General features: G+C 44.9%; 1 protein-coding gene across 2 annotated transcripts; it reads right to left on the bottom strand.

Annotated features, from left to right (window-relative positions):
- Positions 1–21,176: 21,176 nt before the first annotated feature.
- Positions 21,177–55,434, bottom strand: HEATR6 (HEAT repeat containing 6). Of its 2 annotated transcripts, XM_080825711.1 has the most exons (21): positions 55,212–55,434; positions 51,369–51,476; positions 49,949–50,024; positions 49,110–49,250; positions 48,505–48,620; positions 47,563–47,677; positions 45,397–45,498; positions 44,361–44,498; positions 42,155–42,453; positions 41,231–41,408; positions 36,594–36,800; positions 36,067–36,166; positions 33,699–34,054; positions 32,726–32,848; positions 32,276–32,362; positions 29,558–29,692; positions 28,688–28,810; positions 27,864–27,988; positions 26,557–26,653; positions 25,377–25,581; positions 21,177–23,377 (listed from the first exon to the last, which is right to left on the bottom strand). In XM_080825711.1, the coding sequence occupies exons 5-21, from the start codon at positions 48,582–48,584 to the stop codon at positions 22,806–22,808; spliced, it is 3,042 nt and encodes a 1,013-aa protein (XP_080681837.1). In that variant the 5' UTR covers positions 48,585–48,620; positions 49,110–49,250; positions 49,949–50,024; positions 51,369–51,476; positions 55,212–55,434; the 3' UTR covers positions 21,177–22,805. The 2 variants fall into 2 exon arrangements, with proteins under 2 accessions (XP_080681837.1, XP_080681836.1); XM_080825710.1 differs by lacking the exon at positions 49,949–50,024.
- Positions 55,435–71,824: the final 16,390 nt, after the last annotated feature.

The following is a 71,824-nucleotide window of genomic DNA, read 5'->3' as shown; positions in this document are numbered from 1 at the left end:
TGCAGCTCGGTGTGGAGGCTGAGGGCTTCAGCTGTGCACGGCTTCCCAGAGACCAGCTGGACAAAACAGAGAGGGACACTGTGCCAGAGACTCTCCTCTCTGAGCAGACTCACTGGTCAGAGACCTGTCCAGGGGCACCTAGGTGGCTCAGTCGGTTAAGCGTCTGCCTTCGGCTTGGGTCATGATCCCAGGGTCCTGGGATTGAGTCCTGCATCAGGCTCCCTACCCAGCAAGCCTGCTTCTTCCTCTCCCTCTCCCTGCTGTTCTCCCTGTTGTGCTCTCAATCTCTCTGTCAAATAAATAAATAAAATCTCAAAAAAAAACAACAAAAAAAAGGAGACCTGTCAAAACAACAGCTGAGCTTATGGGAAACGTCCAGTGTGAAAAGTCCAATTAGGAGGGAGTATCAGCCTGCCAGCACAGTCCAGGCCCATCGGCTAAGCTGTATGGGACAGGAGGAGAGGAAGGGACAAGTAAGGAGATGGAAGGTGATGGACAGAGGCGGAAGGCTAGCTGGGAGTCCTGAGCAGGGTGTGGGGTGAGTGGTGGTTCCGCAGCCTCCAGCACCTCGCTGGGGACCGCTCCCCCTCCAGCGAAGGGGGGTGTCTGAGGACCAACCCTCCCATCCCGCCTGCATCCCCTCTGTCGTTCCCAACATGACCAACCCCATTCTGGGCCCAAAGAAGATTGAAAAGAATCACGATGTGCAGACTCCTCTGGGGCCTGGACTTCATACTCTAGACATTGCTTTTGCTGGTAAAAAGACCCTTTCCTGCTGCATGGGGCGCACGTGGCCTCTGTGGGTGCTGCCGTTCCGCCAGGGGCAGCAAGCTCGTGTTTCTAGCCAGGACACTTTGGCGTTCTGAAGTCAAGCCCATTTGTCAAGGAAGCCCCTCGCAATACAGCCTGGTGGCACAGGGTTCCGGAGGCTAGTCCACGAGACCGCGGTCTCACTAGAGAAAGAAGGTAAGAGAAAGCGAGAAGGCAAATGGAACCAAAAATAGGAAAGAAGCCAGATCAAAAATGGGGGTTGCTGAAATACAGGCTTCCCACCCAGGAGGGTTCTGGGAGCACGGCTGAAACTTGGGTGACTTATGCTTGATCGCCTACCAGGAGCCCAGTCATGTCATTTTGATTCAGTCCCTGCAGTCTCCTGTTTCTCTGTTCGAGTGTTCCTTCCACCCAGAACACCCTCCTCTCCAGAACCTAGTTCCTATTTGCCAAGACCCAACTGAGGCATCGTTTCCGCCCGAAAGCCTACCAAGAACCTTCAGGCTGGACCTCGGGGTCCTTCTCTTTGGTGTCTAAAGTTCCTTGCAGCTATTGCAGCAACACCTGTAGGTTCCCAACCCTGACAGGCAACTTAGCATCACTTGGAGGACCTTGTTAAAAATATAAATCCTGAATACATATATAAATCCTAGATGCCTGACTCTCTTAGGACAAGGCTTGGGAAGTTGTGTTTTATTAATCCTCACGAGTGTGTTAGATGCCAGGCCAGGGTTGGGTAGCTCTTGTCTAGTCTGTGTCCCCTGGGTCTGCGCACAGGGCTTAGGTCATGGAGACCACATGCCACTGGGCCCAGTCACCCCCTAGGTCTGGCAGGAAAGGATGCAGAAATGTAAGACCCAGGCCCTTCGGCTCAGATTGTTTCCGTCCATTCATTGCTTCTGCCTTGTGCCCCAAACGCTGTCCTAAGGATAGAAGAACAAAACCCAAAACAGCCTACCCTCACGTAGCTTATAGGCTAGTCGGCAGACAGAGGCAAATCCCATCACCTACACATGTGTTATTGCAAAGCACAATGTGAGTGTTCTAAAGGAAAAGAGAAGTGGCTCAGAAACCCTATAACAGGCACTCTGGCAAAGGCCTTTGTTGGATTATAAAAAGATACACGCACCTCCCTTTGAACTGACATAATCTCGCACTGAGCACCAGGCTTGATTTAAGTCACCCTCTCCCCTCCATCTCCCCCAACCCTCCAGCAGTGGAGCACTCTTGCACAGTGAACAACCTGGACACCCTTCTGTTGTGGCCCTGCTGCAGTCTCTAGCAGAACATTCTGGCTTCTTGGCTCTCCCTTATAGCTGGAAGAGTCCTTTATCCTAGAAGGAGATAATTACATCTTCTACGGGCATAAATCTGTTTGGACATTTGGAGAGGAATTTATATGTATTTTCTGGAGGACTGGGTGTTTTTCTTATCTAAATTGAAAAGAGGATTCTTTTAAATATGATCCAAGAGTGTTCTTTCATATGGTAATCACATGCACTCTGGCTGATAAGCCCGAGACTTGGCATAAGGTTCAAAGCAGAAATTATGTTCAGATGAGGCACAGGGATGTTTTTTGATCTGATTTGTTTTTAGCTGCTGACACGGGGATAATTTTGGCTTCTGAGTGGCAGGAGGCCTCAGAAATCGGGGAAAATGAGACCTTTGTGAAGAAAGTCCGAACTACCTAGAAGGCGTGGAAGGGCGCTTGTTACATTTGGGAGCTAAGACAAAGCAGCATTCACTGGTGGAAGAAAACTCTGGCCACACGCTAGCCGCAGAGGATCCGAGCTGGAGTGGCCCTTGAGAGGCACCGTGTCCAGATCCTTCTTTCTGCCAATGAGGCTCAGAGAGAGAAATTGGGTTGGCAGTGGGCGGCAGAGCCAGGTTGACCCCTGCTGCTTCTGCTGATGGCCCGCGGCGTCCAGCAGGAGGGTGGTGTGAGCTGACTGGATGGCTGTGTGTATGGAGACAGCGAGAAGGGGGCAGGTAGGGCTGAAGACACGGAATCTTGCCACAGCCAGCGTGGCCCCTCCTCTTTCAGATGCGGGACGCTGCTCTCCCTGCTTCCGAGGGTTAGGGGTGAGTGTCATCTACAGGAGAGGACACTGGGAATGGAAGTAAGGGAAGATGGAAGTCACCGGACAGACACCAGAGAGGGCATGGTGAGCCACATGCCACGTGGCTGTTTCACAAGGGGTGGTAGTAATCGGTCTGGGGTAGGGGAAGGTTGGGTGCCCGAGTGACGTCCTACCTTGGACACTGTATCTTTCACGCTTTCAGTTGTGAAGACAAGATGGGCTAATGGGTGCTCGGCGAAGGGTGGCATCTCTCAATGGAGAGCCTGCTAAGGAAAGGGGTGGGGGAGGGGAACTCTCTCCTCCAGGCCCCTCAGTGGTGCTTTCAGGAGGTACGACTCTCCCCATCTCACAGGTGAGGAAACAGGAGAATTTCCTGCCTGGAGTCATACAGCTTGAGAGCAGTGAGCCAGGCTCTTCCGATGACATGCCTTAAGCTCCAAGCCAGGCTACCTTCTCTCAGACTCAGCATAATTTCTGCCTGCGCCAGCTGCCGTCTCCTTTTCCTTGCCTCCCGGCCCTGCCTCCCCTCCCCAGAGGACCTGTAGCAGACATGATCCCCAAATTCAAGTGCATTTGAGTACAGATGTGGTGCTTTGTGCTTTGTGTGTCTGACTTCGGCAGACAGATGTGTTGGCCGCTCAAGCATTGGAGAATGCTGGAAATGGGAATCCCTTTTCCAAAGATGAAAGATCAGGGGATGCTGTGGAACATACCCAGCATTGGTTTTACTCCAACTTGTTTTCCAAAGGCCCAAGCTCCACCAGCACGCTAGGGCCCAGCTCTGATTGAAACTTAGGAAGTCGGCACAGACATCTCTAGCCGAGGGCTGCTCCTGCGTGGCCCCTGCGTGGTCCGGGCCACCTTTCCTTCTCTTGTCTCCTAGTTACTGTGCTTCTGGGGACAAGGAAGGGACGGGGCCGAACAAAAGCCTTCATCAGTTCTTTTGTGAAACTCCTACAGATTGGGTAACTGAAAGTTTTTCATCAATACCCACTTCTCTAGTGAATTTCAATAAGCTCAAACTCTTAAAAAACAAAACATTTTCATGCCCTGTGAAGGGTGTAGGGAAATGTGGAACGATCAATTGAAAAGATGAGCATTTCTAACTCCTGAGGGCATGTGCGGGAGTCCCGACCAGGATGGGAGTGAGGAGACTGAAGTTTCGGTGCTCATTCCTTCTTGCTGCCTGTGTGATCCCGGCCAAGTTGATTAACTTTTCTGGGCCTCCATGCTTGCCAAGGGCTGTTTCAGGCACATATTTCACCATTATAAACATGGAAAGAAACCTCTTGGGAACATAGTTCCTTATCAGGGCTGAGTTTTGCACATTCAACCCCGGCCAATGATACTTGATGAGTTTAGAATTTTCTCTTGGTGGGAACAGGGACAGGTGTTTAAAGCAAAGACTTGAGTTCTTTCCAACTGTGGCCCTAAGTCTGTGGGTCTGCGAGGCCAATGAGGCTGTAGAATCACATGCAGTATACATTGTAGAAATAGATCCAATTTGCTTAGAATAAAATCCTGGAGGTAAAGTGGTGTTTCCAAACTCCACTGAGTTGCAGCCTTAGAACTAAGAGCCAGACCGCGTGGTCCGAACACTTCAGCGGACAGGTATGGAGGCCCACAGTCCACGAAGGAAGCACTCCAGGACTCCTGGAGAATTTGAGACAGAACCGGAGTCAGAACCTCGCTAGACATGTCCTGCCTAACGCTTGCGTCCTCTCTGTATGAATAAAAGCTGATTTAAAGAGTAAGGGATTATAAAAATCACCCTATTATCTTAAGAACAGCTTTAATATATGTAAATACAGGCCCAATGATTTTTATTTATAGTTGCAGTTTAACACGAATCAAAACCCTGCACGTCCTCAGACACCACTATGGACACTCGATTTGCATTTCCCGAAGCCACCCTGAGAGCAACTCTGAAATAAACTAAAAAGAATGGTCAAGCCTGAATGCACACTGAGGTTTCCATGTGCTCAACTCAGCAGATTCAGGTATGACCCCTACAGAGCTTGGACTCTGAACGGCCACTAACATTCTCTACGCTCAATGACCATTTCACACAATGAATTCATCTGTGTAATTGTGCTTAGCTGTCCCGAGATTAACTCCATGTTTGCATGAAGATCAAAATGCTTACTTTAAAAAGTTTGGTTTTCTTCCATTTCTGCCTTATCTGGGGAGGTAGTCATGCTTGGAATTTCCTGGGCTTTTCTTTTTTAAATCTCTTGGAGGGATTGAGAATGTGAGAGCAGTAGTAGGGGGTGGGGTGTCTTACTGACCTTTTATTGTCTTTTTTTTTTTTTTTTTTTGGAACAACAATGGGCACTCTTCTTCCCTGTGTTGATGTCCTCTTGTCAAATGCAACCCAGAAAATCGGGATCTTAAAGTGGGTAATGGCATCCGTGCTTGCCTCCTTAAATCCTATACTAGTTAGAATGTGATCTAGAATTCTGCTTTATCAGAAAGTTTTCTGCTGCGTTAGAGCTGTTGTGCAGTAAAGAGCACACATCTGAAGTGTGCATCCTGATGGACTTTGGTTAATGCATACACTTCTGCATTTGTCGTCCTTGGTAGGGGAATATCTGTTCTGGGCTCTTCCAAGGCTGGGCCACTTCCAGGTGGGGCAGAGGCCGACATCAGGAGTGCTGAGAGGGTGGTGGCATGATTGGAGTCAGAAGGCCTTATTTTCTCTGGGTTCACCTCACTTGCACTCTGGCTGAAGCTCTGGGAGAAACGCTGGCTAGCACACTGCACTTTCGCTCACAATGGGGATCGGCCGGGAACGGGAGACGTTTGAATGGGGTGGGGTGTTTCCACTTAATCATTACCAACTGCTGACATCAATGAAAACCTGCATGGACACCCACAATGAGTGGAAAGGAGGCCAGACTCTTGGGAAGTATTGTGATGAGGTCGGGGACACAGAGAATACAAAACCGAGCTGGGCTTGGATTGCGGCTTCAGTGCACGGTTGTTTTTTGTGGTTGAAGTGTGCAAACCGCCCTAGCTATTTCCAAACAACTTCAGGAGAGGAATGGTTGGGCTTTCCAGCTCCCCAGTGGGTGCCCCGGACACAGGCAGCCTTGAGAACAAATATGTCCTGTCCAGAAATAGGAAGTCGACTATTTACTTATGCAAGCAATGCTATAAAAGGGCTTTATAGGGTGAGTTGCAGCTCCTGAGCTTTGGACTGACCCCTGGATCGGTCGCAGAAGGCTCCTTCCGGAGGAAGGAAGGTCCTGAAGCTCTCAGGCCAAGTACTGGCTCAAACAACAACTGAAGTCAAGTAGAACCTCCCCCGTCTAACAAGCTGGTGAGCCCAGGCAAAACACCCTCAAGACAGCTTCGGAACAAAGATGACAATATCTCCGTGTCAACCTGAACTAGCATCACAGCCTTTCAAAATTCATTTTGTGAAGTTAAAAAAAAAATTTTTTTTTAAATAAAATTCACTTTCAAATCCTATGATTATTGCCTTAACCCCTTCCTTGCGTGCCCCCAACTCTCTCTCTGAGCCCTTCACCTCGTCAACCTCCTTTGGCAAAGCCACAGCCTTGGTTCGATCTGACGCAGCTCCCTTCATGCCTGACCCCACGTAGAAGAACACGCCATCATGCTGGTGGCTCACACTTCAAACTCACACCTTTGAATTTCAGGAAGCTCCTTAGGGCTGCCGGGCAGTTACGCTATGGATCCCTGGTCAATGTATATTGGCATAGCCCATTCGATCAGTATTTGTCGAATGAATAGATTGAATAAATGAACGTTATTTAGGGTCCTATCTGCACTAAAGCTCCTCTTGCCCAAGTTTACAAGTGGATTTTATTTTTTAAACTTTTTTTTTTTTTTTTTTTAATGAACACTGGCCTTAGACCTAGAAGGCTCACATGCCACTCTCAGCACTGTTGCCTATTAGCTGGGTGATCTCAAGAGAGTTATGTTTCCTCCCTGGGACTCAGCCTTTTCTATAAAATGAGGTGGTTGGACCGGAAACGCTAGCAAATGGAGAGTCTCTTTAGATGGAGGTCAGATGAGTGATCTAAGGTTCCTACCTTTTAGTGAAGCTCACAGATCCATGATTCTTCCTTGAGCCAAGCAAACCCACAGCTGGGTGTCAGTCAGAGAGGAATGGGGTCACAAGCATTTAAAGGACCCGAAGAGAAACGCTTGCCGGAAGACCTCTTCTCTTCTTTATTGGTCTCTGATTTTAGCTTCTGATCCTGCAGCTGGAAAGAGATTGCAGAGTAGGCAAACCTCTCCTGGTTCTGAGCAAACTTAAGGGGGAGTATAGTGGAAAGGTGGCATTGGACTAGGATTCGGGTGCCTGGATGGTATCCCAATCCTGTAACTGCTCATCAGCCCCTTCCTCCTGTCGGGCCTCTGATTCCTGGTCTGTAGAATGAGTGCATTTAAGTTCACTAAGCTTTATTCTGTCCTCCACCACTCCCTGGCCCTGGTGGTGTCTTTTTGCCCTTTTTAACCGGCCTGGCCTGTTTCAGATCAAAACCGGCATAGCATTAGCAGGGTTTAGGATGGAAACACCAAAGAGCAGGACTTTGGAATGGTAGGAGGAAAGGAAAGGCGTTGATGGTAGAAACACCTGCCCTTGAGTCGAAAACCAGCTGGGTGAGTGACCACAGACACAGGAGACCTCCCCACCCACCCACCATTCTAGAATACTATACAGCACGTGCCCCCAGCGTGGACTAGAGTAGACAGCTTGGGTGGTACGTGAGCAAATCATTAAACATGAATCAAAATTTCTAGTGTGAAAATCATGTTGAATTACTTACCTCTTAATCTTTCTGATTCCTTTAAGGGGTCTGTTGTTGGGCTAGGGCATTTTAACAACATTCAAACCTTTGCTAATCTGTCCTTTCCTCTCTGGCAACATTCTCCCCCAGCCCCCACTTTTTATTAAAAGGAGAAGAAACAAGGCTGAAGCTCAGAAAGCTTTGCCAGTCTAGAATTTGGTGATGCTGTTTTGCTTTATTGCATTTATTTTTGTGGATAATTAATGGAAAGGGATACTATGTTCCCATGTAAAGTCGTGACAAATTTCTTAAAATAGATGCATTTAAGTTAAAAAAATTGAGTTGATTTCTGTTTAAATATTAAGTGATAACGTATAAAGTAATGCCCTTTATGACAACATAGAGCAGATGCTTCCTAGGGTCTGAGAAACACTGGTGGGTGGCATTCCCCAACATAAGATTGGGGGGGTGGTTCTCTGGACATTATAATAGTGCTTCATTTAGATCTAGTAACTCAGCTTTAGGTCTCTCTCTCTCTCTAAGTAGGCTCCATGCCCAGCATGGAGCCCAGTGTGGGGCCCGAACTCAAGACAGAACCTGAGAGACAAGATCAAGACAGAACCTGAGATCAAGAGTCAGATGTTTAACCAACTGAGCCACCCAGGCGCCCTTCTTTTTTTCTTTTTTTTTTTAAATTTTTTAAAAAGACTTTATTTATTTATTTGACAGAGAGAGAGATCACAAGCAGGCAGAGAAAAAGGGGGAAGCAGGCTCCCTGCCGAGCAGAGAGCCCAATGTGGAGCTCGATCCCAGGACCCTGAGATCATAACCTGAACCGAAATCAGAGGTCACTGAGCCACCCAGTTGCCCCAATTTTTTTCTTTTTAAATAAATGTTTGCCTTTTCCTGATCACTACAGTATAAAACTTGGAAATATAGGAAAACATGTAGAACAAAAGGAGAAAATATAAAAAAAACCTGTAGACTAGAATGAGAATTCATTCATTCATTCATTCATTATCTGCTCAGAAATAACCACGCCTAACACACGGGTAAATTTTTCTTTCTCAGTGCACTCATTTTTCTTTCTCAGCTATTATTATCATGTATGTATTTTATTTCTGTAGCCAATTTTATTTCCCTAGTATTATAGTATAAGCATATCTTAATATCACTCAAAACTCTTTATACACATTGTTTTAAATAGTTGTCAGGTATTTAACATGGAAAAGCCCCACACTGGATTTAACCATTCCCCAGCTATTGGGCAGCTGGGTTGTTTCCAGTTTTGGCCATGAAAGTGTTGCAAGGAGTGTCTTTACGAATATCAGTGTGTCTGCATTTTGGATGGTTTCCTTAGAATAACTCCAGAAATGGCATTCCTATGTGGGAAGATTTTGAAGGCTTTTAGAATATAGCCAGACTTTTTAGTGGGGCCCGGAAGTACTTAGAATGAACCCATGTTCAGTGGGACGCACTCTGGTTTGCGTGTGCAAGGTGGGGCTGTTCCTGGAAAGAGCTCAGCCTCTGCCTCTTTGGGCAAGTTACTCAACTTCGCCACCTCCTGCTGGTACAGGTATGACCAGTCACTCCCCAGGAATCCAGGAGCGAGCGTTCTTCATATCTAGGCTTCTGAGTGCCTGTATTTCAGCTTCAAAAGTACACACATCATTAATTTATGTGTTTCTCCCTTTGTGTAAAGGAATTAACAGCAGTTTTCTGGAAAATGACTTGTGGCAACAGCCTAAAATGCTCTTTTGTAGCTGAGCTGGGCAAGGTTTGAAAAAACATTGCTGACTTTCGGGGGAAGAGAGTAGACGGCGGGGCTCATACTTTCTTGGTGTCCCCTGTGCGTGTGCCCCAGCTGTGCTGGGGGCTTCCAAAACAGCTCTCCCCAAAGGGCATTACAGAGATCACTGGCTCCACAGGAGGCTAGTACGTGTGCCTTGCAAAAAAGGATTCTGTTGCTTGGAAAAGCCTGTGTGGTTCAAAGTTAAACGGATTCTTTCAGAGCTTGGTTGATCTAATGTTATTCACGAATCCCCCAGATGGGGATGTGATAGTCAGCATTTGCCAGGCTCACCTGACGGCAAAACCCTTTCTCACACATCTCATCAGACGGATGTTCTGAAGAACACAGTTTGAGAATCACTGCTGACAACGACCGTGCAAGATAATGTTTGTCCTTGTAATGTACAAATGAGGAAACTGAGGCTCAGATAAGTTGATCACGGTGGCCCAGCTGGTGATTCCTGGCCTTGGAATTTGAACCCAAGGCCACCTGACCTTAAGCCTGGGTTCAGTTCCACTGTCCCCTGGGGGACAGAGGGTAGGAATCAGGGTGCCGTTAAGCTAAGCGTTGAGTGCATGAAACTAGAGGGTGAACTCGAAATCAAGCTCAGAGCTTGGGAAGAGGATCCCATGCTGCATGCATTGGTCCTGGAGCCCGAGTTGATGGAAACTGATGCAGTCTTAAGAAACCAAGGAAGTGGGGAATCCAGAAAGCTGAGATCAGTGGAAGACAGAAGGGGTGATTTCCAGGGGCCCTGCTATTAACACTTCATGGATCGCTTTCTTACGGACTCAGCTGGTTTACGAGGGCGGCGGATTCATCTCTTGTGCCAGTGTAAGGTGGAGAGCAAGAAAGGAGCATTACTCTGTTGTGCTACGGTGTGGAAGAGCCCAGAAGGCTCCTGCCTTATTACCAGCACCTCTTGATTGTGTTAACTGCTCCCTGCCTCCCATGATAGGCTCTTCCCTTGATTCCTGTCTCCCCCGTGGCCTCAGCTCAGACTGTTTCCTGCTGGGGCTCTGCTCTCGAGCAGCTGCAGGCCTACGGTGTGCGCACTTCACCGGCCTCAGAGGTGTGGAAGAGATGAAACCTGGTAATGCAACAGTGTAATAGCCAGAGCTCCTCCATGCCATGCATTCAACAAAAATTCACACGCCGGCATTGTTCTAAGGCTTCCGGTGTGTGTTAGGAAACCGTCCAGACAGAAACCCCCTACCTGGAAGCATAGTCATGCTAGTGCGGGAGGGAGACGATAAACTAGACAAGAAAAATGTTAGATAGTGATCAACAATAAGGAAGAAAAAGGGACATGAGCAAGGTGGGGGATGGAACAGTAGGGCTCACATTTTGGATCCGGACGGCCAGGGGAGCCTTACCGAGAAGGGGCTTTCTAATCCCCACACCACCCTTCGAGCAGGGAAGGGACCCCACGTGTGTTGTACCTCTGGTAGATGCCAGACATCACACGTTTATATATGCCATATGTATTTTTTCCTTCTCAATGTACAGATGAGTAAAGTAAAGCTCAGAGAAGCCAGGTAATTTTTCCTAGGTCACACAGCCTAGGAATGGAAGAGCCCCCAATACACTGGAAAGTCCATGCTTCCTCTGCAAACCCACACTTTCTTCCTGAAAGAGTTAACCAGGCCAGACCCCACTGACTCACTTTAGAGGGAAGGAAACAGATGCCCAGAGAGTCCTAGGTAGAGGTCAGGGATGCTGCTAAATGTCCCACATGCAGAGAATAGTCTCCATAACAAGGAATTACCCTGCCCCAGCCGTTGGTCGGAAGGGTGGAGGCAGAGAAACTAGAAGCAGAGGGAGTCTTATACAAGGGAGGTAGGCTCATGGCCACGCTCTGCTCACCACCCTCCCAAGGCTGCCCGTCTTCCTCAGAGTGGGTGCAGAAGGACAAGGCCCTCCCGGTTCTGCTCCTGCTCCCTGTTTCACCTCCTGGTCCTTGGAGCCTTGCCCCTACTTTCCATCAAATGTCAACTTGCAGAGTCTCATCTGAAGCTGCAGCCTGGCCCAGGGCTCTCCATCCTCCTCCCGTGTTAGAGGCATCCCCACCGCACTGACGGGCCGACACGAAGTCAGTTGCTGTATTACTTCCTCTTCCCCTGGGGTAAGATCCACAGCGAAGGCATATTGGTTTTGTTCACTGTTGTACCCCACTGCCTGGTGCTCAGAACACATTTGCTGAATGAGCGAATATATCCACATCATACTGGTCCCGACTTGCTCCTCTCCCTGTGCCTGTGGCCTGAGTCATGAGGCCACCATCTCATCGGGAAACCGAGGATCATGCTTGGGCCTTCCCTTTCTCCCTCTGACAGCTTTACTGAGGTATAATCCACATACCATACAATTCATCCACTTTTCAGTAGCTTTTCCTAATCAGGTGGGTAACTCCATGGGACACCATCAATTTTAGAACATTTTCCTTACCTCTCCCCCCCCCAAACCCCATAGCGCTTAGCCATCAGCTCCTAGTCTCCCCTGCACGCCAGCCCTAGGCAGCCAATAATCTACTTTCTGTCTGATATATGTGCCTATTCTGGATGTGTCGTACCAATGAAATCAGACAATATGTGGTCTCTTGTGATCTTCTCAGTTAGCATAATATATTCGAGGTTCCTTCATGTTGTAGTACGTATTAGTATTTCATTCCTCTTTTTACAGAATAATGCTCCATTGCATGAATTTCATCTTATTTATCCATTCATCAGTCGATGGACATTCGGATCAAGTTTTTGTGAGCCATGGGCTGTGGTTCTCCCTCCTGCATCTCCAGAAACTGCCTGGCCACTTCGCACCACAGTGCCTGCTACCTGGGATCTCTCTCCAGTGGGTCACCCTCGCTGTACACCAGACTCACAGGGAGAAGGAAGTTCAACATCCCAATGCCCAGACTACACCTCAGACCCATTACAGCAGCCTCTCTGGGTGGTGGACCCAGGCATCAGTCTCTCTTCAGCTCCCAGGTGGTCACAAGCACAGCCAACTGTGAGAGCCACAGCGTCTCTGTCTAACCCCTGCTTCAAGCTGCCACCTTAGTGCAAATCTGGTGGTGTCACCACACTCTTCCTGAAAGCCCCTTATAGCTCCCTGTGGCCCCCAACAAAATCCCAAGTACCTGGGAGACACACAGGTTTCTGGGACCTCCATCCGACTGCCATTCTGTCCTGCCTCCTACCCTCCCTGACTCATGTGGCCCCACAACTCCATGCCTTTGGACACACCAGTCCCTCTCCACTGGCTGCTCTCTGCTCTCCCTGGGGGTGGCTGGGCCCCCTCCTCCACACAGACTGTACCACTGTGTGTATGGGCCTGTCTGGGAGCCTCTCCAGCCGAGGGCGAGTATGTGATCCATGTCTGCATCCTCCAGCTGCAGGTGCCTGCCACACAGCAGGTGGGTTTGTCGGGTGGGTGGGGAAGGGTGATGAGAGAGAGAGAGAAGGCCTACTGGTCTCCGGGGGAACGTGAGCCAGGTAGGTGACCCTCTCCATTGCCTGACCATTCTCTTCCGAGTCCCAGCAGGAATCCTGGGGCGGCCAGGGGGCCATGCCTACCACGCCTCCCTGATCAGTGATGGTCACACGCGTGCGTCCCCGCTGTGGCCACGCCCACCGCCTTTCCCCTCCTGGACCTACCGCGCTTCATTCCCTCGCTGTGGGCCCAGTGCCAGCAGGTGTTGGCAGAAAAGGGGGGACTGGGAGTGACCGTCCTTCTGCAGCTAAAGGCAACGGGCCCAACCTAGATATAAATCATGTAAATCCACTTTCAAAGGGCTGGAGTGGAGTGGAATGTCCCTCATCCCTCCATTAGCCATAAATCTTCTGGCTGGGGGAGGTAATTGGCCTGCTCTTGAAGAAGCTATAAAGGGGGGGGCCCTTAGCAGTTGGCAGGGCAGAGACTATAAGTGGCTCTCTGGGTGGGGCCCTGGCCGTGTTCCCTCTACCCTGCTGAGCTCTCCTCTCCTTCCGCCTGGCATGGGCTGTGCATCTTAGGAGGTCCTGTTGGAGGGCTCCACTGCTTGTGCTGGAGGCTTCCATGGAAGCTCTCTCTTGCCCTGTAAATAACCCAGCTCCTTCCCGCTGCTCAGCCATGCCGACGCCACTTCACTTCCGGCCGATGAGGAGCACTGTAGAGGGAGTCCAGCTCTGCTGTGTGACTGTGGGTGATTGACTTCCCTCTCAGGGTCTTGGTTTGCCTTGAGGTGAGAAGATGAGGAGGGTGGACTGGCTGATCCTGAAGGGCCGCTGTCAGCTCTAACGTCCCAGCCTGCCCTCCCGACAGCAAGGCTGTCTGAATGTCTTTCCATAAGGGCCTGAATTATCAGGAAAACCACAGTTGGGAAGACTAGAATCAAACACAGCAAAAAATAACAAGCCAGAAATCACTCCTCTCTGTATTTTCCTTTCTTCTCTATCTGGCCTCAAGGGAACAGCAGTGGAGAGGGACACAGCACTGGACCAAGGCATCTATAAGACCTGAATTCAATTCCCATTCTGCATCTTATGGGCAGTGTCATTTGGGGTAAGTCATTTTTCCCTCTATGGGACTCAGTTTGCTCATCTGTGAAATAGGGTTATTTCACACTTCATTCACACAGGCACTTGCTTAGTGTCTGCCCTTGTGCCTGGCCCAGGGCTTGGTGGGGGAGATAGAAAGGTGGATAAGACATGATGCTAACCCTCGGGTTGCTCACAGTCTAGTAGGAAGACTCCCAAGCAGAAGGGCAATTGCAGCGATAGGATAAGGTCATAAGAAACACTGTAACCACAGCTAGCGTTCATTTACGTCCTGTTAGTGCTCAGCGCTCTGCTAAGGGCGTGATCATTTCATTCCCTCCTGTAACAACCCTGTGAGCTGAGCACGGCAAGCGTCCATGTCACCGGTGCTCAGGGAAGGCGGACCAGAGGAAATGGTGTGTCTGCTGGGACCCAAAGGGCTGGGAGGGAGCATGGGGACTGACCAAAGGCCTGCACTTGCCTAAGCCCACATGGCTGAGCCCACTCAGGGGCTGTGCTGGGGAGGGGCCGGGCAAGCCATGGGAAGAGCTCCGTGAGCAGCTGTGTGGAGGGTGAGCCGAGCAGCCAGTGAGAAAGGTGAGAAGCCCTCCAGACCTGCTAGTGGTGGGAGTGCCCTCTTTGGAGGCTGTCGTCATAGTCCCTAAGGGCCTGGGCTTAGGAACCTGTGGTCAGAGGGGACTGATGGCCATGTGGGTAGAGTGATGGGGCTGATGAGTGATGAAACTAATGAGATCCTCCTGGAAAGGCGAAGCCCTGCAGCTTGTCCCTGTTCTAGCCCAGTCTCATTCCAAAAGTGACCCCCACCCCACTCGCCATCTTGGCTGTCAATACACTGACTGGCACCAGGAGAGAGGGGCAGAGCAGGGAGAAGCCCGGGAAGCCTACCACAGACCTGAAGGATTAGAAGCAGGGAGGATCTGAGCAAGGAGGCATGTCAAACCCAGCGGTACAGAGGTGATCGGGGAAGCATCAAGGTACATCTCTGCCTCACAGCACACATCCATATAAGATTTAACCTCCATTCAAGAGTCGCATGTAAATCAACAAACCATGTGCAGAAAGAGAGAACTGGTTAAAATGTGACGTATTGCTATCCTGTGGCCAGCTCTCGAGTCATTAAAATCATGTTTTAGGGGCACCTGGGTGGCTCAATGGGTTAAGCCTCTGCCTTCAGCTCAGGTCATGATCTCCGGATCCTGGGATCGAGCCCCACATCGGGCTCTCTGCTCGGCGGGGAGCCTGCTTCCCCCCACCTCTCTCTGCTTGCCTCTCTGCCTACTTATGATCTCTGTCTGTCAAATAAATAAAATCTTTAAAAAAATAAAATCATGTTTTAGGAGCACATTTAAGCTTACGAGAGGTTATTAAGTAAAACAGCAGACTACCAAAAAGGACATAGGTTATGAGCCCAGTTTTGGAGACTGATTTCCCACAACATACCTGGAGGAGTGTCACGTGAGTCCACATGGATGGCACACACTCACACGCCTGCAGGTACCGCCAACAGTCTGACAGGAAACATGCCAAAATGGTAATAGCCGTCACCGCAAGTCATTTTTACTTACACATACCTACTGGGGTTTTTCGTGAAAATTCTACTGTGAAGACTCATTGCTTTTATAATATGGAAAAGAGATAAACGTTACTTAGAAAGTTAATCTATGCTGACTCTAAAATTAAAATAGTGTAAACACTCGGGTGAAAGAAAAGTGGAAACAAATCTGGGAGCATACCTCAGGAAGGCTGGAAATCCAGTCGCCTAAGATGCTCAGCATTTTCCTAAGGCCCCGCCACGAAATGACCAGATAGGACTATTAATGCAGCTGGAACCTGACTGAAACTTGCGCTTCTCTGGACAAAAGAGACCTCTTCCCGTGTCCCACAAGACGGTCCCAGCTGATGGGGGGGGGGGGCGGGTGGCAAAAATGAAGTCCACGGTTAGCGTTTTTTTTTCAATTTAGATTTATCTCCTATACGATTTTCTTAAACATTTGATACCTTGAAGTTACTGATATATTAGAAGCTAGTATGAGACGATATTAGAGCCGGTCCTGATTCTGTATTTCACTCTATTAAGTTTCCCAGGTCACCATTTCCGTATGCACTGGTTCTCAAAGGAGTGAAAGCTACAACAGCCCGAGTCTCTGGTTTTCACTTGTTCTCCAGGTGACTCTGAAACTCGCCCGCTGGTGTTGCTCGTGCTTACGTGCTTACGTTGTGGGTCTCAAATTTCGCCGTAATTATAATCACTCACGCAGATTTTAAACCTGCTCAGGGCACGACGGCACCTCAGACCAATAAATTCAGATTCTGTTGTTTTTAAAGTTCCGCAGGTGATTCCAATTCAGCCAGGTTTGCGCTGAGAGCTCTCTGAAATCCAGGGGCTACCGCAGAGAAACAAAACTTGAGTGGGCCTTTGTGTGTTCTCTGTCTCCATCTGCTGGCCGTTCTGCCGCATTGCCATAATTTACCTGTAAAAGGGCGAGGCTGCTTGTACTTTTAAGAACTTTGGCCACGTGAATTAAAGAACCAAAAAGAATGGAAATTTTTAAGTTGAAGTTTCCAACTATAATTGTATGCTGATTCGCCATATCTCTTTGCAGTTCTACCAGTTTTGGCTTCCATAGTTTGAGTATTTGTTGTTAGGTATGTGCCATTTAGGATTCCTATGTCTTCTTTTTGTGTTGACCCTATCATTCTACTGTCCTTTTTTTTTTTTTTTTAAGATTTTATTTGTTTATTTGACAGAGAAAGAGATCACAAGCAGGCAGAGAGGCAGGCAGAGAGAAAGGGGGAAGCAAGCTCCCTGCCAAGCAGAGAGCCTGATGTGGGGCTCGATCCCAGGGCCCTGAGATTATGACCTGAGCTGAAGGCAGAGGCTTAGCCCACTGAGCCACCCAGGTGCCCCTCTAGTGTCCTTCTTTATTGCTAGTAAATATCCTTGCTCTGAGGTCCATTTTATCTGATTAATATAGCTACTCCAGCTTTCCTTTGATTAATATCTGCATGGTATATTTTTCTTTTTGTCCTTTTATTTTTAAACTACACTATTTACTTAAGATGGTTTTTTTATACATAGCGAATAGTTAAGTCTTAAGGGGCTTTTCTTCATGTTTCTTTTTTTTTTTTTTAACATCCTGACAATCTCTTTTAACTAGCATAATTTAGGTCTTATGAATTTAATTGTTGACATGTTTAGATATAGGGCTACTGTTTTATTGTTTGTTTTCCATTTGTTCCCTATGTTTTTTATTCCTGTTTTTCTTTGTCTTCTGAATTAGCTGAATATTTCTTTGTATTCCATTTTAAGTAACTGATTACCTAGTGAGTTTTTTTTAACTGTATCTTTGTGTGATTTTTAAATGTGGATGCTTTAGGCATTGCAAAACACTTCACTTTTCATAGTCTGTTTAGGATTAATATTTTATCGCTTCCAGTGAAGTATAGAAATCTTACTACCATACAGATCCCTATACCCTACCTCTTATAATTTTCATATGTACTACATCTATATTCGCTACAACCCAATCAATGTTATGTCAGTGAAACTTGCATTATACATGTTATAATGGACTCAAGACGGGGAAAATAATCGATTATATTTATCCAAATAGTTCCCATTTCTGTTGCTCTTTCATTCCCAAAGTTTCAAATTTCCCTTTGGTGTCAGTGTCCTATTAATAAAATATTATCATATTAAGAGGTCAAATAAGAAAACCCAGAGAAAGAAAGAAAGCAATGGTCATCACTTGCTGTGGGACGATACTTCCTCTGGACCGAGAGAGAAGAGCTCCCTCCCTGTAGTTTTAGGCGCCCGCCTAGCTGCCAGAGCCCCTGCCCCAATGGGCTTGCCAAAGGGCTGGTGTGAGGGAGGAGAGAAGCTACAAACAGGATTTCCCTACTCTCTGACCTATGCGGCCCTCTTTGCCTTTCCTAAAGCAGGAGATAGAGAGCTTCTGCCTTTCCGTCTGCATCTGGTCTGCAGGTCCAGGTCTCTGTCTGCTAGGAGTCCAGGCCAGGAGAGACCAGAGGGGGGAAATGGCAAACTTAGGGCCAGTTTGGGGGTGCTCTGAGTTCTCCTGTCCCTCTGTCATGTTCCTGTTTACTCCTTCCTTCATGACAACTGCATGTGGGGGAGGAGACAGAACCAGGATGGGTAGGACTGGAAGGAGAGATAGATTTGCCTTTAACAGACAGGGGTGTGGATTTACAAAGGTTGGAAAAGTGCACACTAATTTAGGGAGAAATTCTCTTTTCTCCCACAGTGTGGTGGCTAAAAGCCTGATTCCTTGGTTTGAATTTTTGCATTTACTTTTCTAGATGAAATTTAGAATCATTTTGTCATTTAAAGAAATCTTATTTTGATGGAAATTAAAATTCGTAGATCTGAAGAGAGGTGATCTTTTTATAATATCGAGTCCTTCCATCTAGAACATGGTACACCTTCTCTTTCTAATTTCCTGTTTTGTGACCATCGAAGATTTTTAATTTTTTTTTTTTTTACAAAATACTCGCTTTGTTTAAATTTATTTATTAATAAATTTATTTTCTTAATTGGCTTTGTTTAAATTTATCCCTAAGTATTTTATTTTGTTACTATTGTGAATGGAATCTTTTTGACATAAAAAAAATTGCATCTTTCATTGCTGACATACACAAGAGCCGTTGAGTTGGGCATATTTGTAAACAGCTACCTTAAGAATTTAAGAAATTTTATTAGTTCTATTATTTTCTGAGTTCATTTTCTTGACTTTTGGCAAATAGTGATTTGTGAATTCAGTCTCTCAGACTGGTTTCTACAAATAAAAATTCAGAAACTCTCTTCGAAAAAATTTCTTGGAAATTTCTATTGCTGGTTTAACCACCTCCTTGGCCATTAAATCTTGTATAGCTTTAGGTCACAATTCATGATGACCGGCTTGCTTGTCTTGATTCTGACTTTTTAAGGAAAGCCACTGATAAGATAGGCATATTTCATGATGTTAACGAAGTATCTTTTTTATTTTTTAAAAATAACTTTGGGGGGCGCCTGGGTGGCTCAGTGGTTGAAGCCTCTGCCTTCTGCTTGGGTCATCGTCCCAGGGTCCTGGGATCGAGCCCTGCATCAGGCTCCCTGCTCCACGGGGAGCGTGCTTCCTCCTTTCTCTCTCTCTGCCTGCCTCTCTGCCTACTTGTGATCTCTGTCAAATAAATAAACAAAATCTTTTTAAAAAATTGATAAAGATAAAAAGAACCCTGATCACAAAAAATACTGAACTTTATCAAATGCTCTTTCAGCCTCCATAAAAATGACTATCGGGTTTTCCTATTTGACATGTTAACGTGGTAACATTTTGTTAATAGAACTCATCCCCAAAACGCCTGCATTTTCACAGTAAATCCTAGTTGGTCACAGAATCGACTGCAGAGCAGTAATTCACAAGGAAAGGCTTCTGCAAATGATCCAAGCTGCTGCTGCTTTGAATTCTGCCTGCATTGGGGTTGTACCAGTCGCCTCCTCCCCGCACCCACGGGCCACATCTGTGCCATGAGCAGCTGTTGCTGGTGGCTGTGTCCTTGGGTGTGCTGGACAGGAAAGGCAAGTGAGTGCTCAGTGTCTGAGACTTTGGCCCCAACCCTAATATAATGCCCTTGTCCACTGGAGCTGAGGATCCCTTTTGTCTCAACCTGAGACTCAAGCTTTGTGCTAAAAGCAGACAGATGCTTCTTCCCCGAGATCCCACTCCAGTGATCTCTCTCATTAATGAGACAGACATTCAAGCCCAGGAAAGACATCAAAGAAAAGTATAACCGGACACCATTTCTTACTGAGCACCTGCTCTGGGCCAGCTCCAAGCCAGAGGCTTTACTCATGTCACGTGACCTACCCCTGAAACTCTTAGGTACCCTTATCCCCAGTTTACAGAGGAGAGGTCAAGTAACTTGCCCCTGGATGTGGTTATTAAGTTTCAGTGTTGTCCTTTAAAGCTCAGGTGTAGTTCCAAAGCTTGTGGAAACTGATCTGCAATTTCTCACTGGCCCTCAGGGATGGGTCATGAGGCAGAACTAGGGAAGGGGTTACTGCTGTCCTATTGAGTCTCTGACCTGCCACAGGTCTGGTCCCTTCCCTGGCCCGTGGGGACCTCTGGGGGCAGGATGCAGGGCTGCGTGTGGCCGGCTACCAAGGTCAGGGCAGCGCCTCTCCCGCAGGGCTGGCTTCCGGAAGCGGCCCAGGTAACACCTCACCTGAAGGAGCAGTCGGGAGAACCCAGCTATTTGTCATCACAAAAATTTATGGTGTGTTGACAGTATTTCTATCTAGTGCTCTGAAAATTCAAGGAAAATACATATTTGACATTTACTGAGTACCAGAAGCTATTCTAAGAATTTTCTACGCATTAACTCACTTAATCATTAGAATATCCTTATGAGGCAGGCACTATTATCCCCATTTTACATTTTCTCCCCTTAGGAAACTAAGGCACAAGAGGTTCATAGAAAGAAAGCCAGGATCTAAGCCTAGGCTCTTGACCACTGCACTGGATCAACGAAGTGAAGGCCAAACGAACCAGAGGAGCTAGAACTCAGCGCTCTTACGTTGGAAAGACAGTGAGGTTCCGCTCAGGGTCTGCATTCATGCACAAATGTCAAAATCAAGGAAGCCCTTGCCCTGGTATTCCATGGAAGTTTTCTGCCACCCTGTAATCACCATTAAGGTGATTACACTCCTTTCCCATTAAGTAGTACCACAGAAGAGGTAACAACGTGCGCCTTCCTCAAGTTCTAAAAGTGGGTAGAAACTCGTGAGTTTCTTTTAGTGGTCACAGAAAAGGTTCAAAAGTTAAGTGAGGTGTCCTAATGCGGTCAGTTTGTTATACAAAGACTCTAGCCATCTGTACATGGATGACCCTTTCTCCAATTTTTTTCTTTTAAATATCAAAAGACAGTTCAGAACTTGGCAGTCTGAATGAGAATTTGGAATTGGAGCTGGACTTTCTATTATTTCTGCCTCAGACTCAGTTCTAACTCCTCATCTTCTGCGTGGCTTCCCTTCAGGACGGTAGTTTTCCTGAGGCTGTGAGCATGTGAGGGCACTCCGGCCCCTTGGGTACCCCCACAGTGCCACAGTGAGAAGGGAGTCAGCAGCCCAACCAGACAGGAGCTGTACCCTGGATGTCCTGAGTTTCTAGCAGCGGACCCCTGGTCTTTCCCTGCCTATGGACACACTAACATCTGGAGACTGGGATACCTTTATGGAAGTGAAAGGTTTTTGTTTTTTTTTTAATGAGATTTTATTCAAGATAAACAAAGAACATATCATCAAATAAAACCATTCAAAGTCTTTTTACAGATATTTTATCAAGAAACTCACCAGCGAGAGCCCTCCAAACAGTGGCTATCCATGCCACATTTTTGCTTTTATGAAAGTGACAGGTAAATGAACTGCTACTAAGAATGTATCCCTTCAAGAGAAAGAGGGAGATTCTGAAAGTCATCATCAGATCAGCACCAGAGCAGCAGAGGTTCAACTTGGGCCCCAGGCCTCCGGAACAATTCATGTCCAGAATCATCCCCAAAGAAAAGCAAATTTAAAGAACGTTCTATGGGATGTTTTTACTGTACCTGTGGTCTATTTCTTTGGAAATCAGTTGGTATTCTACCAATGGAAAAGCAGGCCTTCAGTTACCGGACTCCTCTGTTCCCCACACTGCTTGGGTAGTACTTCCTGAGCAACCAGCAACACAGTAGAGGGAAAAGAGCAACTTAGGGGCAAAGGAGAAACACAGAGGACACATGCATGCCATGTGTTAAGCTAAGTAACAATAGTTAAATAATGTATTGCCAAACCCCATTCTATGTATCTTGATTCTTATTTATCCCAGATCAAATGTAAGTATGGAGACATTTTAATTGGTTCTTTTATGTATCTAAATTCCTACCTGAAATCAATTCTTACAAACTGTTGGAGGCAAAGAGATGAATGCAAAATTTAAATGTAAATAATTCTTCGGTGAGAAGTGACTTTTGTAACTGCTTAGACATGATCAAAATATTATTTTAAAACCTTTCTTTCTAACCACCTAAATTAAATTAAATAGTTCTTTTTTAAGGCACAAATTCAAAGGTGGCGAAAGCACCATCAGGTGAGGATGGGGGACCCCCCCCCAAGGACACCAGGGAATGGAGACAGAAGTAGGTGTTACGGCCAGGGTGAGACAGACACAGGTCTAGCCGGCAGCCTCTGTGTGCCAGGGGTCAACACGTCCATGAGTGGGTTATGGGGAGGTGTGGAGAGGCTTCCAGGCTTGGTACTGGGGATCTCAGTGCAGTAGCTATTTACCAACCTGGAAGGAACTTTCCAGTATTTTAGCAACTGAAGCAGCTACACCAGTGCAAACTGGCTGAACACGAGCTCTGCAGGAAGCTTTCTAGAAGTGCAACTTGATCTGAAAACAGAGGAGATTGTGGGCACGCTATTTTTCATTAGTTTATTATAAAAGCAAAACAATTCCCGGAGACACAAGACACAACATCCTAATCTCTAAATTCCTTTGTTTTTTGTCTCTACCTTGTGAGGCTAGACACCCTTCATGACTGCCTGATCTGTTCGGTCCGCACTCAACCCTGTCTCCTGGCTCCGAGGCCGCACAGGTCAGAGGCTCCAGCAGCCTGCACCATGGCCAATGCCATGGAACCACTCTCTGAGGTGGCTGAGCCCTTCAAGGAAAAATTTCTATAGATGCTAACCTATTCTAAATAAAGGTGAACAGGCTGTTTCTGCCCCTAAAATTAAATCCTGCATATCTAGTACTGCTTACATCTTTCTATTACATCTATTACATCTTTCTATTACCACCTAACACTTAGAAGTGTGGCAGACTATTCACCGACTTGTTAATTCTGGGATCGCTACTTGGGATCCAGACGAGTCAAAATAAATGGTGAGGATATCTTCTAAAAAGCCCATGATGGCCCTCTTGGCTATGTCGCCGGTCAGTGCCTGGATACTGCTTACGTGCTCCAGGGCCCTTCTGACCAGCTGGCCTCTATCATGCGAGCTGTGGGGTGCTCCGGGGTCCTCTCCCTCTGCTCCTGACTTTAGAAACTGTAGGATAAAGGACTGCACCATGTCCCCATTCAATTCAAGAGTTTCTCGGATGCAGGGCAGGTCTGAGGCGCTGGCCAAGCTCAGGAGGTGAATCAGTGCCTGGCAGATCTGGGTCCGTAGGCTGGCACAGTACTTGAATTCCAGAAAGTCTGTGGTGTCTTCACTCTTCTGTAAGGCAGTGACCAATGCATTCCAGATCTGAGCGTACTGGTCAACAGAGCCATAGTGCTCTCTCTTGCTCGGGATGGAAAGGGCAGTGGCGGATCTGATGCGCACTTTGAAATTCTTGCATGATGTTACAACCGACGTCAGGGCATTGTAGGCCTGGGAGGTCCATGGGGCTGTTCCTAGAAAGAATCCACTGGCACTGAAACCAACGAAGGCTTAGACATAAATGGGGGAGAGGGAGAGGGGCAGAGGAAGCACACACACGAGTGCTCAAGCTAATCACTATGTTTTCACTTAATTCTCACACTAACCCTATAGGATTAGGGTAACCAGTGCTGGCTGTGGGATTCTGGGGAAGGTGCCGAGTACTGATTCCCAAACTTCCCATATCCCTCAACAACTCTGCTGCACACTCGGAGCCTCTGCTACACGCTCGGGGCCTCTGCTACTTGCTACTTCAAATGGGGACTTTGGCAACCACGACAGAGGCTTCTTCTCTGGGAAGAGACTGTCCTGAGGGCTTGGTGGGTGGAGTACAGACTGAATTATAGCCCCATTTGTTCTCTCAGTCAGGTGCTTCTGAGGAGTGCACACACTGCACAACTGAATGCACATCCTTGTTCATGCTGACAAAAGAGTATTTTATCACCCAGATTAGCATCCAGGCACGGCTCTGGACATAGCCAAGTCATGCATTTTATTGCATAGAGAAAGAAAATACTATCTAGGCAGTGACTGGGGAACAGAATACTCAGATTAACCAAAGGTACAACTGTCTTAATTTTGAGAAGATATTGCCCCGATTTCTGTCTTCTCTCCCTTCCTGATTGTCTCAGGAAGTTAGCCTGCTTTCTTCCTCCTCAGAGCTACCACTCTCCACTTCCCCACTCCATTGTGAGGGTGTTCTTTTTCCTCGAGATGGGCATCAGAATAGATTTCATCTTCCCTAACTCTCCTAGCTCCTCCCAACTTCTTCGTTGCCTTTGAAGACAGGCAAGCAGACACTACCTTAACGAGCTCCAACTCCACAGGTCACTTGAGCCTATTTCCTCCATGGAAAATCCGAGAAGCTACTTCTCCATTAGCTCCCTTTTATTTTCTTAAGTAAGTTTATTTATTTAAGTAATCTCTACACCCAACGTGGAGCTCAAACTCACAATCCTGAGATCAAGAGTCACATGTTCTTCTGACTGTGCCAGCCAGGCACTCTCTGGGTGGAAGTTCTTGGTAATAAAGGGGAGCAGAGCCAGATTTCCCTAACCTGATGCATGCTCTGCTGGTCCAGAATGGATTTACCTCCTCAGGAGCACACCTTGTTTCAAACCTCATCACAAAGACAAGTGTATAAGGCAAATGCTGGTAAGGAAAGTGAATGGGATTTGGAAGCTACAACCCACACGCCTAAGCAGCTGTTAGCCACCAATTCTCTAGCTCGGTACATGGCAGGTCACTACTCAGATGCCCTCCTTCTATGCCGCAGCCAAGGGCTCACTTGGGATTTCTGATTTCTACCCTTTCTTCCATGACACTTTTTCTCCTTCTTTTTTACCCCTGTTGTTAAAACAACATAAGCTCTTGTAGAAAATTTAGAAAGTGAAAGCAGAAAAAAAAAATTCTACTCATCATCCCCTTCAGAGGCAACCACTGTCACTAATTAGACTAATTTCCACCCAGTCCTTTTTCTACCCATTTATTGAGATCATGCTATTGATACAATTTCATAACCTGTTTTAATTTGCTTAATATCATACTTTCCCAGATTATCAAAAACATTTTGTAAACATAATTCTAAAAGATCCCTTTGAGGGGCGCCTGGGTGGCTCAGTCGGTTAAGTGTCTGCCTTTAGCTCAGTCATGATCTCGGGGTCCTGGGATTGAGCCCTGAGTTGGACTCCCTGCTCAGCGGGTCAGTGGGGAGTCTGCATCTCTCTCCCCCTCTCCCCTTCCTCCTTGCTTGTGCTCTATCTCAAATAAATAAAATCCTTTTTAAAAAATCCCCTTGAATATTTATACTATGATTTATCTCAACCATTCCCCTAAACTTGGGTGTTCAGAACATTTCCATTTTTTCCTAATACTGTGATAAGTACCAATCTGAGGAACATCTTTAATAACAACATAGGCTGGTGTGTGTTGTCCTAGGGCCCTCCACCAGAGATAAGAGGGAGACTTTCTTACCTAACGGAAGAGCAGGATTTTTAAATACATTCCCCATTGCATAACAGGCATTCCATCGGACTTTCATGGCAGCCTCAATTAGAACAGTAGAAATTAGGGCCTGGATGGACTCCTCAATGATTTCAGCAAACCTGGGCTTTTCTATATGAGACGGCTGCAAAAAATGAAGCAAATTTCCAAGGGCCCGGACTGCATTGCTTTTTACCTAGAAAAAATGTAAAAAAAAGAAAAAAGAAGAAAAAGCATTAGAAATCTGCTTTGCCAAAGAGATGTTACAGAAAGTTTATTTTCAGCTTTGAAAAACCCAGGAAGTCTTAGTGCCAATGAGACAAGCAGACCATAAAGGTGTAGCTCCTTGGAACGCTATAAAGACCTAGTATGATGAACAGCCTGTGCCCCCGGAAAGGTTTTGCATAGATGGCGTGGAAGACCCAGGGGCAACAGGGCAGAGCTGGCTTGGAGCAAGGGGAGAACGGGCGAGGTTGTAGAATTCCAATCCTGTACTTTTGTATTTAAGAGTCTCAACCTTTGCAGCCTACTAGAATCATCTGGGGAGATTTCTTTTTCAGAAACCAATTCCTAGGCCCGAAGTCCAGAAATTCTGAACAAATTAGTCCAAGGCAGGGCTCCCTAGGGTTTCAGAATCACTGTGCTCAATTAAGCACTTGGTATGGGTCAGGTGCTATGCTAGGTGCTTCAACACAAGCATCTCTGAGGCCACTGAGGTAGAGGTCATGACTTCCATGTTCAAGATGAGGAAACTGACCTTCAGAGAAGTTCAGCAATACACCAAACGTCACCCAGTTACCAAAGGGCAAGCCAGGATTTGAACCATGTCTACCTGACCCTAAAACCCATTTCTATGCTTTCAACTTACTAGTCTAACAGGAGCTATTCAAAGCCAAGAGCTGCTCATCCTTCTGACTTATTACTTCTACTTAAAGATTTTTTTGGAAAAAAAAAAAAAAAAACAAAGGCAAATTAATATTAAAGCAAATGTGAACAGATCACAAGTGGTATTACAAAAAGCACTGATGTTTTTCAGGACACAGGAAGACAGGAGAGAAACATATCATACCCCGAGTACTCTCTCGATTTCCTCTGAACAGGGATAAATTCGGTGGAACAAAACCATAATTCACTAGTATCTACTTGAGAAATACTACTGCTGTGACTCTACCTTGTCTTTATCTCTGGATGCCTCTATCGCTGATCGCAACATCTTCAGGAGCAGGAGACCAGAGAACTCTTCCTGGAAACTGGGGTCTGGTGTCTCCCTATTCCATCCCAAGCAGGCAAAACATGTTGAAAGGCAAAGCCCAGTTGAATATACACATATACACATACACTCAGTTAGTACAACTATAAAAAAATTTGGGAAAACAGCTCAACAAATCTGTTCAGATTATATAAAGAACTTATAGTTTATACCCTTTGCCTCAGTAGGTCTACATCTAAGAATCGACCAAAAGGTGTATCTCAGAATAAAGATTTCATGCACAAAAATGTTCACTGCATATCAAAGCCTAAAACAATGCAGATGGTCAGTAGCGGGAGAGTGGTTAAATAACCACTGCCCAGTGATGACTGTGTAATAGTAATTCACATTTATAAAGCTGGAAGAATGCTCACACACGTTCTACGGGAGAGCTCAGCAATGAAAAGCAGGACACTAGCATATGAGAAGCAACCGCTGCCTCCAGGGAGGGGAGCAGGGTAGGAGCAAGGCTTTATACTGAATACCTCTGTAGTATCATTTGAATTCTTTTAAACCTGTGAATATATTACTTTAAAAAATTACAAATTTGGGGGCACCTGGGTGGCTCAGTTGGTTAAGCAACTGCCTTCGGCTCGGATCATGATCCTGGAGTCCCAGGATCAAGTCCCACATCAGGCCCTCTGCTCATTAGGGAGCCAGCTTCTCCCTTTGCCCCTCACCCCTTTCATGCTCTCTCTCTCTCTCTCTCAAATAAATAAAATCTTTTAAAAAAAAATTACAAATTTGACATTTAAAAAGTAGTGCAGCAACTACTATGGTTCTGTACTTCTACTTCTATATTTTCCATAATGTGGATATATAACTTGCATCAGAGACAGTATTAAATACACACACACACACAGAGAACAACTTGCTAATCTTTTTTGGGGTGAGGAGAAAGGGAGAGGGAGAGAGAGAATCCTAAGCAGAGAAAGAATTCTAAGCAGGCTCCACACCCAGCAAGGAGTCAGATGTGGAGCTCCATCCCACGATGCTGAGCTCAAGACCTGAGCTGAAATCAAGAGTCAGACGCTTAACTGACTGAGCCACCCAGGTGCTCCACAACTTTCTAGTCTTAATACTTGAGGGAATATAAAAACAAAACAGGAAGACTGACTACACAATATGGGAGAATTACTGTTAGTTTTTTTTTATAGTAGTGATCAAAGATATCCTCCCGGGTCCTCAGCTTCAGAAGTCACGCACAGGAAATGAGCTGAGTCACCTACATGTTGACAATCAGAGTGTCCGTCAGGTTGCCCAGGGACCAGGCTGCTTTGGCCCGGACATTCAGAGATTTGTCTTGAAGTGACATCAATATTGCATTTGCTGTGTCTGCAACAAAGATGACATCCTAGAAGATAAAATGGAACACTGCAGTTACTTTGCGAGCTCACACGGCTGCCTTGCAATTCTGAAATTTATTTTCAGAGAAAGATTTATTTATTTACCACAAATTTCCACTTGAAAATCAACATGTATTTACTCAATTTGCTGCTCTACTGTATTACAATTTGGACCCTCACTCAAACCCCAGGGGAGGGTCTTCCATGATTTTGGTATGTGCCATGCACACCCAAGGAGCCTGCGGATTTTGCCTTGTTGAACATTTTATAACCTGGTCCATGACAGTTATCAATGAATTCTGTGCTTAGACTGACTTCCACCTTGGGAAATGATGTTGACAATGAAATGCATTTCTGGAAACATGCCCTATTCATTACACACTTCTCAGGGAGATAGATGTCATAGGTAAGACTGAAGGAGAAATTTATTTCCTTCTTAGTAATAATTTTATCAGCTTTCTAAGTCATTACTATCACACGGTAATGTCCCATTTCTTTTTTTTTTTTTCCCAATTATTCATTAATTTAAACATTACCTGGGCACTGAGGGTCCTGGGTAGTACAGGCATTACCATATTTTAGCAGCAATTAAGGAAACCAGATTAAAAGCAATGTTATGTCTTTTACTGTTCAGCTCTCTATCCACCCAAACCACAAGTGTGCTGGCCCATCACAGGCACTGAAGGGCGGTGCGGACTCACACTGACCTGTCTGAGACAGGGGAAAAGCACATAAACTCCAAGGGCCCGTGTGGTCGCCGCTTTCACTAATCGGTTCTTGCTGTCGTTCAGCCCGAGCAGCATGGTGAGGCACAGGATCTGCCTGTCACTCTGCAGTGAGAAAGGTTGGCAAAGGGAAAGTGAGCCTGAAAGAACTAGAAGCCACTGTCCTCGTCAGGTGACTGTGACGCGTCTGTGTCTGAGTTCATATTTGGGAGCAGAACACAACTGAGACCTGGAAGCTACCTTGGCAGAGAGCAGAGGTTCACTTCGGACCCATGAGGGGAGTGTCTGCACACACAGCATCTGTGACCTTTAACCTTTACCACTGTGTGAACTCGGTCACTGTATTCTGCTCCTTCATGAAAGCTAAGAGCAGACACAAATGTCACTGGGGACTAAAGAAGGGGAGCCTCCTAGATACCCCGTGTGGTGGGCACCAGCCAAGTACAGTCACATACTTCATGTTATTCCTCATGTTGTGCCCATTTTATAGATGATAAAACTCAGTTTTACAGAAGTTAAGATCATCAGAGAGGTGGAGAGTGGAAGAAGTGGGACTTATACTCAGGTCTTCCTAACTTCCGGCTTCGAACGCTTTCTGAAATGTCTCTGACTTCCAAGCCGCTCCCCCCACTTCCACCACCCACCCTCTAAAGTGCAGGGAGGAAAGGCTCTCCCGAGACGTTAAGATTTTAAGTTTTGCCCCCGCCCTCGCCCCACACTCAAGTAGACTGAGCCCCCTTTTCTCCTAGAGCATGATGAATACTGGCTTAAAATGAACAAGAATCTGAATCAAACTAAAGCTCTGATGCTCGAGGGGGCTGCTTGGGGCTGAGGAAACACTCCTCGGGTTACCGGCAGGCTGCTGAAGGCTTCGGGCAGGATGGAAGACAGGGCATCGCAGGCGCTTGCCTGCAGAGTCGGGTGCTCGGAATTCTGCAGGGCTCTGGGCAGAGGGCCGTTCAGCATCATAGTCCAGAACATCACCACCTGGAACAGGGGCATAGTCAAAACCGTGGCCCAAGAGCCAACTGTGGAACCAGCTCAACTCGAACACTACCACAGGGGGCCACAGTAACAAAACATCCTTCTATAAAGCAGTGGCTTTCTCTAAGGCTTCCGCTAGTCCTTCCACAGCAATGGAAGGGGCTTCAGAAAATGATAACTGCATCCTTCCACTTTACTGAACAGGGATCGGTCTGCTACAGTGAGGCGGCCAGAGAAGGCAACTGGGAGGAGGAGGGGGAAGACAACGGTGGTAACAGCAGTCGCCGCCGGCGCCTCGAGTTTTCCAGAGTGCGTCTCACATGCCAGATGCTGCTCTCAGTGCCTCACACAGATCTACACACTGCAGTCCTCAGCACAACTAAATGAAGTATGTGTCATTATCTCCACTTTCACACAAGGAAGCTGAGGCATGAAGACATGGTGTAACTTGCTAGTGGGCATCAGAGCCCAGAGCCAGTGCAGGAGTCCAAACAGCGTGGGATCCGGAGGCAGACCTGGATCCTTCAGCGGCTGCTTCCCATCTCTGCAACCTCGGGCAAGTCACCAAACCTGTCTAAGTGTCGGCTCCTCTCCAGAAGAACAGGGCAAAGCTGTCTACTTGGCAGAGTCGGGGTGAGAGTAAAACGTAATGCTGGGTGTGAAGTCCCTCATGCCCAGTGCATAAGGGAGACTTAAACTGAGCAGGGGGCTGCTGTGAGCACAAGGAAGAACGAGCTCATTCTGAAGCTCTCGAGGTAGGCACCCGCAGAGTACCCTGAACAGCTTCTTTCCCCTGCTTTCTAAAAACCCAGGGATTTCATGTCATTTACAAATCTGTCTGTGGTCTGGTACCTCTTTCTGCCCCATGGATTTAGTCCCAAGATCCACCATGTATCCCAGAGCCCAGTTCTGTCCTCCCCTAAAATCCCAGTTCCTAGAAACCCAATCTGGGCCTCTCCCACCCCAAATGAAAGACTGTGGACAGGTATGCTCGCCAGCCTCCAAGATGGCCCACAGTGATTCTCGCCTCCTACGTTAAGGAGGTGGTCCTCCGTTCCCACACTGGCTGGGTCTGACCTGTGTATCCAGTAAGGGGCTGTGGAAATGACAGTGTGAGATTTCTAAAGTGAGGTCATAAAAACGCCACAGCTTCTCTCTTGTTCTCTCTTGATTCTCTTGCTATGGGGGAAGCCAGCCACTTCATCTAGGGGACACTCATGCAGCCCTCTGGAGAGGTCCTCGTGGGGAGGAGGGAAGTGAGGCCCACTGCCAAAAGCCAGTGCTAACTTGCTAGGTATGTGAGTGAGCCATGATGGAAGAAGATCCTTGAACCCCTGTCAAGTTCAGTTAACAGCAGCCCCTGCTGGCTTCCTAACTGCAACCTCAGAGAGACCTGAGCTAAGCCACTCCCAATTCTTGTGCCAAAGAAACTATGTGAGAGAATATATGTTGTTTTAAGCTGCTAAGTGTTTTTAGATAATTTACTATAAGCAACTGACTAGTAATATAGCAAGTGTATCCCTTTCTTTTTTTTTTTTATTTTAAGAATTTTTTTTTTAATTTATTCATTTGTCAGAGAGAGTGAGCACAGGCAGACAGAGAGACAGGCAGAGGCAGAGGGAGAAGCAGGCTCCCCGCTGAGCAAGGAGCCCGATGTGGGACTCAATCCCAAGACCCTGGGATCATGGCCCAAGCCGAAGGCAGCCGCCCAACCAACTGAGCAACCCAGGCATCCCAGTGTATCCTTTTCATACAGATGAAACAATACCCAAGTGTGAACAGATGAGTCTTGCCTAAAAGTCATTGGCAAGCACAGGGAGAAGACTGGGTGCAACTCAGGTCTGTCTGAGCAAATCAACTCATCTCCCCGTGAATGGTGACATTTCAGCTTTAGTGGCAGTCTTGAGAAAGAACTAGGGCTAGGTATTAATTTCTTGCAAGGATGATGGAAATTGCAAAGGGAAAAGAAGAGGCAGGGTGAGGAGAGCAGGAGAAAAACCCATCACTTTTGGTAGGGTCATATGTTCCTCATTGGCACAGTGTGGGGACAGCAGAAACAACTAAGATCTCAGATCTTTAATGGGAACCACAGGGGTATGGTAGTGAGGGAGTTAAGGGAACAGACATCTGTTGAGCACCTGCTATGTGCCAGCACCTTTACATTTCAATCTTCCAATAGCCCCAGGAGTTAAAGATTATTATTCCTCCTTATGAGGAAACTATGCTTGTACATCTATTAATGGTGCTCCCTCAATTTGATCTCCTGTCTTCTGATTCCAAATGCTTGGCTCTCCCCATCATTCCAGTCTGCCTCTTGGGCAGGATGAATAACCAAACTAGGTTTTATGTGGAAGAAATGCTATTTCAGTTGCTGGCTGTATGTTACACATACTGTGACAACACAATGAACTGCAAAGAAACCAAAGCGCAAATAAATCCTATTTGTGGTAGTATCATGTCATCACAGATTATAAACTAGTTTTTGACACTGCAAGAAGCCATATCATTTACTTTACTTTATTACTGAGCCTCAAAACTGACTGAAGCATTAAGAAAAGAGAAAGCTGTGAACTGAGACGTACTCACCAAGGTGACTGGCACTCTCTGATCAGACGGTACGGTAGAGTCTGGTTTATACTGTTGAATTAAGCCTGTACCCAGTTCTTCCAAAAGCTGCCGAGGTAAAAGAAATAGATTATCAAAGCACAGTATGAGAATTACGGCGGTAGAAAACCTCACTGGTTTGGAGATGACCTCAAATCAAGGGGAAAAATAATTTCCAACTGAATTTTCTCTCCTTTCTCAGCAACTCCTATGCGAGAGGTATGCTTTCAGGAACAAAATCACCAGAAATATATGGTTAATTTATTATCAAATGATTTCTTTGGGTTTTTATATTAGAGCTGCAAATAAAAGAATGTATGATTTTCCCTACCTGAAACCTCCATAAGAAACCTCAGAATGGACAGACATGCAGTAGAGGGAAGAACATAAAGAAAGAGAAGAAAAAAGCAGGTGGCTTTTCATGAAAGTTACCTTTGCTCCATGAAGCTGAATGGACGGATCTGCTTCCCCCATGCACTTGCAAATCACCTCTCCAAGCTCCATCAAGTACACTTGAGCCATTGAAAAGTAACCCCTGGCCAGATGAGCCAACACCTGCAAAGAGAAGAGACAAATAACCCCCAAGACCTGAATGCAGTGCAGGGCTGCAATATCCAGAGGCGTGCTCTAACATTACATAAGTCACTCACACTTAACACGGGGCAGGAGTCTAGTGCTGAAGGAAATGAGCAACCGTAATCTTTATTTTATGACTGAAATCAATTAACTGTATCATATAATTTCAGGGTGATTTATAATTTATGAAATGTGTTTCACTAAGATCGGCGATATCACTTATGCCTGGGAACAATTTGCTGAGGCTGGGACTCGTGGACTACTTCAGCTGAAGGAGGGAGCTAAGGCTGAAAAAGTTGGAAGTTTCCAGGGCATGTTTAATATCAAACCAGACAACTAGCAGCAGAGCGCAGAACCAAACCCATGTCTAAGATCACAGCTGAGTACAGAAGAAGGAAGTATGTTAAACCTAGGCTTGCTTTCTTCCTTTGAAGGAGCAATTATTTTGTTGTCTCTAAGCAGACAGAAGATGAAAGAGAAGTTACGGAGAACTGCACATTTACTTAAAGTTGCCGAAATCAGAGATGAACTGTACAGTTTCTTTCAGAATTGCTATATAATCTAGCGTTCCCACCTGTCACATAACGGAGGTGACTAAAATGGCTTGCAACAAAAAGGCAGGCGTCTGACATTTAAACCAAGTCTTCTCCCAGCCTCGGCCAAAAACAAAACAACAGAGTTCTCACACCTAAAATGCAACTCCCACTAATACCACAGGCCCGTCGCTCGGTTTTCCATTACTTTCATGGACTCGCTCCCCACAATCCATCACCCTTTGAAGGCAGAATGATTTCTTCCATTTCAGAAACAAGGAGCCAGAACCTCCTACCTGTAAGGCCTCTAGCCGCATGGGGGATGGTTCGTAAGTGCTTCCTCCCGCAGAGCCAGCGTCGCTACCCGAACAGGAATCCTCCTTGGGCAGCACAACAGTGGAAATGCAGAGTCGGATGAGCCAGCAGGGCTCTGACGACCCCCTTGGGGAGCTAACTGATGCTTCCTCCAGAAAGGGTCCCGAGGGGGCTTTCTTGCACCGATCAGGAGTGCCAAGGTGGGGAGTCACTGAATTGCTACTGCTGAGTCCAGAAGAACAGGGCTGTTGTAAGAGCAACTGGACTTCAGGTAAAGGTGCGTGAGTGGACACGATGGCTCCCAAGAGAGTGAGGCTTGACACTCGAACATTCACATCTGTCAAAGTTAGTGGGAATCACTATCACTGTGGGATCATAATTACCCTCACAGGCAATGGGAATTAGGGCATCCTTGGTTAACCTGCATCTAATTAAACCTCTAGCCCTAACTTCCAGTTTAGAGAACTACACGGGACAGAAACAGAAGTTCAACAACACTGTAAAGAAACTATCTGGCAATAGGGTGTTTGGGTGATGGACTTTGGGGAAGGTATGTGCTATGGTGAGTGCTGTTAACTGTGTAAGCCTGATGATTCACAGACTTGTACCCCTGGGGCAAATAATACATTATATGTTAATTTTATATATATATATATATATATGTATGTGTATATATATATGTATATGTATATATATACATAAAAGAATTCAGGGAAAAAAAAAAGGAACTATTTGGCAAACTGAGAGTGTGAAACGTGCTGGCAGACAACTGTCTGGGACTCATCCATAAACCAACTTGGCGAAAGAAAGAAAAGGCTGATGGACTGCTCTAGATTAGAAGCCACTAGAGTGACAGGATAATGACATGCAGTGCACGAACCCAGAATGAACCCAAGTTCTCACAAAGAATGAGGACAGATTCTTTGAGACATGGGGAAATTTGAATGTGGAGTAGATATAAGATGATACTATGGAATCAATGTAATTTTCTTAGGTGTGAGAATAGTGGTGTGTTTTTTAGGAGACTGTCTTTATTCTTAAAAGATGCATGCTGAGGTATTGAGGATGAAATACCATGTCTGTAATTGACTTTTTAGAAACTGTTTTTTAAAAATTTTTATTTATTTGAGAGACAGTGAGAACATGAGCAGGGGGAGGGGCAGAGAGAGAGGGAGAAGCAGGATCCCTGCTGAGTGGGGAGCCCAAAGTGGGGTTCGATCCCAGGACCCTAAGATCATGACCTGAGCCAAAAGCAGACACTTAACCGACTGAATCACTCAGGCACCCCTGTAACTGACCTTCAAATGGTTCAGAAATATACATATTTATACGCACACATGTATATACACATACACAGATACATATGCGTGGAAACAAAGCCAACATGACAAATGTTACCAACTATTAAGTCTAGGGAGACGAATGCAGATGTCCATTGCACTATTCTTTCAAATTTCTGTGGGTTTGACCATTTTAATAGTAAGAATGCTGGAGGACAAAGCCAGACGCTTGTCCCCTCAGTCTGCAGATGAAGAAGACCTGGAGCAGGGGAGCGGGCAGGGCACTGAGCCCAAACACCCGGGTTGTTTTCAGTCTTATTTCTGCCACTAACGTGATGAGAGACTCCAAGGCAGGATTTATCTTTCTGGGTCCCGTTTTACACACTGGCGAAAGAAGTGAATTGGACTTAGTTTACACATCATGATCTCATTTAAGCCTTATAAAAATCTCATGAGGTGAGTCTACTTCTTCCTGTTGGGGGAAAGGAGGCTCTGACAGGGCTGCAATTCTGAGATGGCAGCAGTGGGAAGGGGCTTCAGACCTCAGCCTGACTTCAGGTCCACCAGCCCTCCCGTGACATCACAGAAACATCTGCCACCTCCTTCAAGTACTAGAATTCAACACTGAACAACTTTACGTACCGGAATGCGGTCTGATCCTAAAGCTTGCAAGCAAAAGAAAAACAACTATTCTCCAGGCAAGTGTTCTAGCACATGTGTATTATGTGTGGGAATAAGTCAGGAAACAGCAAGAAATAAGACTGTAGCCAGTGGGGATTTGAGGCTCTGGAATTTTATCCAAACCTCAGAGGAGATAATGTTAAGGAAGTCAGGTTTCATATTTCAGTTTTCTTTCCAAAAAGAGGATGATATCTATGTGACTCTCCATCCATCCTTACTACTGGGGCTGTAGGGTCCAAAGTGGGGTTCTAGAAATGGCTGGTTTCCCCGGAAACTTGAGAGTAAGTAGAGATATCTTAGAGCTATAAATCTGCTCTAAATACTTTTAAAAATAATAATCTATATTTGGTTGATATAAAAAAGCAATTGACTTTAAACTACCACCAACCTTTGTGGCGAATATAAGGCTTTATCTGGTTCCAGACTTTGGTCAACAGGCTGAGTTTCAGACGGTTATATGGTGAATTTGATACTAAATTTGCAAGGCACTGCAAAATACAAGAATAGCCCATCAATCAGTCTGAGTAAGCCACAGCACAGACACAAACTTTACAGCATTTAATTAAAAAAGAAAAGTCTTCATAGTCATTCGAAAATCAGTCTTTTTCTTTTTTGTTCTTTTTTTAGGGGAATAGCATTTGTATTCTCATTGGTACAACTTAATACTAAAAATAGGAGTATTTTTAGTAAATTATTTACTTGGACATACAGAAATTATAGGTCAGATCAAATAAGTAGGCACAACAGGATAGCTTTAAATAAAATCACCAGTTAGACTTCCAAATAGGATATCATTAAATAAAATTAGTACTTAGTTATATTCTTAACTCAAATTACTTTTGGACAATGTAAAACATACAGAATTGAAACAAGACAAAACCCCTCCAGAACCTATGGATAACTTGGCATGCTTACCTTAATTATTTGAGTAAGGGTCTGTGAGGAAGACTCGGCCACCAGCGCTAACAAAAGACATCTGTGCAATTCTCTAATGCTGGATGCAATCATAACGGAGAAGGGAGTGAAAGCCCTTCGGTGGTCACTGGTATCTTCAGCAACAGACAGAAACTGCTTTGAGCCTTCCAAGATGGCAGATAAAACTTGCAGAGCACAGGCACGTGTCTGAAATTTCAGGATGATTCCCATCAGTTAGTTAATAATCAGGAGTCAAATCCCCTTCTTGGGGTGCCTGGGTGGCTCAGTGGGTTAAAGCCTCTGCCTTCAGCTCACGTCATGATCCCAGGGTCCTGGGATGGAGCCTTGCATTGGGCTCTCTGCTAAGCGGGGAGTCTGCTTCCTCCTCTCTCTCTGCCTGCCTCTCTGCCTACTTGTGATCTCTCTGTCAAATAAATAAATAAAATCTTTAAAAAGAAATCTCCTTCTTCCTATTTTTGTTTTTAATTTTGGAAGTATTGTGGATCCTTTTAATTAGGAAAATAAAGGCATTGGGATTATCTATCAGGTCCTAAAAGTAGCCATGAACTAGGCCCCTTGCACCTCCACTTTAAAAAGAGCCTTATATCACACTGCTCTTAGGTTTTCTTACAGTAAGGAACGAGTCTAAGCTACACAACTGTACAAAAACCTGAAATCATGAACATGAGAATAACTTAAAGAAAAATTAGAGGCCTGGTTTATTCGAGTATAAGACCAAGGGAAAAGAGAGAGTGAAATAGCTCAGGGGGCAGAAATAAAATACATGAGTCTAGAGTCTGTTTTACATCAAACATGCTGCTTTATATGCTCTCCTGAAGCATCCGTGAGTGCTCTAATTAAACAGGATATAGAGACTCTGCACATTCAACGTTGCAGGCATCATTCGTGATCCAATTTTTCAGAAACACTCTTAAGGTACAGAAACGAACACTGCCTGTAGTGAGCCTTTGATAATCAAAGAAAGGAAAACCATTAACTGTAGCCTGACGGATGGAAATGGAAGTATGTGCCCTTTTGCTAATGGCTGGAAGATTCACTGTCGGAAGACAGTGAATTCACTTCACTTGTCGGAAGATTCACTGCAGCAAGCTTGTGTTTCTAATGCTAAATATGACTTTCACTTGGTACTCAGTATTTTGTGGTACTGAAACTAAGGAAAGGAAAAAAAAAGAAAAGAAAAAGAAAGCCAATTTAACCGAAATGAAATATAGGTGATAAATGTAGGACTAATAATGTAATACTGTATCCTCTTTGGCCAGTCCCCCAAAATACCAAACACTGTCAGATAATTTTAAAATGGAGACTCAACATTGTAATTTGAATCTAGGGGCACCTGGGTGGCTCAGCTGGTTAAGCGTCTGCCTTTGGCTCAGGTCATGATCCCAGGGTCCTGGGATTGAGCCCCACATTGGGCTCGCTGCTCAGCAGGGATCCTGCTTCTCCTGCTGCCCCCACACCCACTCGTGCTTGCTCTCTCACTCTCTCTCCCTCTCAAATAAATAAAATCTTTTAAAAAATAATAATTCTAATCTAAGTATTTGCTCATCACGAAGTGTATCTGAGTTTGGTGTGAAAAAGGTTTTCCAGAAAATCTGCAACTGTATCATCTCTGGGTAACAATGAATAAATCATTTTTGCATGCCTCTTGTAGAGTGGACTCACAAACAAAAAACTGAAAATTTATTGCTTTGAAAATAAATTTGTAGTAGAGCAATATGAGTCTTCGGAATTAAGCACAATCACTGAATTTAGGAAGATGACAATATATTAGGAAACTGTGTGTGTGAGAGATTGCTCATGAGAAAGAACTCATGCACAAGTCACACGTCTGCTCATCCAAGAAAGAATTAGATCAGGTGCTGGAAAACTTTTTCTGTGAAGGATCAGTAGCACACACTTTATAGTTTAGACTTTGTAGGCCCAAGAGTCTCTGTTGCAACCACCCAGCCACAGCAGCACAGACACTAAAGATTAAATAGGAATGTGTTCCAATAAAGTTTTACTTATAGACAATGAAGTCTGAATTTCATTTAATATTTACAATCATGAAATATCATTTAAAATAAAAAAAATTTAAAAGCATAAAACTATTCTTAGTTCATGCATCATATAAAAACATACTTTGCCAACCCCTGAGTAGATGGCTGGTCTGAACTGAAAAATGTAGATGTTATGCTAAACCTCCATTTCTTCAGATGGTAATTAAAAACCACAATTCCAACAGCTCACAAACCAACTATAATAAAAAACCAAGTCGTGGAGAGCAATGAACTGATGTTCAAAAGTTAAAAAATTTTAGCTCAATTAACTTTGGTACCCTATAAGGGAAAAAGTATCCATGACCATCAACAGATGAAAACAAAAGTCATGTCACTGAAACGTATCACTGAGATATAAACTCTGTATAAAAAATTGATACTATATCAAATTATACTTCTCATAGTTCTGATTTAATTTCCTTTAAACCCCGTTTAACATACCTTTGTTGCTAAAAAATGCTATTTATGACACTGGGTTGTTCAAGTTCTGCTTCACTGACTCTTACATCAATATTTAATAAACTGTTGACCAGTTCTGATCAGCACTTCCATCAGAAATTACTGATGTGCAAGCAAACTGTAAGAGGTGCAGCTCTCCAGAGAATTCCTTTTGTTAAGTTTTTATTATCTGAGTGTTTACAATGATGAATGAAGACTTTTCAGTCAGATAAGCATCAGTGTGCTCCGTTTCACCAGTGGGCAGTTTCACTTCCTTGGACATGCAGTCTTGTTCAAAGGTAATGAAACTGCCCTTTCCCTATCTTGCTACCTACAGATGCAGTAGAAATGTTTGCTATGGTCGCTCAATCAATCTTTATGTTTTCTTTTTTAAAAAAAATTATATTTATTTATTTAAATTCAATTAATTAACATATAGTAGATTGTTTCAGGGGTACGGGTCTGTGGTTCATCAGTCTTATATAATACCCAGTGCTCATTACAACACATACCGTCTCCAATGTCCATTACCCCGTTACCGCATCCCCCCAGGCCTCTTGCCTCTAGCAACCCTCAGTTTGTTTCCTGATTCTCTTACGTTCTCTTAAGTTTGTTTAAGTTTAAGTGAAAGTTCTCTTAAGTTTGTTTCTCTTATGGTTTGTCTCCTTCTCTGGTTTCATCTTGTTTCATTTTTTCCTCTTCCCCTATGATCCTCTGCCTTGTTTCTTAAACCCCACATATCCTTTTTTTTATGTTTGTTTGGTCAAAATCTTTCTGGGAAGGTGATAAAGAAGTCACTGCTGGGAGTGGGTAGCAGGGAGGTTTCGATGCACGTGGCTGTTCCCTTCTTTGGCTTTGTCCTAGGACTGATTATTCTGCACAATTTCTGTTCAAGGTTACTTTTATTTGATTGCATTCCCAAAGTTGGCTGCCTTTAGGGTGGAGGCATTTGAACACTGTGTCAGGGTCTCTAGATCTGGAGATACCCAAGCCAAGGTCATCTGTATCTTGGTTGGCCTTATAAGGAAAACCTACCAGTCTGTAATAGTTAAAAACTGGCTTTATTCTCTTTCCTAGTTATGCTATTACTTTAGAGTTTGATTTGTTTCTACATTTCACAGTTCTCCAAAAGAGAAATAAACATCATGGAATTTCAAAATCAGAATAATTCTCAATGTACCAAGAAGAAAGTATACCCCATAGTTTGTTCCTTGGATCAAGTCTGGATAATAATCTACCTTTTTAACACCCAAGCAATTTATATAGAAGACATCTGTAAATTAGTCATGGTATTTGCACTGATGATTTGCTCTGTGCTGCCTGGAGACACACAGGCTGTGCTTTTTGAAGCACATCTGGCCGGCTACTTGCTCCATAGCCCCACCTCCTCCTCAGCTACTGCCGGCAGCTCTCCTCAGCCGGAGGCTCTTCCAATATCCGTATTTTCATCCTTTGTGGTAGTTTTCCTTTCAAATACTAGAATGGCTTCCTTACTCACTTATTTGCCACCATTCATTCCCATTTTCCTCCCAGCTTCTCCTTTGCTACTGATTCAGTCAATCTGAAAATTACTGCTGCTTTTAACTGCTCAAGATATCGGGTATTGCAATTTTTTGTGTGTATAACTGAGGCCCATTTATTTTTCTCCACCCTGTAAGACCTTTTGAAGGGTTACCTAGAAGTCTTCTCATCATAAACATTTTTCTAAGCTTTGCACATCCTTCATAACCCCACTATGGACCAAAATATTCCACTGAGTTTTAAGTCTTTTCATTTTTCTTATTTTCTCACTTTTTATTTTTCTTCTTACAAATACCATGGCAATCAACATTTTCACCAAAGGGAAGGAAGCACAGCTGCTTCGGTGCAGCTTAGAAGGGACACTGAAGTTCTAACACTCACTGTGCTCAGGCTTGAAGTGAGCCCTGGGCAGCAGGCGACCTCACTGTCATCTTTCTCAACCTGTTAGTCACATAAGCCCACATCCTATCCTCCTGCCAGTCCAGTGGTTCACAAGTCAGAACTTGGGTTGGTATTAGTGAGAGCTGTATTCAGATGAGATCAGGTAAGGCAGAGAAAACAATAAAGATGTGTAAAGTTCTTCTTCCTGGTAGCACGTGAGAATTTAAATGCTCTTACCTTCGGAGAAGGATCTTTTAACGTAAGAGTCATCAAGGACAAGGACTGAGGGCTGCCAAGCTCAGGTGTATCAGGAACAAAGGCTGACCAGTAGCCATAAAGAACTTTTTTTTCTATAGATTTTATAGTAGAAAGAAAACAAGCTAATGCTCCTTGGCGAACTTTGGCTTGGTAAGACCTACCCAAGAGAAGGAAGACAAAAGTCTTTCAGTAGTTTTTAAAAAAATATAGACATGAAAGGCTGTTTATTTTAGCCAACTCAAATGATACATTCAACATTCTGAATAAACCCTAAGGTAAAGATGCCAACATGATATTAAAACAAATATTTTTCCATCAAAACATGTTAAAGCAATTTATTTATATAACAAGTTAATAAAGCTGACAATATAAAACAACTAGACAGAAAATAAAAGGGCAACAATTTGACATCAGGAAACTAGTGTTAGATATGCAATACTGCAGAGTGTCCATTCATCCAGCAAACTCGCCCAGAGTACATAAGTACGCGCCAGGCATTGGGCTGAGGCCGACAGACATGAAGCCCGTCTGTGCCCCCAATAAGCTCACGAGGGACAGAGACAGACAGTTAAGGAGATAACTGCAACACAGCATGATCAACCCTAAGGCAGGAATAAGCCCCACAAAGTAGGGACCTAAGCCAGAATTTGGGGAAAGGGGCGTCAGAAAAGGCTTCTCAGAGAACACGACTGCTGAGCTCGTACTGAAGAGGAGCAGTGGTTAACACGGCAAGCAGGTGGGCAGAAGGAGAGGAAATTCCGGGCAGAGGAACCACATATACAAAGGCCCACACAAATGAATCTTCAAGTTAAATTCCGTGTGTCAGTCAGCTTTTTAAGCAAAGTTATAAATTTACAAGCAACGGAGATTATAAGGCATAACAGCATAACAAAATACTACTACCTCATTTTACTCTGCATGCCTCCCTCCGCGTCGGAATAGTCAGACTCACTACTGCTGACCCTTTTCCAGCTGGCAGAATGGATGGGCGGGGAGAATAGGTCTTTTCCTGCAGCACCATCTCCCTCTACAGGCAAACAATGGCCTCCCAGGGGCAAGGAAGAGGGAGTGTTCCCCTCACGCAGGTGCTCTCTGCCTGAGCCAGCGACGGGGGCTACCTCTCTTTCACCACTGGATTCTTCCTCTTCCTCTTCTCCTTGCTGGATTTTCTTGGATTTGACTTTTGATTTTTTCTTTTTATTCTGATTGTAGGAGCAAATGAACACATATATATGATAGCTATTGGTACTTTTCTCATTTAATAATTACTAAATATGTCCCCAAAATGTAGTATGAGGAAAGAAGAAAAGAAAAGAGAAAAAAGTGGCACTTCCTACTCTGTGTGTCTGGGGCTATGCTCCTTAGCATGGGCTTACACACACTCCACCAGACCACGGGAAACAAGGCGGGAAGTGTGTGCAACAGAGCCACGCTTGGAGCCCAGCTTTATATTCTACCCCCGTGACTCTGAGCAAATCACTTTGCCTTCCATTAGTTTGACCTTCCTCATCTGTAACGCCACCTTCCCTGCATAATTGTGAAAGCATTCAACCGCAAGAGAATGCGAGTACAGAAAAGGACTTGGGTGACGATTTTCTCCATTCTCCCAGATAAGACATGTAGCTAGCGCCACTCCAGATGTAGATAAGAAATGCTAGCCCACCACATACAATGCATGTTTTAAGGCACTGGGGCTTTGTAGGTATGAAGTAAAAGCCAGTTTTCTCCCTTTCTCCTACTTTTTTTCAAATGTCTTTGGAATATGTGCCACCTTTTGCATTCTCAAGGTCCCTGACTTTGAGGAAGGAAGGTCCTCGTCCCTTCTATTTTGGATTATTAATGTGGCTCCAGACTCACACCCTTTTACTTGCTACCATAGTGATTTTTCTAAGAAGTACATCCTATAACCTCACTCCCCTACATGAGTCTTCATCTCTACCACCTATAAGATAAAAGTTAACTCCTTAGCATACTGTATAAGACCCTTAGGATGTGGTCTCTGCTACCTGCATGTCCCAGCCTTCCTCTGCACGCACCTGACACTCTAGCCTCCCGGTTAACAAATGGGCTACGCACATGCTCATTCTCTATGCTTACACACCTTCTGTTTCCTCTGAGTAAAACCCTTTCCTTCCTTTTTGTACTTTACTCATTCGTAAGTCTCAGTTTGGCCACCACATTTTTTAAAAAGCCCCCTCTAGGGGCGCCTGGGTGGCTCAGTCGTTAGGCATCCGCCTTAGGCTTAGGGCATGATCCCAAGGTCCTAGGATCAAGCCCCGCATCGGACTCCCTGCTCTGCGGGAAGCCTGCCTCTCCCTCTCTCACTCCCCCTGCTTGTGTTCCCTCTCTTGCTGTGTCTCTCTCAGTCAAATAAATAAAATCTTAAAAAAAATAAAAAGCCCCCTCTTACCCCTCTATTTGGATTGGGTACTCTGATGTGATCCCAGAGTACCCTGTGAATATTCTGATGAAAGAAATCACAATACTGCATTGTAGTTGCCTGTTTATCCACCTTCCCCTTCTCCTCCAAACTGTAAAAATCAGAAGTCTACATCCTTAATGCTTAACATAATGTCTGGGATTTAGCAGATGTTCAGTTAATGTTGTGTAAGTCAATGAGTGAAAGAATTTCTCATTATAAGCATTTGGTAATTAACACCTGATACATTTCTAGTTGTAGTACTCTGGCTCACGTACCTCTATGTCTCAGTTCTCCAACATAAGGGAGTATAAGGGAGATGGCAGCTATATGAACAGGCTGGGAAACTTGGCAGTCACAAGAGAGACCTACGATATTTACCAATTAGCCTTTTATAGAGAAAGTTGGTTGGCTTGTGGTCTTTGGGGAATGAGGATGTGCGGCTTCAGGTATAAAGTGAATGTCCACTGTTATATCTATTACACTGTCTAGAACTCTTAGAAATATAAGAGACTTGAACTGATGTTTTCAGCAGTCTGATGAATTTAAATTTACTATGCTAAAAACCCTAAACTGAAATCAAATTCAGGGTGAGCCTTTGGCACAAGTAGTGATGCAAATCATATAAAACACATATAACAAGCAATTAAAGGCAATCCACAACCTAAGCCTAAGCAGACAAAGGCATACCAGAGTTGGTCGGGAAGCGCTGGATTCAGGTTGCTGTGGTTTGACAGGTGGTCGCCCGTCATACTGAGGAAGTAGAGTCGGGTATAACACCGTGGGCAGCTCTATGTTTAGTCCCGGGAGTCCATGAAACATAGATTTCTAATAATGATGATTAAGGAGACACACACACACAGAAAACTAATCATAAAACAATGACTCACCATGTTCTGGATCACATCAATGAACAGATTAATGTCTAGAAGCTTACTAAAGAAATTAAAATGGACAGAAAATTTATACGTTGGTGGTTTAGGGGTTACAGAAGCATTTAATTTCATCTGGATAGATCTATCCTGGCCAGATTAGGTTAGGCTTGATTTTAGTTTATTTATTCATGTTTTTTATTAATTTTTAAAATTTATTCAATCTGTTTTATCCAATCCTTTGATCCATAATTTTTTAAACAAGCTATTGTTCTTTTTTCACTTACACATGTCTACACACAGCTGTTTGTCTATCTGGGTGACGGGACAGGGAAAGATTTGACGTTTTGATGATGATCAAGCTAAGTTACCACACATGGCTTTGACCCGAGGCCACTTCCTGGCTGAACTGAAAGGTGGGTCCCCAGAGAAGCTGATCTGACCTTCCCACTGACCGGCAGGCTCAGAAGCCAAAGGATGCATCCTCCTGACGTGATCCTGACCGGCCTCCCGACTGCATGGGCCAGAGCCAAAGGGAAGCCCTGGTTCTTCTTTCAAGTATAAACAGGTTTGAGATGATCTAAAACTAAATTATCTACATATCATAACCTATTCCTTTCCTAACTTAAGATTCATAAGTAAAGTTGCAGAATTTTGATATATTTACTTAAGGCAAGTTTTATTGTTTTCAATTCTTAAGTATGCTTGTATATGAACATTTGAATGATCTTTCCTAAAATATAATACCCTAAAGCTAGCCTTAGAGTGATGATGTGAAGTGGTCCTTATGCCTGGGGTTTAAGGAGGAAAGACACTCGCCATGAGGACTTGGGTTTAAACAGGCAACGCCTCACCTTTAGCACAGCCAGAAGAGCTCCAAGTTCCTCAGTCTGTGTCAGTTTCATCTTGCCCCCATTTAGAAGAGACTGTATACCTTTTAATGCATTTTGTAACAACTAGGGGAAAGAAGAGGACAAGTTTAAAGGTAAAGGAAATGTAGTTATCCAGGGATCAACTTTCTAGCACCACTGAGGCTGGAGGAGAAAAAGTCTCTAGATGATGAAAAAAAAAATTCAGAAAGAGAAAAAAAAAATGAAGATCCAGAGGAGAGAGATCTGATGAACTACGACTAATTATTTTCTAGAAGAATAGAGTGCTCTCACGGAGGAGTGGTCTTATCCTATATGTTTATAAGCTAGCATGTACAAATGGTGAGCAAGAGAAAAAGAAAAAGAAGAGGTGTGTAGTGGGAAGAAGGTGATAGGGATGGAAAAGTAGCAGCGGAGATGGGAATCGGGGAAGCTCTCTGATGCACCAACCTCACTAGTTCTTAAAAGCAAAGCATGTGTGGGGAGCAGGTTTCCAGAGAGCAAGTCTGATCCAGATTAATCTTCTGACCAGCATTCTCATTAAGAAATACCGTCCTGAAGAAATACTACCCCCAAGGAGAGGATGTGGACAACAGCCTTTTTCTGAAATAGTGGAAACACTTAAGAAGCTTCCATTTCCCCCTGTTCTGAGATGACTGTGTGAGAAGCTGACCCTCTGTGGCATGGGAAAGTCATCCAAAGTAAAGCAGGCATCTGCCAAGCATTGTCCATGCTGTGTTTCATAGACTGCTTGCAGGGCTCTACAGGGTAATTGCACCATCTGCCCCATTTCGGACAGAAGGAACAGGGCAGCTCAAGAAGTTCAGTAACTGGGCCAAGGTCTCCCAGCGACAGCAGTCAGAACGCATGAGGTACATCAATAGGTACTGAAGAGCTGCCTTAGAAATACTCACTTTAAAAAGGAGATAAAAGGGGATGCCTGGGTGGCTCAGTCGGTTAAGCTGCTGCCTTCACCTCAGGTCATGATTCCAGGGTCCTGGGATCAAGTCCTGCAACCGGCTCTTTGCTCAGCAGGGAGCTTGCTTCTCTCTCTACCTCTGCCTGCTTGTGCGCACTCTCTCTCTCTCTCTCTGATAAATAAAATCTTTAAAAAATAATAGAACAATAAAAAAAATAAAAAGGAGATAAAAGGGCATGTGGGTGGCTCAATGAGTTAAGTCTCTGCCTTTGACTCAGGTCATGATCTCAGGGTCCTGGGATCGAGTCCCACATCGGGCTCTCTGCACAGCAGGGAGCCTGCTTCCCCACCCCCCTGCCTGCCTCTGCCTGCTTGTGATCTGTCTGTCAAATAAATAAAGAAAAATCTAAAAAACAAAAAAAAACAGAGATAAAGCTGAAAAACAGCATATTTAATATGATCCCACTTGAAAATTATAAAGTTATGCTCATTTACACACAGAAATAATATCTGGGGGCTCACAGAACAAACTGTTCCAAGTGGTTATATTTGAGCAGGGAACTATGAGGAACTTTCATCATCACAGATCTGTAATTTCTGATACGTGTCACTCAGAATTTAAAACATGTTAACAAATTGTCATATTTCTATCAGCTTTTTTAAAAAAGAAATAATATTGCAGATACTGTTGATATCCACTCTCTTCCATCTAAAAGATATTTACAAGGGGTGCCTCGGTGGCTCAGTTGGTTGGGCATCCAACTCTTGATTTCTACTCGGGTCATGATCTTGGAGTCGTGAGATCGAGCCCCAAGTCATGCTCCATGATGGGTATGTGAAGCCTGCTTGGGATTCTCTCTCCCTCTATCTCCTGCCCTTGCTTGTACTCTCTCTCTCACTCTCTCTCTCTCTCTCTCTCACTAAAAATAAATAAATAAAATGACAGTTACTAGTCTGAAATTGTATTGCTTTTATAGTCAGGAGAGAAAAAAAATACTTCTTTTTAAAAAGCTTTAAAATTGCAAAACAAAATAAACAGAAACTGTCTTGTAATTTAAACTGGAAAGATACGATGTCCATCTTTGTAAGTTACAAACATTCCACGCATGCCTATTATCTCTCCACAAAACTAATTTGACAACCAAATTATAGTCTTTAGTAACAGCTTCTGTTCTACTGCTGCTTCTAGACACATCTGTAACATTCACAAGATCAGCAGTAGCCCCACCTACCATGCAAAACGTGATATCATCCGTATCAGATGATTTTGGAGACTGTAAAGTGGTCAAGAAAGCCTGGAAGCAGATATTTGGGTAGGGCTCCTCCAAGTATGGCTGTCCCGGCACACTAAAACACATATAAAAAAAAAAATGCAAACTCAGTCTCCTTTGAAACGGGACTCGCAAAAGAGTAAGAATTAAAAATAGCCATAATACAGACCAATGGAGTTGGACTATGCCCTTGGATGAAACTGTATTGAGGAAGACTGTGCACTTTGTGTAAATAACTGTGGCTATGAGACAGCACAAGGACGGAATGAATAGGAAGGAGGAAGAGTGGTTTCCATAGGGAAAAGTTACAGAAGTCTGTAGTGGAAGACCAGAGGAAGAATTCCTTATTCTGTTTTTCAGTGTTTAAAGGGAAGTAATGCAGACAGGTCCTGTCAAGCCAGAGGCACACAGCTGAACTGGCCCGGTACCCACCCTAGACAACACTGCAGTATAGAGACCAAACAGCAGTTTAAGTCTGTGCTCCTCATTTTTCATTGCAGACATCTACAACTGGGTGGCTGGGATGGGTGCCAATTTCTTAGAAGAAATTGGCTTTGACAGAGGCCTCAACAAAGCTTAAATTCTTATGACTATATTCTAAAAGATTTAATATGGTTAAAGTTTATATGAACGGAAAACAAAGCCTTGGCATATTGCACATGGACTCCTTTCACCCTATTTTAGGGATAAGGTCCTAGTCTAGTTTTTCCCTTATCTTTTCTATAAGCAATATTAAAATTAAAAGTAAACAATATAAGATGATCTTATTAGCAAGGAACATGAGAATCACACAGTAGGTTATTTTTCTAAGTTGGCTCTGGCTTCAGACTGATTGAACCACCCACAAAGGGCCCATGAGAAGCCCTGTCTTACCGCAGCTGGGAGCCGTGAGCATCCACATACCTTAGACATAAGTTTGCCATACAGTGCACGGCGGCTCTCCTGACTTCAGGGTCAGGCTGAGCCGAGTCACTCAACGTCATCAAAATCCCGCTCTTGCCCAGCAAGTCTGGGAGGTACTAAAACAAAATAACAGCTAATGTTGGTCAAAGAAAGCTTCTAGGAAAATATTACTCTTTAGACAGATGTCAGTTTTTAAACTAAAAGGCAGTTAAGTTCCACAAGACTAGCTGCTAGGTAAATCTTCCAGATGGGCATGCAAAGGTGTGCCCCAAAACACCAGTGGGGATCACCATTCCCAGCCTAGGTAGTTGCTGAAGCTCTTCCGTCATGGTTACGTAGCTGAAGGGTAATGATAATAGTAACAGAGATTGATAATAACGGTAATGACATTCATTGAGTGCCAAGCACTTCACGAGGACTGTCTCACTTCATCCTCAGAGGAATTACTGTACACATGAAGACACGAGGCTCACAGTGGTTGAGTGAGAGTTGCTCAAGGTCACACGTACCATGAATGATTGGACCAAAACCTCAGAACGGGCCTGTTGCTTCAGAGCCTGTGTTCCTAACCTTTTGAAGGAAAGACAGAACACAGTTGAAACTACCTTTTGACATTTTGAGCCATTGCAGTAAACCAGAGCTGCCAGGGCTTGAAGGATTTCCACATGTGTCCAGGAACTACACTGCTGAAGAGCAGAAATAGCATACCCCAGCAGGAAAGCCAGGTTCTGTTCATCCACAATCACCTATCAAGACAGGAAAAAATATGCATGATTTAACTGGTAAAAAAATATCTTTATTCTTTCGGACATGTATGCTCACCTGAATCAAGCTATGAAAGACAGAACACATGTGCCCATCTTTCTGGTGTCAAAAAGATCAGCTCTGAAGGCCCTGCAAGTCTGATCATGACAAGGCCTCCTTGCCCCAGGGCCTTGCTCATTACTTCCCCCTTTATTCCCTCCACACAAAGGAGAACCTGGCAAAGTCCTTGTAAATTTTTCTTGACACCGGCAGCTATAAATCCATTTATATGTGTAAGACTCAATCCACTAAAATTGCCTTCTACATAGTAAATGCTCAACAAATACACTACAAATATGCATGTCTGCTAAATAGCTACTATGTCTCACTCTGATGTAGGGAACAGGACAGGAAGACATATCTTTGTCCTCAAGGAGTTTATAATCTTGTTGGGACAAAGCTGGTTAATCGAAGTATCAATTCATGAATAACTGAAATAACCTGTCATCAAAAGCTAGGAAGTCGCCTAAGGGCTATAGGTACCATATGTGATCAGGAATTTTTCCAACTGCCTGAGTTACAAAGGGAATATATCTGACAACAGTAAACATTCAGAAGGTACCATATCAGTGTGAAAAATTCTAAACTTGAAAATAGACTCATTTCATTTAGGAAGTCACACATAGCAGACACTGCTTACCTATCAGCATTCATCTCCTGTCTCCTGCTGGCAGAGTACTGATTTTATTTGGTTGCTCATCTCTTGCACATGAGACCTGAGGGTAAATCCCAATTAGCTAAGACAGTGGTCCTCTACTGGGGGCAATCCTATTTCCCAGGGAAATAAGATTTTTTTTTATGGCAGTGACTATAGACATTCACAATTGGGGGGATGCTACTAGCTTCTAAGGGAGAAGAAAAGAGAGATGCTGCTAAAATCCTATAATGCACAGGACTGCCACTCACAACTAAGAATCATCCAATCCAAAATATCAATAGTGCCAAAATTAAGAAACTGTGATATGAAAGTTGAGCTGCACATTGTAATCATCTAGGGAGTTTAAGCCCTCTAGGTGATTCTAATATGCAGTCAAGGTTGACCCATGGTTTAAGCCACTCATGGTAAACCATTCCCCTGATCAGAGGGGTGTAGAGGGGTTTTCATATGACTTAGGTCTCTCCAGCCAAATATAAGGGGAGGTCTGATGGAGAGTGTGGGGGACAAGAAGCCTCGTTCTTAAATCAAAGGAACACAAAACAAATTGTTCTTTTGTTTCTGCAGGATGTTATTTATTTATTTCACATGGGAGGCCTGGAACTGAGGCCGCCATCTTGACTGTAAGAGATACGGAAAACCCATACAGACAGTGAATGAAAAAAATGCCATAAGTTTCTTCTTATTAAGTGCCCCTTGGCGCTCCTCCCTTGGGGGTTGTGACATGAGATAATTTAAAAAAATTTTTTTAGCTATTCTAGGTTGGTTTTTCTGTTTCTTGCAGCCAAAAGAATCCTAGATTAATGGTAATTAATGCTAATTGTAAATTTTATGCTAACTATATTCATGTACTCATGTGGTATCCTATGGTAGGTAACAGCTGCAACTTCTGAACTGTTTCTAAAAAGATATGATATTTATTTGGAAGTTAAGAAGGTTCTGGAGAGAGGGGAACCACAGTACAGACCTTGATATAAGTAACAGGGGTCTTTTCATCTAATGTCCTCTTGCTCCCAAGCTACTTCTTACATTTTATGATGAACAAAGTAGAATGAAAATGGTAGCTTTGGGAAAGGGGGATAAATATTAGTAGGAAAGAATCAGGGGATTGTTTCAACTTTTTCTTAGATATATCTTGGTCAAATACATCTTCCATGAAAAATTCTAAGACCTGGAGGCCTCAGTGCTATTGGTTTCTTGAACCAAACAGAAAGGGACACCTCTCATGGACAAACTTCTAGAACTGAGCAGCATAATTTTTTTGGTCAGAATTATATTTAATATCATTCTTATTAAGGAACTGCTTCTTGCAGTTTCTCAAAAGATCAGCCTATCACACCTAACACAAATGTAGTGTTTCAAAGGTTTAGTTTATGATGAATTCTAAGGTCATACACGTGATTACCTGTAATCTGTTAAGTAAATGGTGGATAAGCTGAGACACTTTGCTGACAAGATGATTCTGATTAAGAGGCACCAGTCGGCAAGCTTGGACAAGAAGAGTACAGACATCCTACCAAAAAAAAAAAAAAAGATAATGAAAAGGCAATATGCCTATTAGTCAAGTGAAGAACCACCACCCACCACCCCCTACCCCCCACCAAATATAGCCAAACAGAAAAATGAAAGTGAATGTCCACACTCAAAATGAGGAAAGATGAAATCTGAGGTAGAAAGTCAGAAAAAAAAACTAAATGACACCACAGAAATGTGATGACCTAAAAAAGTATAAGACTCAATGTGGTTTTGGTCAGGCTGAAGACTCGAGAGTCTCCACATATGTAGAGACAGTGTAATTAAATAACCAAAGAAAGGCCTCCAGAATGTAAAAGTACACAGTGAAGTTAAAAATACCAAAAAGTAAACAGACACATGAAAAGATGCTGAACACCACTCATCATCAGGGAAATGCAAATCAAAACTATAATGAGACATCACTGTACACCTGCCAGAATGCCAGAATGGCTAAACACAAAACACAAGAAACAACAGGTGTTGGCAAGGATGTGTGGAAAAAGGAACCCTCATGCACTGTTGGTGGGAATGCAAACTGGTGCAGACTCTGTGGAAAACAGTACAGAGGTTCCTCAAAAAGTTAAAAATGGAACTACCCAATCGCACTACTGGGTATTTACCCAAAGGATACAAAAACACTAACTCAAAAGGATACACGCACCGCTGTTTACAGCACCATTATTTACAACAGCCAAGATGTGGAAGCAGCCCAAGTGTCCATCCATGGATAAATGGATAAACATGTGGTTTATATATCTACAGTGGAATATTACTCAGCCATAAAGAAGAATGAAATCTTGTCATTTGCAATGACGTGGATGGAGCTGTAGAATATTATGCTAAGTGAAATGTCAGTCAGAGAAAGGCAAACAACATATGATTTCACTCATCTGTGGAACTGAAGAAACAAAACAAACAAGCAAAGGGCAAAAAAGACAGAGAGAGAGACAACCAAAGAAATAGACTCTTAACTATAGAGAACAAGTTGATGGTTACCAAAGGGGAGACAGGTGGGGCGATGGGGGAAATAGGTGATGGGGATTTAGGAAGGCACTTGTGAAGAGCACTGGGTGATGTATGGAATTGTTGAATCACTATATTATACACCTGAAATTAATATAACACTGTATGTTAACTACATGGGAATTAAAAATATTTTTAAATAAAAAAAATAGAACTCATTCATTCCTATCTTAAAAAAGAAAAGAAAGTAAGCAAATCATATTTTCAATGCCATTGGGAAAATCAGAAATGACACCTGGATCAATTTATTGTAAAATAAGGTAATTCTTTAAAAAAAAAGAAGAGGGCAATCTATTTGCAAATCACACTATTCATTCATCCACTGATGTTTATTGAATTGAAAGGTCTGGAGCACCTACTATGTGCTAGGGAGTGTACTAGATCTTTGGGCTCCAAAGATGAACATGTTCCTGAACTTTAAAAAGAGCTCATAGTGAGGAAGACAGAAATACTCATAAATAATTAAGGTGAATTAAATGCTGAAAGAATTAACTGCAAACTCCATGGGGAAATGGTAATTAGGGAGGTCTTATGGAGGTGATTTTTTTTTAAAGATTTATTTATTTTAGAGAGAGAGAAAGCACAAGTTGGGGGGAGGGCAGAAAGAGAAGGATTGAGAATCCCAAATAGACTCTGTGCTGAGTGTGGGGACTGATGTGGGGCTCGATCCCAGGACCCTGAGATCATGACCTAAGCTGAAACCAAGAGTAGGACACTTAGCCCACTGCCCCACTCAGGAGCCCCAGGGAGGTGGGTTTTTTTGTTTTGTTTTGTTTTAGATATCGTCTATTTGCTTGAGAGAGAATGAGAGAGGAGGGGGTCAGAGGGAGAAGCAGAATCCCCGCTGAGCAGGGAGCCAAATGTGGCACTCGATCCCGGAAGTCCAGGATCATGCCCTGAGCCAAAGGCAACCAACTGAGCCACCCAAGTGCCCCTCACGGAGGTGATTATTAATCATAATCTGGAATGATCTGAAGGATGACTAAAATCTGCCAGACAGACAAAGCAAAGAAAGACACAGCAAGCAACGGGAATGGAGTGTGCAAAGACCTAGAATACCAGTAGGTGTGAAACACTAGTAGATGCTGAGGAACAGCAGGTTTTAAATGACTGCACACAAGGCACAAAAGGAGAAGTGACAGGAGACTGGAAAGGCACATATTTTTGATGAAAAAATATCAAATTATAATAATAAAGCAAAAGGTCCTAAGTACCCCCCCCTTAATTCCATTCTGCTCCCTGGGGACATACACTATTATTTCCTTGTAAACTCTTCCATTCGTTGCTGTGAACTCTTTACATCTATAAATGTATGTATTCTCTTAGACACGCTCCTCACTCTGTATGTCATACTGCAACGAACTGTTTTGTAACCTGCTCTGATCATCTACCAATATGTATTGAAGATCTGCCCAAATCAGAGCTTTGCCTTTCGAATCAGATTTTTTCCCATAAAAGAAAAGACCACTCTAGTAGTAGAACAAAGAATGGTTCGGAGAAGAGCTAGACAGGAGGCTGAAGAGAAGTTTGAGAAGACCAGTGGAAGAGTTCAGGAGTCATCTTGCCTAAGGGCTTAAGGCACTGCAGTGAGAGCACAGAAAAGGGAATAAGAAATATTTATGAGATGGAATCTGAAGAATCCGCATTGGGTAAGATCTGGGAGGAAAGAGAAAGCACCAGTGTTTGTGCCAGTGTGACTTGGCAGACTGGGCATGTTTCCGTGAGTTGGGGCATGGGACGGGCTGTGGATACAGTTGTCTCCAGAGAAAATGTAACTTCGTTTTTAGGAACTGTCAAGTCTGAGGCACCTGTGAGCACCAGAGGCAGTGGTATGACTGGGTCAAGAGTTCTGGGAGTCCAGTAAGTAGTATCCAAGGCCTGGTGTGTGTGAATATTATTATTACTTACTGTTGGAGTACTTCTAAACAGGAGGCAGATAGGAAGAGCTAGTAGGGAACAACATAAAATGGCAGGGAGCATGTGACAGCCTTAGCTCCAACCCTACCTCTGCCTTTTGCCAGCAATATGACACTGGATCTTTACGTGCCTCAGTATTTTTATCAGTAAAGTAGATCTAATACTACCCACGTTGTAAGATTCCTAGAACCGTACACCGTAAAGTACAGTACATGATGGTCTGAGTACCATGTCTTCAATAAATGGAAGAAGTGAATTTTATAAGCAAAGTGTTCTGTACGCAGGGAGTGGAGCTGGGCGACGTGAAGGTGCGACCAGAGATGACACCTGCAGTGTTATCAGAGCAGAAGTCATCAAGTGGGGTTTTAAAGATGCGAGTTTGGGGGCGCCTGGGTGGCTCAGTGGGTTGAGCCTCTGTCTTCGGCTCAGGTCGTGATTTCAGGGCCTGGGATTGAGCCCCGCGTCGGGCTCTCTGCTTAGCGGGAAGCCTGCTTCCCCCCCTCTCTCTCTGCCTGCCTCTCTGCCTACTTGTGATCTCTCTCCCTCTGGCAAACAAATAAATAAAAGCTTTAAAAAAAAAAAAAAAAGATGCGAGTTTGCCAAGCACTGCAGGATCTTCAGCTGGAGGAGGGCAGAGACTGCCGCGGTCGGAGGGAGCCTGGGAGCCTAGAGCTGAGTAACGCGTAGCGGGGCTGCGAAAAGCCGGGCGCGGCAGGCAGGAGCGACCAGCTGGGTCCCTGAGGCTGGGACCGGGGCCAGTAGGCACGGCCCGAGTCCTCCCCACCCCGCCTACCTCCGGAGCCACGCCGCCGCCCTCGCTGTAGTTCTCAGAGATGAGCTGGTCGAAGAGCAGGTGGATCTCGGTCCGGGCGGAGCTGCTGTCATCCGGGCGCAGGGCGCAGAGCCTGGCGGACAAGCAGCGAAATCCACTGCTGCGCTCTGGTGGCGGCTCTCGTAGCACTTCGCGCCCGGGAGAGCCGGCGACTTGTACCGCCGCCATCTTTCCTACGTACGACAAGAGGGAAACACTTCCGGGGTATTCCCGGCTCCGCGCGCCAGTTCCGGAAATACTTCTTTAGACCCGGTCCGTCCTCGGAGTGTTCTGCGAATATTCGTCAGAAATTAACTTGGTGTTTTTTTGTTTGTTTGTTTTGTTGTTGTTGTTGTTGTTGTTGTTGCAGCTTTATCTCCCACTTGTCTTTGAGTCCTGGCTGAAAAGTGGGACTCTGTCCTCCTAGAAAGTGTGTTTCTGGACAGGGCTGACATGGCTGTTTAGTACTAGCGTTTCAGGCGGGCTGGAGTTGGAGAGGGGCTGTTGGTGGTGGCAACAGCAGAAACCTCTAGTTCTACGACATCCTTGGATTCTTCTTACATCGTGTGAGAGCCTTTGATTCTTACCCAGGCACAAAACCACCCTATAAATAGAGGGTATAAGTCCCAGTGTTCCTTGCAGCTGGCTGTGCATCCTTCTGAGAAACTTGTGCTTCATTAGACAAGAAAAGAAATTTGAAGTTCAAACTGAGCCATGTAAAATATAACCTGCCTAGGGTGACCTGGTTGAGATTGGACACCCCAAGATTTCCTGTAGCCTTAAAAGCAAGAAGCTGGAAAAGAAAATAGCCATTTTAAATGCTGTAAACAGTTTTTTAGTCACCCAAGAGGTGAAGGCATGAAATTTACACTTGGTCATGTCTTGGGTTTTTAAATTATGCAAATATAGAGCAGATGCTCATCAGTGGTTCTTAGGAAAACCTCGGAATCACCCGAATGTACACGTTTTATCCTGAGACTAAAACACTTGTGTTTAGCTATAACAATTGGGGACATGCTTTAGAAGAGCTTGTTTTCAGAAGACTTTGGGTTTTGGGAAGAAATACTAATTTTTTGTTTGAATTTAGATGTCATTGTGCTCATATATTATTGCTTATTCTTGGGATGTGTGTATGTGTGTGTTATGTATTTGTGTGTGTTTGTGATATTCAAGCATTTGCTCAGGAAAGATCAGGAACTGAGACCTAGTCACGGAAGTGTTAGCCTGATTTCTCCCAAAGCAGAGCCTTAGATGAAGTTTATATGACTGACTTATTCAGGAATGAACAGGGAAGAAAGGAGAATCAGTACACATATGTACTATTGAATTGGCCGTTGCAAAGGGTGACTGATTGCTCAATCCTCAAGATTTTCTGAGAAGCCTTATGGAATGTTCTCAGACACCCCCCTGCCCCCCGCCAAGGAATGGAAGATGGAAGCATATAACTGTCAGCCTTTGAATTCTGTTGTCAGTCATTACCCTCACCAAGTATCAATTCTCCAATGCTTTTCATTTGAGAATGTCAATGGGTAGTGGTTCCTGCAGGAGTTTCTTGTTGTACAAAAAAGCTCTGAGGCAAAAGTGAAAGGTATGGGGTACTAGGGTACAAGTCCAAGGCAAGTCTCTGATTACCTTGAACTAAGCTAGTAGATGCCTGACAGAAACTGGTTGCCATAGCGATGATTAAAATAAGAGTGTAAGGCCAAGAGTATTTGAAGGAGTGCACAAGAGATATCCAACACCGGGCTAGAAGAACATGAGGCCTGGTCATCACCACAGTGGAGGTGGTGACCTAGACTGGAAAGGATCTGGGTTCAATGTGGCTCATCTTGGGTTGTAACATTGATGATCCATGTTATTATTCAGGACTGAATGACCCAGGAATTGTGAAGTGTGCGGATACCGCTGATACCAGTCTTTTAAACTCTGATGGAATATGTCCTTGCAGATGGCAGTATGGTTTCTACAAGGAAATGAACATTCCTACCCTTTAGTGATCACTAACTGAAGAAAACATACATCAAACTCTCAGGGAGGACTTGAGGGCCCCCTTCCTTGTCTTGTGTTTAGATGATAACCCCCAAACTGTGGAACTTAGAGCTTGGCAAAAGTTCTCCCAAGAAAATCTCCTCACACATCCTTACTCCTCCTCACTCTCAGTATTTTTTTTTAAGATTTTATTTATTTGCCAGAGAGAGAGAGAGAGTACACACAAGCAGGCAGAGAGGCAGGCAGAGGCAGCGAGAGAAGCAGGCTCCCTGCTGAGCAAGGAGCCTGATGCGGGACTTGATCCCAGGACCCTGGGATCATGACCCGAGCTGAAGGCAGCAGCTCAACCAACTTAGCCACCCAGGTGTCCCGACATTCTCAGTATTTTTTAAACTTACAGAACCTTGGGGCCTTCAAGATGCTAAGCATGTTCACAGCCATTTCCCTTTATAAATTCTGCATAAGGTGATCTGGAGCCCTTACTCTGGAATATCACCTCTTTCATATTTTGGAAATCTGTCAAGACTTAATTTTTATCATCTCATTAGAGTCTGGATCATTCTAACTGAAGTAGGCTTTACCCCTTACCCCTTCTAATTCACATCCTTGTTTATTTCCTTCAGAACATTGACCATAATGTGTAGCAATCTTCTTTATTGTTATATTATCTGTTTCTTCCTCTAGGAGGTGAGCTTTGTTAAGGCATACTTCCTGTCTGTCTGGTTCACTATTTTATCCCTAACACTAGCATGGCACCTGAGTCATGGTAGGCACCTCCCAATACTTACCGGTGGAATGAATAAATTCACTATTCAGCACCTCCTATTTCCCATCTGTTGGTTGTTGTGAAAATCAAATGGGATCTTTGTGATACTTTGTAAACTATAACGTTCTATAAATCTTAGCATCCAAGTGAGGTAGATACTGTTATTTTCCCTTTTTACAGATAAAAAAGTTTAAATGGCTTAGAGAAAGACAATTTAAAGGGTTCAAATGGTTTGTCAAGGCCCACACAGGCAGTAAATTGGCTGAAATCAGACCACAAACCAGGCCAGTTGCAATAATGAAGAACATAGACAAGAAATTGTTAGTCTATTTTTACCTCCCATCTTTTGTAATGGGGAAAACCAGAAGAGAGGGGCTGGATTTCAGGATCCAGATGAGCTAGGATAGACTAGGAAGGAGGATTATCCTAGGCTTCTGTTCTAGATTCCTTGAAAATTAGTACTAAATGCCATCATCTCATCTATTTGATAATCATAACAAATGTAGTTAACATAATTGAATGTTTTCTGTGCCAAGTACTTTACACAAACTAACTTCTTTTGTCCTTGGAGCTCTATGAAGTGTATATTGTCATACAGATCAAGAAACTGAAGCACAGAAAGGTTAGGACACTTGCTAAAGGTCACACAGTTATGTGGCAGACCTGGGTTTGAAATCCAGAATCAGAATTCCTAACTACCGCACTATAATGCATAGGCTCTGGAGCTGTGCATGGGATTAGAGGTAAGACCCTGTCACTTACCTGCCATATGATTTTGAGCAAATTACTTAATCTCTCCAAACCTCAGCATCCTTATATATAAAACAGTATTGATAATAAGCATAGTCACAAGGTGGTTGTAAGGATAAATTAGGTGATGCTTATGGAGAATATAACACAGTTGCATATCAAGTGCTCCACAAATGTCACCTGTCTCCCACCCTGTCCACTTCATCATCACCCTTAACCAAATAACCCAAACAGCGTGCGTACTGTTGACAATGATGATTTATTAAAAGAAATTACTCTTTCCCGTTCCCTACCACATCTCTTGTAATCTCTACCCACAGACCCCCATTTTCATCTGTCTTCCTGGTCAAGGAGTTCCAGTTGTATCTTTGAAGATAGGAAGCGTTGAGAAATTATTAGGGAAGGATGACCTTCAAGATGAGTCTTCATCTGAAAAATGGACCAAAAAATTATACATGAGACCTGCTCTTTTGGGGACCTGGAATGACAGAATGCAATCGAGAGGGGACAGTTCTCAGTTTCAGGAATCAATAAGCACCTGAAAGAACCAGCAAGGCCGAAAGCATCCTAAGGATGTGGGTGAATTGGACAGATATTATATTCTGAACACAAATGGGTTACTTGTAAAGTTTATGTTGATTCTGTTGTGTTAGTTATTATATGGACTAATAAATACAGCTTAGTTTATAATCAAGACTGAATCATGGTAGCTTTTCATTATGCGTTTTCATTTGATGGATATTGAAAATAAAGAAACGATCATGTGAGGACCCTGAAATATTTCTACAGGAAAGGGGTTCTCATAGGTCAATCTGGCAGTGCGCATCAGAGGCGGAAAATGAACATACTCTTTGGTCATAAATTATAATTCTTAGAATTTATCCCAAGGAAATTAGTAAGGGCATATGCACACATTTAATATTCATTATAACCATATTAATAAACAATGAACATATTAAATGTGTATTAACGGGGGTTACTAAATATATGAGTATATATGGTGGACTTCTACAAGGCTATTAAAGAAGACTGGTGTTGTTAAAGTTGTTCACTAGTTATTTCTAAGAGAAATAGTTAAGAAATCAAAATAGACATAAGATTATCTCATTTCAATATATATGTTATGTATCTGTGTGTGTGTTTAAAATATGCACCAGAGTATTAAGCAGGTATCATTTGGGGATGGGAGATAATGTGACTGGTTTTTATGTTCTTTTTGTTCAAATAAATAATCCGATTTCTCTCCTAGATATATGATGAGCTAGGATAGTGAAATTATTTTAAAGGTTTGGAAGGCACCATCCTGTGATAGATACTTCTTCTTGGGAAGGGTGTGAAGAGGGAAAGGCCACAGAGAGGTTTCTATCCCACCCACTTCTGGGAAGTCCCATCGGAGCCAGCCGGCCTAGCTGGGACCAGGTTTGAGGAAGCAGGGAGGGCCTGATGTTTTTACCCAGGTTTGAGGAAGCAGGGAGGGCCTGATGTTTTTACCTGTCCTTAAACTGCAGCACAGACGTGGCCACACCCATTGCTGACGCAGCTCTCCCCTAGGTCACAATCCCAGTCGCCGCTACAGAGCTCAACGCAGGTGCCTGTATTAGAACAGACCAGCTGAAAACCACCCTGCTTTAAGCACAAGCATCAGAGAGGACAGCCCTTGACTGATTGAAAGAACCCGTTCCATTTTTGTCTTTCAGTTGAATATAAAGGGAATTTGTAAATAGTTACTCACAGAACAACACTCATTAACATCTTATATATTACAGTTTAAATGATGCATTCACATGACCACAATAAGGTAAGGCCCACTATAAAGAAGAGCGTAACTGTGTTTGCAGAAGAGAAGTACAAAGAAGTCCCCTCAGATGTCCCCACTTCCCTACTCTGCAGGGAAATGGGCAGAAAAGAGGAGATTCACATCTACCAAATGCCATCAAGAGTGCCTTGCAGTCACCCTGTGCAGTGAGTCTGACTAGTCTCACCTTACAGGTGTGGCAGCTGGAGTACAGAGAGGTGAACTGCCCACTAGTAGATACAGAAGTGGAATTCAACTGACACCTGCCTGGCCCCTGGGCCAAGCTCCCTCTGCCATCCCACATGGTGAAGTAGATCTTGACATGATGAGCACGTCTCCAAATTTCAAGGAGCCCCTCCTGGCCTGAGTGGAGCCCCGCCCCCAGGTTCCCAGAGCCTCAGAGTTAGTCTTTGAGAACCAATGAAGTAGGTCCAAGAAGCTGGTGAAGACCCTACAGAAGCTTCTAGATAAATGTATGCAGAGCTCTGGATGAACATGTGCTGTGGTTTTGCTTCTGCTCAGCGATTATCAGGAGTTTCTCTACCTGTTTCTGTGTCTAGACTTCTTTGGGCCTTTGTTCCCTCGTGGGTAAAATGGAGTTCTTGGATTGAGCAGGGGAAATGAAGTTCATTTTCCAGTGTCAGTCCTGATCCATAAAGACGACTCTCTGGGGGCGCCTGGGTGGCTCAGTAGGTTAAGCCTCTGCCTTCGGCTCAGGTTGTGATCTCAGGGTCCTGGGATCGAGCCCCACATCGGGCTCTCTGCTCAGCAGGGAGCCTGCTTCCCCCTCTCTCTCTGCCTGCCTCTCTGCCTACTTGTGATTTCTCTCTGTCAAATAATAAAAAAAAGATGACTCTCTGATGCTGTGTTGAGAGGGCTGGCACCACTTGCTGAGAGGGCTCGGGCTGGTACCAAGCACGAGGCTCGGAAGGAAAAGGGTGCTGACTAGCACTGTAAGACTGTCAGAACGGGCCTGGTGGGATGTCTGCCATATACCCGCAGCCCTCAGAGAAAGTCAGTGCGATCCCTCCATGCTTCTATCCACTGTTGTTGATTTATGGTGAGAAGGTTCAAGACTGTCTCCACTCATAGCTGTTTGGTCATTCAGTAAATCTGTCGATTTTTTACAAGGTGCAAAGCATAGAGCTAAGTTATTCAGAAACTATAAAGATATAGTCATTATCTATAGCAGCATAGAGTCTAACGATTACCTATAGCAGCATAGAGTCTAACGATGGAGATGAGTCTTGTGTTTAAAGCACAAGAAACAAGGCAGTGTGGACAAGTGTCCTCAGAGGAGGTATAGCCAAAGGAAAAGGGGTTCAGTGGAGAGAGGACATTACTTCCAGTTAGATTGACTAGAAAAGGTGAGTCTTGAAATAGAGGAATCTTTTAAAGGCAGAATTGAGGGGGGTGGTAGAGTCTGATGGAAGAGAAGAGACTTACTGATAAGAGTTCACAAGGGGAGAAATGTAACTTGGTCTGGCATAGGAAGAGGCATGCAAGGCACCCGGAGCACAAAGTTTAAGGAGCACTTGCACAGCCCTGAGAATGAACATCTCCTTAAGTACAGCACCCTGGCCGCCTCGTCTCCTCACTCCTTGGCTGAAATACAAGGAATATGGGAAGACTGGCAAATAAATGCAAGGCTTGGGAAGTAGAAGGGGGCAATTGGAAGTCAGGCAGAAAGAGTAGGTGGGGGGTAAAGTTATGGGGCCAGATCTTGAGGACCTGAGGAGTTTGGGTTTTACTTGCTAGAGCAAGGGAGGGATAGGGCTGTAGTTCACTTAAGAAAATTATTGTGGCATGAGGGTATAGAATGGACCAGGGTTCCGTGAGTAAGCAAACCTCAGAAGCAATCCAGGGTCAGGAAGTGCTGTCAGGAAACCACACTGCACTGTCCCAAGCAAGGGGTAGTCAGGGCCAGATGGGCCATGTGGCAATGGGGAGTGGAAAGGAAGGAGCGCACGCAAGGGACAATTTCAAAGAATGGACGGTATTTGGCAACTGGTTTAATGTGGGAGAGGACAGCACAGCAGAGAGAGGAGTAAGAGCTGAAGCCAAGGATCTTTAGGGAGAAGTAAGAGCTCCAGTGACGATAATCTAGGAGAGAAGAAAAATCTGAGGACTGATGGAGTGGCAAACAACGCCAAGTGCTGCAGAGGTTACAGACTTTTGCTGTTGTGGAGGGTCAAGAGATGTGTCAGCAGGTCCTGGGAGCGAAGTTTCTGGAGACTGATGGGGACAGGAATGGTGATCATCTTTAGGAGGCAAAGGAAGGAGTTGTGGGGAAGTTCGGGGAGAGGGTTAAGATCGCTCCTTGGAGAATGTTGGGGGTAAAAGGAAAAGCAGAGATTAAGATGATTCCCATAGAATATGATCAGGAAACTATGTTCTCTTGTGACCTGATCTATTTGTAGCAAGAGACCAAGAAACCCATGGGGGAGAGAGATGCTGGGGAAGATGGCAGGGGGCTGACGGGGCAGCAAGAGGGAAGAGTGGAGAGTCCAGTGGAAAGGAAGACCCAAGGAAAGGAGGGGGGAAGAGTGGAGGCAGAAGGAGAGAGGTGCTGCGGTCAAGATGGCTCCTGGACTAGAAGATCTGTCCTTCTTGCCTTCCTTCCCCCCACCCCCACCCCCACCCCCAGCGCACACCAGTCCCTGCCGGCCCACTTTCTAGCTCCCTCGTGCAGAGAAAGGCTGCCTTTTGCCTAGACCTACCCAGAAGTTGCCGTGGTCTCACCGCAGCCTGGAGCTCCTGCACCTCCGAGCTCAGGGTGAGGAGCATCACCAGGAGGAGAAAGCCCCCCAACTTCATGTTGCCGTCGGAAGTCTTCGGTGAAAATGCAGCAAGGCTGAGGACAGCTGCAATTTATGCTCTCCCGCCCACTGAGCTAGAACGCAAGGCCAGGGGTGGGACGAGGCACGTGAGAGCCTGAGCCCTGCCCAGAAACTAAGTCTGAAGAACTCACGCAGGTAGGTCTCCTGAGGAAGGCCTTGTTGCCCAAGACAGTCCGAGCCGAAGGAACGCCCTCCTCTGACAGATGAGTAAGACTCTCCCAAAGCAGGAAAGTCTTGAGTGACAGAGAAAAGGGTGGAATGGGGTGGGGGGGGGTACTAACTTTTGTTATGTACTTGATCCTCGTGTTCCTTTTCTAACACAAGCAAATGTCTCCTCTGGGCCAGGCACCTGCTAGGCACAGATACAGCCTTATAGAAATTCCAACCCAGGAACTGGGCATTAGCCAGGGTGCAGCCCCCTGTCTCACTTCTCCCCACCCTGCTCTGGGCCTTAGAGCTCTGGTATTGAGGACACCGAGAGTCAGGAGAGCTGGCAGGGGTGCTCCTAGGTCACCTGCTGCCAGGAACGAGCCTCCCCGCTCCCTTAGTCTCCTGTCTTGGTCTGATTTAGGCGGTTGCGGGGGTCTTTGCCTATATGAAGTACATCCTTTTACGGCCTAGAGTTTCACTTCATCTTGCCCACCTTCTTTTCTGAGAACCCCAACTCTCAACATACATGCTAGGTTCTTCCAGAATGTTTCTCATCAGGCAGCACAGAGGTGGGAGGGCGGGGGCAGGGTGGCTGCTGTAACCAGCCAGCTGGGGAGGGAGATTTCATTTCCTCCTTCTTGTAAGCACTCCTAAGCTAGACGAATGATTTCCTGAAACCTATACTCTCCTTGGTTTTCTGGAAGAATACACCCTTCCTCCCTCCCTCCCCAGAGGCAGTGGGGGCAGAGGAAGGCATGTGTAACTTCGGGCCTTGAGCATCGTGTCCCATAAGATGTCTTATTGGTAACGTGGGATAAGGATGACTGGGCTACTTGGGAATGGTAGGACCAGTTTGCAGATTCTTACAGCTCTGGGGAGAGGGCTGACTTCTCTTTGGAAAGTAGAGTCCTTGTTTCACCAGGGGCCCTGCTTCCTAATTCTAGGGCTATGGAAAGAGACCCTCCCTATCATGCTTCCTTTGTCACAGTTCCCGAAATGCCACCAGTGAGAGGTCCTTTGGAAAAACACCTGACATCATAAACTGCTAGTACCCCCGGGTAGGTTAAGGGGCCAGTTATAGGCTATTCGAAAATCAATTTTGCAAACTGCTTCAACTTGATCCTGCCTATCCCAACGCTGAGGTCAGTTGGTGTCCAATTTCTGTAACAGAGTCAGAGCCAGAGAGAGATATTTGAGAGACCCCAAACACTGAAAAAATGACAGTGATGTTCTCCCCATGTAATTCCAAATTTTAAAAAATGCTTCAACTGGAAATAAAGATCTATTTTGAAATAATTTTGGAATTTCAGCAAAACTCAAAGGTGTGTTGAAATTAAAACTGGTTTCTTTTCAGATGTTCTTTTTTCCTGATTTTATTTTGGGGGCCCTGTTTTGCCGGTGTTCTAAGCACATGCTTTGTTTGTCCTTGGGGTCACTCAGAGCCGAGCAGGGCCTTCAGAGCCTTGGCAATGGGGTCCTAGCCTGCCTCCCTTCCTCTTCGCCCTAGCCCTCTGGGCTGCTTTGATTGCTGCCCCTTGCCAGGTACATCACACTCCAAGCTGTTCCTTGAACTTGGAACACCTTTTCCCTTTCTTTCCCTGCCACATCTCGCCAGGCTCAGCACAAACCTCACTGCCGAAACACTCCTCAACCTCCACCCCCCGGGAGAGGTAACTTTATACTTGTTTGGTCATAGCACTTTGCACATTATATTTACAATTATTTATTATTATTATTTTTACATTTCTCTCCTGAGAATATTCTGATGGCGAGGATGAGGGAGTGGTCTTATGTATCTTTTGTCTTCCAGTGATAACTGCTGGGTTCAGTAATTATTAGATGAACACATAATATAGGTAGTGATAAATGAATGGGAGTTTTGGCTAAAGGAATGGGACAGAGAGAAGAGCGGGAGAGCAGAAGGGGTTTTGGAGCATGCGATCGAGAATGGGTCTGAACAGGACACGTAATGCATCCTTTAGTTGCCGGAATGGAAGTCCCATAAAGGCACCGACAGCAGGAAGGACACGGTGTTGAAGCTGGATAAACTTCCATTTGAATCCTTCCATGTGGCCATCTCCTGGGTGTGTGCGTGGGCAAATATTAGTGAATGAAAAAACTGCATTCGGTTCTTGGAAAAAGCCTTACTGATCTCTGACTGTGTCCCGTGCTGGGTACTAAATGCTGGGTACTAAATGGAGTGTGAGCAAGGTGGACTTTCTCTTACAGAGGAGGAGGTAGACATTCTTCTGCACCCCAGCTGGTATGAAACAACGAAAATAGTCTGTTCATATAAGCGAATTTTAAGCCAATGTCATCTGGCTCCCCCAGGCCTACCAAGGGGAGTGCCATTTGCATTTAAACTTGACTGTGCTTCTACTCTGCCACTCCCCCTCCCCCCAAAAAACCAGCAACCTTCAAAGGGTTCCCCAGTCATGGTTCTTCCTGTTTCTCAAACTAGAGGATGGAGGAAATGTGACCATTCCAGAGCCCTAAATTCAAAATCAATCCAAAAAGGCTAGATGTTCTCAGTTGCAAATTTGGAATGCTGCAGGAGAGAAATGGATTGTCCGATTGCTGATAATATAAACCAAGTTGCTGAGGGCCCTGCGTGTGTGTTTGGGAGGGGAGGGATCGTTCAGGGAGCCATTGTAAGTAGCAAGCCCCCACACGTGGTTTCCAATACAGACAGACACTATTACTGCCATTTTACAGATGAGGAAATGGAATCTTGGAGAGGTTTAGTAACGTACCAAAATAATATGGCCGAACTAAGATCAAACTCCAAAGACTGTACTTAACTGGGACACATTACTGTCAGGCTCAGTCCAACTGCCTAGAAAATAACTTTGACTTCTCTCTGGGACACAGATAAATAGGTTTGTGAAGACACAGCAACAGGCCTGGTGCTAAGATTTCATATGCAGAACACAACCACTTTGGGCTAAGCTGTTTGCTACAGCGGATTCTGATGCCCATTCAGGTTAAAGGTAGGGCTCACCCACATAAAGCTGTCACTGTGGGGGCGCCTGGGTGGCTCAGTCTGTTAAGTCTGCCTTCAGCTCGGGTCATGCTCTCAGGGTCCTGGGTTCGAGCCCCATATCAAGCTCCTTGTTCAGCTGGGAGTCTGCTCTCTCTCTCTCCCCCTCTGCCCCTCGCCACTGCACGTTCTCTCTCGCTCAAATAAATACATAAAATCTTTAAAAAAAAAACAACCCAAAACTGTCACTGTGCTTTTAAGAGTTGAGGTACAGCAATAGGGCCCTTATTTCTGGCTGTTCACTAAGACCAATGCAAGCATCACCCAGCGCTTAAGACTGAGGACTCTGGGGTGTGAAAGATCCAGTTTGCCTCTGGCTCTGCTGCTTGGCAGCTGTGTGACCTTGTGAAAATTAATTTCTCTTTCTGAGCCTCACTTCCTCATTTGTAAAGTGGGCATTATAATTCTTACTGCATCGACCTGTTGGGCAGATTAAGTGAACACGTATGGACACCTATCTATTCCTGGAAGGGTCCTCAAAACAACAACAAAAAAGCAGCTATTATTATCATTAATTTCTACGAAAGGGAATGTATGTCTTTCTCTTTCCGATAGCAGGGCACGTACAGACAGCCCGTGCAAAAATGTATCAGTTCCCCAAGGAAATATCACAAGAGAAAGGGGAATCAGAACCTACCCATATTTTATTCTACTGGGAATTATCAGCTGAACCATCAACGCCATGAAGTTTTCAGCTCAACAACTTTATGTGGGTTCAGGATTCCCATCTGGAGGTCAGAAAACCTAGCATGGGACCAAGTTTTGCCTAACGAGGGTCAATGAAGTCACAGTCCAATACCATTTCTCCTCAAAGTGCTAAAGAGCATAGCAATCGTCTAGAAGGGATTGTCCCCATTCAAGAGTCCCTGCTCCAAACAAAAGCTACTTACCAGCAATGCCTTGTGAACACTGACCTGCTCCAAATCCCAGCTCTGCCTCTCCCTGGGTTCTTCGATTACAGCATGAGACTGAGGGTGAGGTGATCTGGAGAGGATAACATATAGTCCCCAGGAGAATATTAAGCATGTGTCCTCCTGCCTAGACCTCTGGGCTGTGTCAAATCTAGATCACGTAGCAGGCAGGAGTCTGCGCTCAGGAGCCTGGCCACCTGGGTCAGATCCCAACTCTGTAGCTGTGCGACCGACCGTGGACAAGTTACTGAACCCCTGGGAGGCTCGGTTTCCTCCCCTGTAAAATGAACATAAGAATAGTACCTGCTGGACACCTGGGTGGCTCAGAGGGTTAAAGCCTCTGCCTTCGGCTCAGGGCATGATCCCAGGGTGCTGGGATCGAGCCCCACATCGGGCTCTCTGCTCGACGGGAAGCCTGCCTCCCCCTCTCTCTCTGCCTGCCTCTCTGCCTACTTGTGATCTCCATCTGTCAAATAAATAAATAAAATCTTAAAAAAAAAAAAAAAAGAACAGTGCCTGCCCCACAGTGTCAGGGGTGAGAATGCAACGAGATAATTATGTTCATAATTCAGCACCACGTCTGGAAGACAGCAAGCAACCCATAATGGTTGCTGTTTTCAGGATCCGTGATAGTATTATTCAAAAAGGAATTCTTGCTTATAACTGAGTGCACCCAGATTTAAGCCTCAGACTGTGTGACCTTGGATACGTCATGCTGTTGTTGTGGGATGCAAGGGTCCTCATTGCTAAGAGCTGTTGCTAGAGCAGGAAGCTCACAAGTACCCCACCCCCCTCCCCACACCCCACTCCAGTTTGAAACCCCACTGATGTGAGGACTTCTGCTTTACAGGGACAGTGGTGTATGCTTCTCCTTTAAATGAAGTGAGTTCTGTATTACTGGCGCTCTTGAGAATGCCAGAGCAGAAGAGGCCCGTGGGAAGGGGCTCTGGAAAAGAGGACAGGTGCTGAGATGCCACCCTGGGCTTCCTCTTCAGATACAATGTCTTGTGCCCCTGCCTTCCCCACTCTCTTCCCTCCTGCTCATCTTTGTACTCTCATCCTTCTATCCAGCTCCTCATCCTAACACAGGCAAGTGGTGGCTGACCGGACCGGCCAACCGCCTCACCAGTTTGGAGGGCAGCCCCTGCAGCTCTATGTGGAGAGTGGGGAGGGCTGCAAGGAGGAGGACACCCCCATGCCACGTTGCTGTGTGGAGTCTCCTTTGATGACAGTGCAGATGGGCAGAGATGACCTGACATTCATGCACTTCTGGCGACTGAGCTGGGCCAGGGTGTGGGACCTGGGTGGAGGCACGGGTATTTGGAAGCTTAAGCCCTGATATGGGCAGCTGACCTTTCTGGATTATACAGATCCGTGTTTAATATTGAATAATGGCGTATTGAATAAGCTCTCTGAGGCCAAGTAAAATAGTTTCTTCTGCCTAATAACCAAGACTGCTAAAGAACAGAGGCCACGATTCTTCTGAGTTTTATTTACTTAAGTAATCTCTACACCCCACGTGGGGCTCAAACTCATGACCGAAGAGCATGAGTGGCATGTATCCTTTTCCGACTGAGCCAGCCAGGTGCCCCAGAACAGAGGCCACTTTGAATGGCAGAGGGAAAGGGGATGAGCACCTCTGTGTGCCAGATTTTAAAAACATACACATTTATAAATTGGAGCTTATAGGTACATATTTTTAAGTAGTATATATAAATTGATCTTTAAACTGGTAAATATGTGTATGCTATCTCCATCCTCTTTAAAAAACAAAAAAGTATTCTCAGAGTTTATCTCCAATACACACATGGAGAGAAGTCATTCCCCACTCACTTCCTAATGACTCAGATCCTCCTGATGGAAATCCCAAGCTTTCTCCTCCACACACACACAGAGTTTACACCTTTTCCTTACACATTCCCGTTCACTAGATTTTAGATCCAAATATTAATATTGCAGGGTTCAGAACCTGGTCTAGGAGTGGGGACTGGCAACCTCTCACTTCTCCCCCAGTCTCTGCAGAACGACTTAGAATTCCTCATCTGGTCACCCTGCCCAAAATGCTAAACAAGTAGAGATTTCCTTGGGTAAATAAGCCTCAAGCCACGTTCAGGTGCAAGAAAAACCCCATATCTGAGTATCACAACTTTTTCCGTCCTTCCACCTTATATAGAATCCTCGAGGTTTCTTTTTCTTTCTTTATTTCTTTTTAAATTTTTCGAGCCTTCTTTTTATCACATCTTCTCAGAAACACTGACCTGGCTTTTATGTAGAAGTTTTCAGTCTTCCTTTTGCAAAGCTGTTTGGAAGAACACTCATCTTTCTAGGAGGGCTCTGTGGAGGGTCTGAGTACTATGCAGCCTTGGCCACAGTCAGCGAGGTCAGCCTCCCTAGGGGTAGCAGGCGGACCCATGTCTCCTTCTTGAGAGCGTACGTTACAGTTCCCAGCTTCCCCCGCAGTGAGCTATGGCCATGTGACTGAGTTCTAGGCAACCCAATGTGAGCAGAAGTGACAAGCACCACTTCTGGGGAGAGGCCCCTAATCACCCCCTCCCCACCACGTGCAACCCTGCATTCTTCTCTTCTACCTGCTAGCCTGAAGCACACAGACAAATAATTCTGGAAGCCAAGTACAGAAATTGGTGAATCAAGATGGAAGGCGCCTGGTCCTCAAATTACCAGCTGGAAAAAAGTTGTCTGCTGTTCAAGATGAAACATTCTGGATCTCACAGCAGGAAGGAATGACCCTCAATGGAGTGAAGCCAGTAAGACTTGGGGGTTTATCTGTTGTTGCAGCTAATTAACGTAATGTGAGTTCTGAGTAGTCACACACACCCCTTTCGACAAGTGAATTTAATCTCTTTCTCCACTCCAGCCTCTCCTGCTCCCAACTCCTCTCCCCACCGACCCACACTGCATTCCTAAATGGAGAAGCTGACCACTTTTTGAGATTTCTAATTTTCTGAAGTCCCTATTGATATTTTGTGAATAGTATTGGTGGTGCAGCTATAATGGAACACTACATTCTTATTGCCTTTAAGGAGTACCAGCCCAGGCTGCCATTCAGATGTAATTTCATTTCTTCCTATGGGCTGGGGGTGCTTGAGGACTTTGGGGTGATACTATTGTACAGTGTATTGGTGTAGTGGAGGGAATATTTGTGAACCCTGGGATTTCGGGAGACTGAGAAAGTGAAGCTCAATGAAGAAGAAAAAAAAGATAGGGGGACACACACTTTAGAGTTGGATCAGCTTGAACTAGGCACAGATTGCCAGATCATCAGTGACTTTCCATAGCACAGATCCCAGCAGCTGCTTCCCTGGGCAGCATCAGGTGGCATTTAAACCTCGGGGACATTGCACGCCCCTGTCAAGGGAGATGGGACTATTGTCGCAACCCAACTTTACAGGTCCCTCTTCATCTCTCGGTTTCCAGAGGGATCCAAGACCCATAGCCAGTATTTTAGGGACTGTCTGATTAACTCGGCAGAGAGAGGCTGCATAATCGACTCAGGTCTTTCAAGCTCTTATTCTCCCAAATGTTAATCAAGATCCTGTAACAAGTCACTAACCAAGTGTTAGGAAACCCTCCAGTGTCTGTTCCTAAGGCCCTAATGCTCTCAGCGCTTTCCATGTTGGGAGAGTAGCGAGTACATTGGTTGACTGCAATGAAACTGCCAGACAATACACATCCTAATTTTTATTTTTGGAGGTAGTGTTGTATAGGAAAAAAGAGGGGGTTTTGGAGCCAATCAGATCTGGATCTAAAAGCGGGCTCTACCACGTTGTAGTAATAATTGACCACATCCTTGGCAATTCATCTCAGAGGCTTCTTCTTCACAGATGAGAGGCTCCAATCGTTCCACACATGGGGCTATTTTTTTAAAAGATTTTATCCATTTATTTGACAGACAGAGGTCACAAGTAGTCAGAGAGGCAGGGAGAGAGAGAGAGGAGGAAGCAGGTTCCCTGCTGAGCAGAGAGTCCGATCCCACGACTCTGGGATCATGACCTGAGCCAAAGGCAGAGGCTTAACCCCCTGAGCCACCCAGGTGCCCCTCATGGAGCTATTTGTAAGGATAAGGAAATAATGTAGAGAAAATATCTAACACCTCAGAACATAGTATATAAAAGATTTTCCTTCTCCTCTAAATGCATTCCTTATCCTCACCTGGGTTTCAAAATCCCAAAGCTAAAAGTCCTTCTTCACAATCTCTGTGGAGCAGCGGAATGGTGAACAGGACTGCAGTGCAGCTCTTGCTACCAAGGCATGTTCCTCCAGACTACTAACGCGTCCCTGAGCCACTCTACTAGCTCCTGACATCATTCACTTTGGGGTGCGCTGGCTTCCTGTT

This window comes from Martes martes, assembly GCF_963455335.1.
Source record: "Martes martes genome assembly, chromosome: 16".
NCBI classification, from domain to species: Eukaryota; Metazoa; Chordata; class Mammalia; order Carnivora; family Mustelidae; genus Martes; species Martes martes.
The sequence above is the reverse complement of the archived record's forward strand: the minus strand, read 5'-3'. Positions and strand labels throughout refer to the sequence as shown.

Excerpts from the sequence above, each read along its gene's own strand:
- HEATR6 (XM_080825710.1), bottom strand. The coding sequence starts at position 55,418 with ATGGCGGCGGTACAAGTCGCCGGCTCTCCCGGGCGCGAAGTGCTACGA. Across the intron at positions 51,477-55,211 it reads GCGGCGGCGTGGCTCCGGAG|GATGTCTGTACTCTTCTTGT; the intron begins GTAGGCGGGGTG and ends TTTTTTTGGTAG. Across the intron at positions 27,989-28,687 it reads TTTTCCCCTGTCTCAGACAG|GATGTCATCTTTGTTGCAGA; the intron begins GTCAGTGTGAGT and ends TTTATCTTCTAG.